At 41.1% G+C, this 72,089-nt stretch overlaps 5 protein-coding genes across 5 annotated transcripts; 1 reads left to right on the top strand and 4 right to left on the bottom strand.

Annotated features, from left to right (window-relative positions):
• Nucleotides 1-5,452: 5,452 nt before the first annotated feature.
• Nucleotides 5,453-11,650, bottom strand: cimap1b (ciliary microtubule associated protein 1B; the record flags this gene model as incomplete). Its single annotated transcript, XM_079502320.1, has 6 exons — nt 5,453-5,554; nt 5,790-5,930; nt 7,181-7,302; nt 7,790-7,891; nt 11,199-11,402; nt 11,539-11,650. 6 exons carry the CDS (start codon nt 11,648-11,650, stop codon nt 5,453-5,455), a joined length of 783 nt encoding a protein of 260 aa, XP_079358446.1.
• Nucleotides 11,651-14,861: 3,211 nt separating this feature from the next.
• On the bottom strand, nt 14,862-21,773 carry LOC306923974 (protein tyrosine phosphatase domain-containing protein 1; the record flags this gene model as incomplete). The annotated part of the gene is made up of 12 exons (XM_079502319.1): nt 14,862-14,942; nt 15,659-15,769; nt 16,638-16,718; nt 17,258-17,359; nt 17,454-17,570; nt 17,682-17,930; nt 18,710-19,000; nt 19,277-19,548; nt 20,462-20,599; nt 20,977-21,095; nt 21,209-21,289; nt 21,598-21,773. 12 exons carry the CDS (start codon nt 21,771-21,773, stop codon nt 14,862-14,864), a joined length of 1,818 nt encoding a protein of 605 aa, XP_079358445.1.
• A 3,137-nt stretch (nt 21,774-24,910) lies between these two features.
• LOC306923626 (ADP-ribosylation factor 4) lies at nt 24,911-32,208 on the bottom strand. Its single transcript, XM_079501825.1, has 6 exons — nt 31,896-32,208; nt 30,911-30,991; nt 30,136-30,245; nt 28,368-28,439; nt 26,710-26,835; nt 24,911-26,451 (listed from the first exon to the last, which is right to left on the bottom strand). Exons 1-6 carry the CDS (start codon nt 31,960-31,962, stop codon nt 26,365-26,367), a joined length of 543 nt encoding a protein of 180 aa, XP_079357951.1. The 5' UTR covers nt 31,963-32,208; the 3' UTR covers nt 24,911-26,364.
• Nucleotides 32,209-43,497: 11,289 nt separating this feature from the next.
• LOC306923972 (uncharacterized protein) lies at nt 43,498-49,385 on the top strand. The gene is made up of 12 exons (XM_079502317.1): nt 43,498-43,638; nt 43,736-43,779; nt 44,888-44,951; nt 45,414-45,566; nt 47,181-47,273; nt 47,527-47,576; nt 47,695-47,823; nt 47,947-47,998; nt 48,103-48,174; nt 48,371-48,527; nt 48,835-48,917; nt 49,137-49,385. The coding sequence occupies exons 1-12, from the start codon at nt 43,606-43,608 to the stop codon at nt 49,290-49,292; spliced, it is 1,086 nt and encodes a 361-aa protein (XP_079358443.1). The 5' UTR covers nt 43,498-43,605; the 3' UTR covers nt 49,293-49,385.
• A 3,252-nt stretch (nt 49,386-52,637) lies between these two features.
• Nucleotides 52,638-71,874, bottom strand: neto2b (neuropilin (NRP) and tolloid (TLL)-like 2b). The gene is made up of 12 exons (XM_079500616.1): nt 71,760-71,874; nt 70,051-70,107; nt 67,550-67,711; nt 63,748-63,996; nt 63,309-63,356; nt 62,242-62,369; nt 61,127-61,228; nt 60,529-60,655; nt 56,427-56,540; nt 55,069-55,199; nt 53,521-53,610; nt 52,638-53,274 (listed from the first exon to the last, which is right to left on the bottom strand). The coding sequence occupies exons 1-12, from the start codon at nt 71,767-71,769 to the stop codon at nt 52,813-52,815; spliced, it is 1,680 nt and encodes a 559-aa protein (XP_079356742.1). The 5' UTR covers nt 71,770-71,874; the 3' UTR covers nt 52,638-52,812.
• Between the last annotated feature and the right edge of the window lie 215 nt (nt 71,875-72,089).

The raw sequence follows: 72,089 nt of genomic DNA, 5'->3' as shown, positions 1-72,089 counted from the left end.
ATCTTTGAAATGTTTCATAGTTTTAGAAATATAGTGCTTTAAATTTGAGAAATTTATAATGGCAGATGGTGGCTCGTCAAAAAATGTTTCACCTAGAAACTCCATTCACACGTTTTATAATTCAGCTTACTGTGGAGACACATGCCGGAACTTTTTACTTTCAAATGTTTTGTAGTTTCTGAGTTATTTAACTTTAAACGCCCAATGCATTCTCAATGGCAATAGCACAAACTTTGGCATGCTACTAGTCCTACATACTTACACCTAGAAACCCCATTCAAACCTATTTAGGTTCATCTTACGGTGGACATGTTTGCCTGAAAAGGAATCTTTGAAATGTTTCATAGTTTTAGAAATAAAGTGCTTTTAAATTTGAGAAATTCAGAATGGGGGTCAATGGCAGATTTTGGCAAGTAAAGATTTGAGTGGGGTTTGAACCCACAATCTACAGATCATGCAGCCAGTGTGCTAAGTCACTGATCTACTTGCTACCTGCCACAATGCAGTCTGCTGTTCCCTTTGAGTACAACATTGATACAAAAATAAAATACAAAAAATAAAATAACAGGAGATTTGTCTACTGTTTCTTTTGCTGTTGTTTATCTCTAGACATTTGAATGTTTATGAACCACAATGGAAACAAGTCTCTGGCTCTTCTGTCATTATCTATTCGGCCTTTTAAGAACAGCATGCACAGTGCCTCACTGGGTACAGAGCCTGCCTGGGAATCAGGAAGCTGCAGGTTCAAGTCCAGGCTCTGAAATCAGCTGGATTTGAACTCACAACCTCTGGCTCACATGGACGTCATCTTAACAAGGGTGCCACTGAGCTCTCAGTGATTTTTAGGTTGTAAGTTGTTCTTCTTGGTGTCACTTTTTAAATGGGGCCTTGGGATCATGTACAGAGCATTTGAATGGTGCTGTGCATCAAAGGTGTCTTTAGTGCTTTTAAGTGTCTTGTGTTGGCTTTGATACTCTGGTACCTCTTCCCCGAGGGCAGCAGCCTGAACAAAACTGTTCTTCAGTCTGCTTGTGTTAGCTTTGATACTCTGGTACCTCTTCCCCGAGGGCAGCAGCCTGAAAAAAACTGTATAGGGGTGTGTGCGGAAAAGCGTGACGGAAAAGCGTGTTTTTCATCATTTTTGACCATGGGCTGTAGCCCATCTCAGACGGCATACTATAGCATGCCGTTTTTCATAATTTTTGAGGATTTGAAAAAAAGACGAAAATCACTCAAGACAATGGACTATAGCCCATGGTCTCGGAGTGATTTTCGTCTTTTTTCAAATCCTCGTTTTTCATCATGTTTGACCATGGGCTGTAGCCCATCTCAGGCGGCATACTTATATTATGCTGTTTTTCATCATTTTTGAGGATTTGAAAAAAAGACGAAAATCACTCGAGACAATGGACTATAGCCCATGGTCTCGGAGTGATTTTCGTCTTTTTTTCAAATCCTCAAAAATGATGAAAAACGGCATGCTATAGTATGCCGTCCGAGGCCATGGGCTATAGCCCATGGTCTCGGAGTGATTTTCGTCTTTTTTCAAATCCTCGTTTTTCATCATTTTTGACCATGGGCTGTAGCCCATCTCAGACGGCATACTATAGAATGCCGTTTTTCATAATTTTTGAGGATTTGAAAAAAAGACGAAAATCACTCAAGACAATGGACTATAGCCCATGGTCTCGGAGTGATTTTCGTCTTTTTTCAAATCCTCGTTTTTCATCATGTTTGACCATGGGCTGTAGCCCATCTCAGGCGGCATACTTATATTATGCTGTTTTTCATCATTTTTGAGGATTTGAAAAAAAGACGAAAATCACTCGAGACAATGGACTATAGCCCATGGTCTCGGAGTGATTTTCGTCTTTTTTTCAAATCCTCAAAAATGATGAAAAACGGCATGCTATAGTATTGATTGATTGATTGAAGAATGTATTAACAGTTTGCAGAATTACAGTACATTTCAAGCACAAACTCAATACAAAGGCTGTTAACTGTGAGTGGACGACCCAATTAAGCATTACACTTGTTTCCAACAGGGTCCACCATGTTCAAATCATCAAAACATATGCCGTCCGAGGCCATGGGCTATAGCCCATGGTCTCGGAGTGATTTTCGTCTTTTTTTCAAATCCTCAAAAATGGCATGCTATAGTATGCCGTCCGAAAAAAAATTATAACTTTGGCATGCTACTAGTCCTACATACTTACACCTAGAATCCCCATTCAAACCTATTTAGGTTCATCTTACGGTGGACATGTTTCATAGTTTTAGAGATATAGTGCTTTAAATTTGAGAAATGTATAATGGCAGATAGTGGCACGTCAAAAAATGTTTCACCTAGAAACTCCATTCACACGTTTTATAATTCAGCTTACTGTGGAGACACATGCTGGAACTTTTTACTTTGAAATGTTTTGTAGTTTCTGAGTTATTTAACTTTAAACGCCCAATGCATTCTCAATGGCAATAGCACAAACTTTGGCATGCTACTAGTCCTACATACTTACACCTAGAAACCCCATTCAAACCTATTTAGGTTCATCTTACGGTGGACATGTTTGCCTGCAAAGGAGTCTTTGAAATGTTTCATAGTTTTAGCATGCCGTTTTTCATCATTTTTGAGAATTTGAAAAAAAGACGAAAACAAGGATTTTTTTCTGGTCCTGTTGATTCAGCTGAGAAGGACCTATAAACCGTCAAGGTTTATAGGTCCAGCTCTGCTCAATCAACAGGACCAGAACACACACTCGTTACTTTTCTTCCAGTTTATTATACTCGTCGTCACGCTACTAGTCCTACATACTTACACCTAGAAACCCCATTCAAACCTACTTAGGTTCATCTTACGGTGGACATGTTTGCCTGAAAAGGAATCTTTGAAATGTTTCATAGTTTTAGAAATATAGTGCTTTCAAATTTGAGAAATCTACAATGGGGCTCAATGGCAGATATTGGCACGTCAAAAAAGCACTTTCACCTAGAAACTGCATTCACACTGTTTCAAATTCAGCTTACTGTGGAGACACATGCTGGAACTTTTTACTTTGAAATGTTTTGTAGTTTCTGAGTTATTTAACTTAAACGCCCAATGCATTCTCAATGGCAATAGCACAAACTTTGGCATGCTACTAGTCCTACATACTTACACCTAGAAACCCCATTCAAACCTATTTAGGTTAATCTTACGGTGGACATGTTTGCCTGAAAAGGAATCTTTGAAATGTTTCATAGTTTTAGCATGCCATTTTTCATCATTTTTGAGAATTTGAAAAAAAGACAAACGAGGATTTGAAAAAAAGACGAAAATCACTACGAGACGATGGTCTCGAACGGCATACTATAGCATGCCGTTTTCCATCATTTTTGAGGATTTGAAAAAAAGACGAAAATCACTCCGAGACCATGGGCCCATCGTCTCGGAGTCATTTTCGTCTTTTTTCTTTTTTCTTGCATTATTCTAAGACAAAACTGCACAGGATCTATCCTAACTCAACCTCTCCGATGTGTGATAGATGTAAAACAGCAGAGGGCAACCTAACACATCTATTTTGGCTCTGTCCACAGCTACACAGTTTTTGGTCACAGATATTTGAATGGTTTTCTAAAGTGTATAAAATAAGTATAATAATTGATCCTCAATTGGCTTTATTTGGATGCTCAGAGAATACTTTAAAATATACAGATGAAGAACAAAAAGCTTTGATGCTCGGAATGGTTGCAGCGAAGAAAATAATTCTGTTAGACTGGAAATCATCCTCTCCTCCTTGCTTTATGAAGTGGCTTAATGAGATGACTGTAATCATACAAATGGAGAGAATCAGATCCCACAAGACATTCATAAAAACATGGACTCCCTTCACAGATTATCTAAAAAGATAGGTGAAAACAAAGATCAAACACATGAAAGAAATGAAGGAAATGCACAATGTATGGCAGTGCTCTGTCTGTCTGTTTTTGTTTTTGTTACGTATGTTGTTGATTTTGTTTATTATTGTCATTATTACGTTGACATGTATGTACTAAGGGATTGTTTTAATTATATGTTGAAAAAAACAAATACAAAATATAATTTGAACAAAAGAAAGGCATCAGGAGGCGTCACGTGGCACTGGCGTTAACTTGTTTCCACACACACATAAATACAGATAGACAGATATTTACATTTCATAGCACAATTCTGGAGATATAAGGCAGCCGCTGATAATTAACTGATAATTGATCAGTTCTTGTTTGTGCGGTGTATTTCTACAGGGTTCTGTGGATTATTTTACCTATTTCCTTGATGAAGCAGCTGTGTTGAAATGAGTTTGAGATCCCAGGCAATGTCCATCATTTCCATTTATTGGTCAGCTTCAATCAGTTACATCAAGTCACAGGTTACATCGCTCCATAGTTACAGCATTTTGGAGGACAAGAGGCCCACCCGTCAAGGCAGTTTCTCTCAATTCTCTTCCAGTTCTTCTCATGCTTTATTTCACAAACATCAAACAGCCCATGGTGTGTGTGTGTGTGTGTGTGTGTGTGTGTGTGTGTGTGTGTGTGTGTGTGTGTGTGTGTGTGTGTGTGTGTGTGTGTGTGTGTGTGTGTGTGTGTGTGTGTGTGTGTGTGTGTGTGTGTGTGTGTGTGTGTGTGTGTGTGTTGGGGGAAACAGCTAAGTCAAAGATCCCGAACTGTGAGTTCACTGTATTGTTCATAGCTTAACTTGAATCCATTAATTATATTGACACATACTATACTGACTAATATTGTCTACATGAACAAAGTTAACCTTAAAAGAATACTAATGCATGGCTAAATTAAGGAGAAATATAGAGCTGCCGTAAACTGAGGCCTGTGGTCGCTGACCCTGTCCCAACTTTAGAGATAACTTGCAGATAGCCTTCACTTATAGCCATCTGTTTAAGACATTAGGTCCAGTCCATCAGGTCCTGTGACTCTGTTGAAACGTGCCCAAATAGACCTTCAGTTCTAGGTGGTCATCACTTTTGTGAGACACTTGAGTGAGATCAGGGAGAAATGACCTACAGAAGTTGACCTATGATCAGTATGATATATAACATTTGGGAGGCATAAACGGTCCAATACACAACATTTGTTAACAATCTATTTGGCTTTTTGATGCACAACAGAGTACAACAGATCACTGAGTTAAGATGCCCTCTACATGGTCCAAAGGTCCTAAGTTCAAATCCTACAAATAGTGGATCTGAATTGTGAACATCCATCAGTTCTTTTTTTTCTTTTTTCTTTTTGTGCAAATTCTGAATATGAAAAATATAGCTGATGTGTGTTCACAGGAGACTAATAGGCCCATCATAAGGAAATAACAGAGTATGAATTTAATTAATATGTTAAAAACGAGGGTGAAGCCTCGCTCACATGACGTTGTAGAGTAGGTAGGCTATTTTTGACGTGCAACACCATTGTGTGTATGAATCAGGCTTCAAAGTGCTCGTTCCACCACATCCTCAATTAAAGGTGCAACATACTGTGAATGGCGCACTCCAAAGGTGAAGCTCGGTGCTTTGACTTTTGTGAAAGTCACCTAAATACAAAAGGTTTCAGTTAGTGAATGAAGAAAAACACTGAAAATACTGTGAAATGGAGAAATAAAATATGTCCGCATTGTTTTTCTTTTTTCTTTTTCAAAGAACCAAAGACACACAGACAACAAATGTGTCCTTTCACCTGTGTGTATTGCAGAGACCATTCATCTTAATTATTTTATTTTTAAAAGTGAATGATGGTTATGATTCTGTATTTATGCTAAAATGTCTCACTTGCTCAGGGTGGTGTGAGCCAGGGCCAGGTGTTCTTGTGCTGTCGCCAGGCATAATGTTGCGTCCTGTCATGCTGTAGTGGGGAGGCTTGTATTTGTAGATGCAGGGGTCCACCACTTGGTACGTCCCAGGACCAGGGGTCTGGAGAGGACAACATGAAGTGCACAAAGGTACTAAGTAGAATAAATCATCAACACATTTATTATTATTATTATTATTATTTATTATTATAATAATGTATTATTATTATATAATTTAAGAATCTAAATGAAAATCAGACATTAAACATAATGAACCAAAAATTGTTGTCAGTTACAGTGTTTATCATTAAAGGACCACTTCACCACTTTTCAACCTATCTTCATATAATAGGTCCTCACTAATAATCATGAAAAAATGGCAAAAAAAAATCTACTCAGTCTGTGTCTCATAGGACAGCTGTGGGCAGTATAGAAACCGTCTTCCAGTTACATCATCATTAGACAGATTTCTTTTTAAACAACATTTTTTTACAAAAATGATTCGATTTTCATTATCGTGAGAACGATGGCTTCCATTTTCGCATTGCAACTTTTCAGGACTAGAAAGCCTGCCGTTTCGATTAGCTTGTATTCCCCATCGATGATGTCACTGGAAGACGGTTTCTGAACTGCCAACAGCCCTCCTATGAGACACAGACCGAGTAGAAAAAAATGGCACAATTTCTTCATGATTATTAGTGAGGACCTAGTGAGGACCTAAAATAGGTTGAAAAGTGGTGAAGTGGTCCTTTAAGGTTATTCTTAAATGGTAATAATCTCATAAAACCAATGAGTCGTGTCAGTATCAAGTCATCAGTCATCAGTGTGGGGGGCAGACGTTAGTCTGACGTACACAGTCCGACTTACATGGCCGCCTAGCACTCACACTCACCCGTGGCTCCAGTCAAGACAAGACACATGCGTGCCCGGCTAAGACTCACCCGTGGCTCTGACATGTGTGGCCGGTAAAGACACATGCGTGCCCGGCTAAGACTCACCCGTGGCTCTGACATGTGTGGCCGGTAAAGACACATGCGTGCCCGGCTAAGACTCACCCGTGGCTCTGACATGTGTGGCCGGTAAAGACACATGCGTGCCCGGCTAAGATTCACCCGTGGCTCTGACATGTTTGGCCGGTAAAGACACATGCGTATCAGTATGATATCACAGCCCTGTCACAGGGATGCCACATCCCTGTTACAAAGACAGGCAGCTCTAAAGGTCCGTTCTGGACAGTATTGCAAAGGTTAAATCATGCAAAGTCACTCATATCACACTTAATAGTAGTCAAATCCAGTTTAAGATATTGGTCCTGACTCCTGACCAAAGTAGACTATATGCAAAAGATACTCTTTTCCATGTTTTGTTGACCTTTTGCAGGTCCTCATGGAAGCTGCCAATCTTGTTGCGCCCACATAGACTATAGTTGGGAGCAGTGGTCTTGATCACAGTTCTGGGCCCGAGCACGGCAGGCAGAAGGTAGGCAGCAGGGCCTTGGAGAAATACAGTGCAGAGAGAAATGACAAGCATTACTGTCCCACACCACGCCACAGTATTTTGTGTAATTGTGTGTAATAATAATCCCATCGAAAACTAGAATAATGTAACATCCAATTCACACCAGCAGCAGTAGCAATCATAATTGTTTTTCTGTTAAAAGGGGTTCTAGCCTGGAAACCAGACGAAACGCCTCAAACTTCCATGTCACCTTCATATCGCTGCTGTTATGCAGAAACCTATCTCACTTAATTTTGAATCTGAATCCTGCAAAGTAACCGTTTTGTACAAATAAATGTGGTTTCCACCCAACAGCAACGGAATGTAGAATACTGCTGTTCGTTCAGTGGTTCAGTGTAAAGCCTAATTTACATTTTGTTGCACAACTGTGTCACTTGACAAAACAACATAATTATTTTTGGAAAATGTGATGCATTTCTGTTGTTGTGAATGAAGTATAAATTAGCTCAACTCTGTAATTACCTGGTGTTTGGTCATTGTGAAACTCCTTGGTTCTGCCCGATATAGAGTAAGCAGGAGCACAGCGGAAAACTGATTTTCTAGAATTGTCCGTGGAGTAGCAATCTGAAACACCAGACAAATTATCAGTCAACTTGCAGTCAACACTGCATGAACATAATGTGTAAATTGTAAAAGAAAGAAAATATTTTATATTGTATTAACTCTACCATACAGATTGGACAAAATTAGATTGTATTCACTAAAAGAAAGTTGTGAGGCTTTAGTGCAAGATATTTGACTGTACTCTCTTCTTCACATGAATACAAATGGCTGATTTGAGGCTGCATTTTGCTGTTCATTTTCCTGTAAGAAGTTGTAGTGTAAGAGTATTTCTAAATTAACCATCCTACTGTATTCCTAGTTTAATTATAAATTCACATGAAAGAATGTGTTGTGAAAACTCCAAGAAAAACATTATTTTTGTCCAATATAACACAACCTTTCATTTACTTTCATTCACTCCAATCAAAGTGTTTTCTTCATCAGCCTATTGAAATGTTGACCACACTGCTGAAATGGTACAATTCTATAGTATAGATAAAATGTGTATTTGCGACCGAAGGTCGCATTTACTATGAAATCCTGTATCTCGCGTCCGTCACACCACCATATGGTTGCCAATCCATCATGCCTTGTGACATCACGTGACATCATGGAGACCCTTAGATCTCCATATATGGATCTGACCTCGTGCCCTCAGTGACATCATGGAGACCCTTAACGCCTCGATATATGGCCACGCCTCATGACATCACGCCTCGTGACACGTCACGCCACCATGGCCATGTCCATATATGAAGATCACGACACTGACCTCATCTAACCCTGGATAACCATATATGGAGAAGACTGGATCATCACCTAGATCTGCATATGTGGAGCCGGCCAGCAACTCTTGTTGATCTGACCTCATCAAACCCTGTACACTCAAGACTCCATATCTGGCTAGTACAGAATTCATTCTATCTATATGTTGATCTGACCCCCCATGCCAAAGTGCCAGCGCTCACCCAGCAGTCTGCCATCACCCAGGCGGATGCGCTCAGGGCGTCTTGCTGGTTATATAGAGCACCGAAGTCTGATGTCACTTTCAGTAGAGGGCACCAACACACAGGTTCGTGTATTTTTTTATTTGTATTGAAATCTCCATAGGGCGATTTTATGTTGCTTCATATAAGAACTGTGTTTGAAAAATAAACCGACCACCCCGGCCTTTCTGTCAGGGGAGTGAGTGGCTGTGCGTCGTTAATGATGTCCATTCATATTTGATACAGCCAGTTTCTGGAGAAAATGGAATTAATGTGACCGCAAAAGCCTTGAAACTACATATGAATGCAATGTCGCTGAGCATATACGTCACGCCCAGCTGTCAACATATTGCGTTCCTGAGATTCCTCGAGATTCCTACCCGGAAATGTAGTCTCTGGGTTGTTTGGCTCGTTTCTAACGCTTATTTTGTTACTCTTTGGGTATATTTGTACATTTCCACCTTCAGTCGATGCTTCATATCCATATGAGTAAAAGGCCGGGGTGATCGGTTTATTTTTCAAACACAGTTATTATATGAGGCGATCTAAAATCCCCCTATGGAGATTACAATGCTTATAAAAAAAATACACAAACCTAGGGACTGGCGCCCTCTACTGATAGTAGAGGGCAGTGACGTCAGGACTTCGGTGCTCTATAGCATAGATATATATATAAACACTAGATGGCTCAAGGCGGAGTTTCTGACGTCGTTCACCCGGCAGCCATCTTACTTCGGGGCTACAGTACAGTATGTTCAATGGCAGCTCAAACAGAAACAGTCATAACTCGCTCAAATCTTGACGGATTTACAAACGGGTTGGTTTATTACAAACGTTGTCAACGTGGCTATGATTCAGGACGCTTATCTGCTTAATTTATGTTTTTTATATGAACGTCGTATAAAAGCATATACGTATGCGGACGTCTCTGACGTTTATAACAAAACAAACCGTTTGAAAATCGGTTGAAAATTGAGCAAGTTATGGTCATTTAAGAGTACATGCCCCATAGACCAAATGTTATGTGTCCCGAGGTAAGATGGCCGCCACGTAACGACGTCGCTCTCCATTGGCCAACAGCGCGGGTGAGCTATCTAGAGTTTATATATATCTATGCTCTATAGAGCGTCGCAGTCCCGCCTCCTACCCTGGACCAGGAAATGAAACCCAATGCATTATTCTCATAGACATTTCTTAAAGTATTTATTTAAAGACGGTTACGCCGCGGACAAAGCCAACTCGAGTCGTGACAACTCATGACAACACAAACAATATTTTGGACCAAACAAATAATTACAAAGAAGAAAAACAACAAAAAAAGCGTTTTTTTCTTCTTTCTAATTATTTGTTTGGTCCAAAATATTGTTTGTGTTGTCATGAGTTGTCACGACTCGAGTTGGCTTTGTCCGCGGCGTAACCGTCTTTAAATAAATACTTTAAGAAATGTCTATGAGAATAATGCATTGGGTTTCATTTCCTGGGTCAGGGTAGGAGGCGGGACTGCGACGCTCTATAGGACTAGTGCAGTGCCCATTTGGGGCGTGGCCACTGTTCAGAACGTGTGCTCATTCAAAGTGGACCAGTTCACAGTGTGTTCACAGGGGAACTAATGACCTATTGTTTTAGACTATGAGGATAACTATATGAGTTTTAAGAAGAAGTTGAAGTTGTTTTTGTTCACTCAAGAGATGTGAAGGAGATACATATGAGCTGCCGGTATATATCCCATTATAATATAATATTTATTTTGATGTCAATGTTGAAGATTGGATTGTACTAGTCTGTAGAGCTACTGTAGCTATCAAATGTAGTAGTTGGTGATTTGTATTGTATTGTATTGTATTGTATTGTATTGTATTGTATTGTATTGTATTGTATTGTATTGTATTGTATTGTATTGTATTGTATTGTATGAATGGTGTATAGTATATGAATGTAATAAAATGGAAATAAATGTTTTTTGATGATGTGTTTGAGACCCCAGGAAGAGTAGCTGCTTTGATTCACAGTAAAGCTAATGGGGATCTAATAAATAAATAGAATCACAGTTCAGTTCACACTCAACTCAACACTACACTTCCTTATACACAAGCCAGCCAAGTGTTGAGTCGATCAGATCAATGGCTCTCAAGATGTGTGAAGGACAGACACATACACACACACACACACACACACACACACACACACACACACACACACTCCAGGAATATAGGCCTACTGCGTCTAGAAACCACCAGTAGCCTATACCTTTGAAGTTTTCGTGTGAAACCACACTGAAAATCTGCCAATAGGCCTACAGCCTTTTCTAAACCAACTTATGAGCACATTTTCTTTCTTTTAACCTGGCCCAGGGGTCTGGAACAGCTGCGGGTCCCGGGTGCGTCCATAGAGTGAGTATGCAGGAGTACCAACTCGGCCGACTCTGGTGACGTTGGAAGGGACCAGATATCTCGGTCCAGGGGAGCTGTCAGATCTGAGTTGGCAATGGCGTGTCCCAAAACTGAATGCTGGCAATTTCCGTTTTGTGGGGTCGTGAAAGTTAACACCTATAGGGAGAGGACAGAGTACTGCAGGTAGGCCTATATTGCATTAGCAGAGCAGAATACCGCAGGGCTTTTTCTGTATTTTTTAAAGAAGAACATTTATTGCATTGTGTACATTGGTACATTATTTTGTGGCTACCTGTAGCCCCAGGTAGAGCATATTTAGGCCCTGGGCTTGCGTAGTGAGCTGCTATGGGACCTCTGGGCTTATGGGGCCTCCAGGAACCAACCCAAATATTAGTGACTGACATGATTAACTAGAAAGAGAGCGAGAGCGAGCGAGAGAGAGAGCACATGCATTGTACATTATAATTTTTTATTATACAATTTTCCAGGATTTCATTAAACAAGAAGATTTATAAAATATATAGGCTAAAACAAATTAGTAGACTTAGTTCAAACACTAGCCTATATATGCCACATGCATGTTGTAGGCTAGTAGGCTATAATCTCTCAAAACAGATTTTTTTTTTTTTTTTTTGACCAAATTACCTAGATGTTCCCAGATTGGTTACCATTTGTGCAGGCTAAAACATGACGCTGTGCTATAGTTATGCCCCCTTTCATGCCTTTAGATTAAAAAAGGCCTTGGCCTACATTTGTGTGCAGGCATAAGCTGAAAGTAGCAAACACTCACTCGCTCCCACCAACAGAAACCATATCCACCAAGTGCAAAAACGAGAAATCTGTGATTGCCTGTGCGTCATATAATCTGAACTGAAGTTGTTATAATATTATATAATCAAACACATTCCATAATGCTGGTCTTGATTGGATAGTTTAGTGACTTACCGGTGTTATGGCTGTGTCCTCCTATAGGTGCATGCTGTTCAGTGTGTGAATGAACTTAGATTGTTAGACTTGTCAAATTCACTATGACAACGTTTCCATAGTGATGGTAGGCTACCTGACCAGCTCAGCCAAGTCTTAAAAACAATACTGAAGAAAGCATATTATGGTTTGAATTTTTTTTTAAACAACTTTTTATTGAAATGTCCATAGTCAATTCACTCAAATAATACACAAAGCACAGAAAACATAAACAAAAGCACAGTGAGGTGTAGGCTATTAAGGCTAATAGCTACAGACACACTTCCTTTTTCCCCCACTGTCAGAACCAGTGTTTCCTATAGTAAACAATGAGACAGGACCTATGGTAAGGAACCATTTCACTGTCAGAACCAGTGTTTCAGTAAACAATGAGACAGGACCTATGGTAAGGAACCATTTCACTGTCAGAACCAGTGTTTCAGTAAACAATGAGACAGGACCTATGGTAAGGAACCATTTCACTGTCAGAACCAGTGTTTCCTATAGTAAACAATGAGACAGGACCTATGGTAAGGAACCATTTCACTGTCAGAACCAGTGTTTCAGTAAACAATGAGACAGGACCTATGGTAAGGAACCATTTCACTGTCAGAACCAGTGTTTCAGTAAACAATGAGACAGGACCTATGGTAAGGAACCATTTCACTGTCAGAACCAGTGTTTCCTATAGTAAACAATGAGACAGGACCTATGGTAAGGAACCATTTCACTGTCAGAACCAGTGTTTCAGTAAACAATGAGACAGGACCTATGGTAAGGAACCATTTCACTGTCAGAACCAGTGTTTCCTATAGTAAACAATGAGACAGGACCTATGGTAAGGAACCATTTCACTGTCAGAACCAGTGTTTCCTATAGTAAACAATGAGACAGGACCTATGGTAAGGAACCATTTCACTGTCAGAACCAGTGTTTCAGTAAACAATGAGACAGGACCTATGGTAAGGAACCATTCACTGTCAGAACCAGTGTTTCAGTAAACAATGAGACAGGACCTATGGTAAGGAACCATTTCACTGTCAGAACCAGTGTTTCCTATAGTAAACAATGAGACAGGACCTATGGTAAGGAACCATTTCCCCCACTGTCAGAACCAGTGTTTCCTATAGTAAACAATGAGACAGGACCTATGGTAAGGAACCATTTCACTGTCAGAACCAGTGTTTCCTATAGTAAACAATGAGACAGGACCTATGGTAAGGAACCATTTCACTGTCAGAACCAGTGTTTCAGTAAACAATGAGACAGGACCTATGGTAAGGAACCATTTCACTGTCAGAACCAGTGTTTCCTATAGTAAACAATGAGACAGGACCTATGGTAAGGAACCATTTCACTGTCAGAACCAGTGTTTCCTATAGTAAACAATGAGACAGGACCTATGGTAAGGAACCATTTCACTGTCAGAACCAGTGTTTCAGTAAACAATGAGACAGGACCTATGGTAAGGAACCATTCACTGTCAGAACCAGTGTTTCAGTAAACAATGAGACAGGACCTATGGTAAGGAACCATTTCACTGTCAGAACCAGTGTTTCCTATAGTAAACAATGAGACAGGACCTATGGTAAGGAACCATTTCCCCCACTGTCAGAACCAGTGTTTCCTATAGTAAACAATGAGACAGGACCTATGGTAAGGAACCGTTTCACTGTCAGAACCAGTGTTTCCTATAGTAAACAATGAGACAGGACCTATGGTAAGGAACCAGTGTTTCCTATAGTAAACAATGAGACAGGACCTAAGGTAAGGAACCAGTGTTTCCTATAGTAAACAATGAGACAGGACCTATGGTAAGGAACCAGTGTTTCCTATAGTAAACAATGAGACAGGACCTATGGTAAGGAACCATTTCACTGTCAGAACCAGTGTTTCCTATAGTAAACAATGAGACAGGACCTATGGTAAGGAACCATTTCACTGTCAGAACCAGTGTTTCAGTAAACAATGAGACAGGACCTATGGTAAGGAACCATTTCACTGTCAGAACCAGTGTTTCAGTAAACAATGAGACAGGACCTATGGTAAGGAACCATTTCACTGTCAGAACCAGTGTTTCCTATAGTAAACAATGAGACAGGACCTATGGTAAGGAACCATTTCACTGTCAGAACCAGTGTTTCAGTAAACAATGAGACAGGACCTATGGTAAGGAACCATTTCCCCCACTGTCAGAACCAGTGTTTCAGTAAACAATGAGACAGGACCTATGGTAAGGAACCATTTCGTGGACAACCATTTTTATGGGTTACATTTCCTATACATTTTACAAAATGTAATCAAATATATATATATATTTTTTTAAACGTATTAATTTTCTAAAAAATATTAAAGAAAAATCCATAAAAAAAATTAAAATAGCAGATTTACAAGGGCACAATGTGTCACAATGTGATGTGTTTAGCTAGTAGTTCAGCTATTTTCACTATTAAATAGGGATTAACAATTAATAATGTAACCGTAATGTTTGGCTTTCATTCACCAAATTTCTCTTTTGGATCTTGAGTGGAAAAAATGTGGGAACCCCTGACATACCTACGAAACAGAAAAAGAAAACATGATAATTTGATCTGTGGTCTTGGCAGTGACAGTGACAGCGTACATGTAGCTGCAGGCTCTGGTGAGAGAAGTCTAGTTGTGGAGTGTGTATCTGAAGCAGCTCTTGAAGATCTTCATCAAAGCTGTGAGGCTTTCTATTTCCTCTTGGTGGTGCTAATGGGTTAACAGAGAAACAGGCTAGTTATACATTAGTTAGTTTATACATTACCAGTAAGACCCCTGAGAATTAACTCTTCTTAGACTCTTCTTAATTTGGCAGTTTGTTTTTTTAGTTTTTGGGGCTTTTTTATGCCTTTATTGATAGGGAACAGTAGACAGACAGGAAAGGGTGAGAGAGATGGGGAGTGGCAAAGGCCGTCTGGCTCGGGAGTCGAACCCGTGAGATGCAGGTTTCCATAGTAAACTGCGACCTACGGTGTGTACAGTCAGTGACAAAATTCCCCCAATTGTGACCTCAGTAACGGTTCTCAAACTTTGCCATGTCAAGGACCCCCAAATTAATATGTTTTGGCTGCGGACCCCCATCTGAAAATATTTTGTGTCAGATTTGTGTTGTTAAAATGTTTCAAAAATATTACAATTTCTTTAAAACTAATTAAGTTGTGAGCTTGTCGATCGGAATTTTTGGTTAAACTCATCTGGATGCTGTATGAAAACATTTAGCTGGGGACGCCCTGGAACCCCCTCAAGGACCCCTGGGGGTCCCCACTCCACTTTGAGAACCACCGACCAAAGCACGCACACACACACACACACACACACACACACACACACACACACACACACACACACACACACACACACACACACACAAACACACACACACACACACACAAAGCATACGCACGCACGCACACACAAACACTTACCCTGGTAAGTGTCCGCATCATACGTTGCAGCACTGCATCCTCTTTATGTGGGCACAGACTGGTTACCATACCCACACAGCTCAACAGACATGAGATGGTGTGTCGCGGAGCCTGGAAAACACAAATAGAGTACTGCAGTCAATGTCGGAAATCAGCCATGTGTTTCAGCACAGGTGCTTAACCACATGGACCCTAGCGTCCATATTATGGGCATGCCATAATAGGCAAATATTCTGCGATAATAGGCAAACATTTGGCAACATAATAGCAGTTCAGTCAAATAACGCACGGATAGATTTAACCAATATTTATTATAGAATGAGAATACAAGTGTGCATATAATATTTTATCTTGGCGTTCGGCTCTGCTACATTTTTCTCCCTGCTCGGCACAATTAAACACCATCATTAAACATTAAGAGCATGGAGATATACATAACAACCCCCATATGGGGAACAGATAGGAGAGCCCACCGGTGGTGCTGGGGTGGCGGTGGGAGCAATCATTGCATAACAACAATAGGAACCATATGCAGAAGGAAGGCAGGAAGAATGCATGCAGTCTAGGTGAGCTTAAATACCCCGCCCAATTGGTCAGCTGACTGCCACATCAGCGTATGACATGTGGGTCTTGCAAACACTGTATACTACCACATAGTATTGCAGAGTATTACCCCCTTGAGTATATGCCTTTGAGCATAGCATGAAGCCGCTCGAGAATATCTGACTGAACTAACTCCGCAAGCTACATATGTGAAAGCTCACAATGCTTGTTGATTGGAACGATTGTGAGCTTGTAATTGGCTATTTTTGCTGTATAGATTGAGCATAGAGGGGGACATTAGTAGCCTATAGACCCCTGGGGGACCCCCGGTCAATAAAGTGTATGGTCATTATGCCACTTTGTCTGGCTTCAAATCTTTGTTGGTGTACACTAGTAATCTGAGTAGGAAGATGGAAAGAAGACTGTTCTCCTATACCTTCGTAAGCACATTGAGAGGGTACGGGTTGTTAGCTGCAGAAATCAACATTTCTATATCTTCGACTCTCAAAATAGGCTCCTGTAGAAGAAGAGAGGAAAGAGTGAGATGCTGGAGAAAAAAACAAAACAAAGGTAACCTTAAATAATATTATGCCATATCTCTGCTGTCGGGCAGAAACCACCTAACTCCAAAATGTAAGATTTTCAGGAAATTAAATACTGCCTCAAAGTTAAGAGGTTTTGTCCGAAGCGCTTTTTAACACTTTTCATTGGTTTCATTGGATTTTTTTAACCAACACACAGATGTAAAGGCTGTTGAATAGCATTGATTTATGAAAAAATAACCTACATTTTTTAGTTAGGTGGTTCCCTACTGACAGCGACGATATGGCATTTGGTAGATCTATTTAACCACTGATGCACAGGTTACCTGAATCTTTAAATAGTCAAAGCCATAAAGACAGTGAGGAGTGGGCAGGGAGAAAGACTGGAGAATGAGGTCAACATCAGGGGACCATATTAGCCCTGATCCAGGAGGACCCTCAGGATGCAGGACTGAAGAGTCCTATATGTATCAGGGCTAGGGTGTCTCCAGTTTGTTTTTTCATTCATTCACACCTTAAGTTTCTCTAGCCAGGTCCACAGCAGATGGCTTAGAACCTGAGGATCTGTCTCTGTGACCAGCAAAGCCCATCCACATTCACTGCTGTTCATCTCCTCCTGTTGAAACAATATAGTGCTTGAGTTCAGGCTTTTAAAATGGCGATGGAAAATAATTTACTGTGAATATATGTTATAAGACAAATAGTTGTACCTGCAGCAAAGCAGTCTTTTGTAGAATAGTTTCTCCTGGTGGGTCCTTGTCTGCCATTGCCCTAGCAATAGAAAGTGCCACTAATGTTGCTCCTAGATTTGACTTGTTTCCATACAGCTACGGATAACAGGAACCAGAATCCAAAATTAAAACCTTTTTTGGCACATTGTTGACAACACAGGCCTTCATTTAATGTATTTCTTTACAAAACTAGCCTTACAGTTATACCTCAGCTGTGGAGTTGAATTTGGAGATCCCTTGTTGCTTTTTAGCTGTGCTGTACTTTGTCCTCTTAACACGGTTGGTGTTTACACCACCATCTGCTGGCTTTTTGGGCGTGAGAGGTTCCTTTTTAATGGCTGAAGAGGAGATGACACAGGGACTGACGGGTCTCAAATCCGCTCTTATTAGGTCCTGTCCACACCAATCTCTTTTATTTCCCATGACTGGTATACAGTACGCCCCCGGATTCAGATGCTATAGGAGCCAAAGTAAAAAGAACGGGAAAGAAAGGTGAAAAAAACTCACACTTATCGTCGCCTTCTTAAACTAATGGCCTATGTCATTTTTCTAAGGTTTTCAGGAAAAAGAAAAAAACTGATCCAAAACAAAACTATATGATATTTGTGACGACCAGCCTCCCTCAATCTTGGTCGGCTTTCTCCATGGGGGGAGGAATGTGACGGCCAGAGTCACAATATGACTCTTAATTGACTAAGTGAATAATTAACAGACCATCACCACTTAACGATGATTGACACTTGGTGAATCACATCTTGATGATCTCATCAAGATGTGATTCACCATGTTAATGATATTTTTCAGACCTCCAGTTCTAGGAAACACAGAATGGGGGGACTTTTTTATTATTTCCACACAACAGCTCTATATTAATGACATAGTAAAATGTTGAAAATGAGTGGAATTATGCCCCTTTAATCATTTCACCAAAACATTTATAACAATTTGTCTATTAATACACTGTATTTATACAAACTGTCTGTCAGTTATGTACTGCTGACTATGTCACAAAACCATTGACTTAGGCCAAAAAAAAATCCTATTTTGGCCTAAGTCACATTCATTTTACTAAAAGGGGCGAGATCAGCGTGCTCTCTTTCAATTAGGACAATGGCCATTTAACTAGAGGTGGCCAGTGTCATGAGGAGCTGACTTAGGCAAAAAAAAAGGAAAAAAAAGAATCGATGCTATAAAAGAAAGGTTATTAGTGTCTGGGTGTGTAAACGAACACTTGCCTTATTTGCTGTGGTGCTGCTGAGGTCAGAGTCACTGTAGCTGCGCTTGAACTTCAAATCTCTCTTCCTCTCCAGAGAACACACTGGCTTGTCCCAGGAGGACACAGACCCCGAGCGCAACCTCTCGACCTCCTTTAACAGTGACATGTACTGTTTGGAAACCAATGTCTCCCTCACGGTCTGCCCCAACATCCGTGTCGTTGATCTCCTCTCCAACTCGGCATGTATCTCTGGTGGGGCGGTGAGGCCCAGGGCCAGGCAAGACAGACGCACACATAGAAGGTACACCACCTAGTAAAGTGCATTAAACATAAAATTAACCACTTATCATCATCATACCCGGAAGTTATGCAGGAACACTATACTGAGTGGCAAAAAACGACTTTCTGGCCTTGAAGCCCATACATCCATACAGAAAAGTCCTATCTGATTGCATTAAACAACATTAAACGGCGTTAAACTCACTTGGCCACTCGTTGTATGCATGCGCATACCCTCTATTCATAGCCATAGCAGCATATACTGTAGACTACATATTAAACCAGTTGAAAGCTTCTGATAGATGACCTTAGGTGTGTGTCTGAGGGTGCGCAGTTCCTGCCCATGCAGCAATAGTGTCTGGCGGTTCAGGTAGTGCTGCAGGGTAAAGGGATCCCCGTGTCGTAAGTTGATGTCTGGGTACTGGGTCAGTTGTGTGACCAGCAGGCGGGCGAAGTCAAACACCTGACTGATCTGACCCCGGGTCTGGATAGAACGAGGCCTCTTAATACGAACATAGTGGACGGCCTCGGAAGCACTGATGCGCAGGGTGTAGATTAGGTAACAAGCTATCAGAACACCTGCAGAGAAAGCCAGAAGGACGTGTATAAGATCTATAGCTGAAATAGGTTATGTATGCTGTTTATTGATTGATTGATTGATTGATTGAAGAATGTATTAACAGTTTGCAGAATTACAGTACATTTCAAGCACAAACTCAATACAAAGGCTGTTAACTGTGAGTGGACGACCCAATTAAGCATTACACTTGTTTCCAATAGGGTCCACCATGTTCAAATCATCAAAACATTTAGAGACGTACAAATAGACACTTCTATAGACAGAACAGGAATTCATCATAAAGGAGGTAAAAAGGGAAAAATTATATTATTGTGTTTCTTCTCTGTATTACTGTGTCTGTGCTGCAGGGCTGCATCTACATTTTAGACATAGCACAGTACTGTGCAGCACATACTGTTTTAATTTAGAATCTAAAACAAAGTTCCCCTTCAGGACAATGTATACAGTACATTTAAATTGAATTTTGTCTACATTTTGATTGTTTACGTTTCAGGATACATGTACATAAAGTCATACAGTTCATAATATGTTTCTACATGCATACTATTCATATTCTGTTTCTTCTATACATGTTATTACTGTATGCATTACATAATGTTCAAATTATATATGATCTATAGTCTATACAGTACTGTTCATATTATCTAGTATGCACGGCCATGTTCATGATATATTATCTAGTACAAATATGTTACTGAAACCAGTAAAAGAAAGGGGCTGAGAGTTTTTCTCACTTGTACTGGTTTCTCACTTGTACTGTAACCCATCTTATGTTATGAATGATATTCCTAGAGCGGACGTAGAACACGCACATCGACAGGCTGGGTGCTGGGCTAAAGAAACTTCAGCAGATGATGGATGGAGCCCGCACACCTGGTGTGCGGGCTCCATGAATGATATTCCTAGTCCTACCAGTTCTCCCCAGGCCTGCATGGCAGTGTATAGCCACTCTTCCCTCCTTGACTGCGAACTCCAGGACCTTCACTCCATCAAACAAGTTAACAAGAGAGGACACACCATAATCTGGCATCCCAAAGTTGTAAAAGTAAACTGCAAATAAACACAACACAACACAACACAACACAACACAACACAGCACGCACGCACGCACGCACGCACGCACGCACGCACGCACGCACGCACGCACGCACGCACACACACACACACACACACACACACACAAAAACACTGTTATTCAATTCAATTAATTCAGTATTTCAGTATTACAAATACTGAAATAAACAAAATAAACACAATCAGGAATACGCACGCACGCACGCACGCACGCACGCACGCACGCACGCACGCACGCACGCACACAGGTAAATGTAAAGCTAAACTATCATGTAATGGTAAAAAGTCATGTAACGTAACGTGTCTGTAGAACAGTCGCCTACTACACAGCACAGAGCATTGTATGATCTTACTGTCATTGTCCATGAAGACCTGTGGAGAGTAGGTGAAGCCACTTTCAGGGTCTTGCACAGGGCCACAGTGAAGGTGCTCTCCAGGGAGCTGCATGTTGATAATGCTTTTGATCTTCAACCTACAGGGAAAATAGGGGTGCACACACACACACACACACACACACACACATTATGACATATGACATATGACATAACGCAAGCATCCAAAGCTTAAACGGCTATAAAGTGATACCTGTGAAACTGCTGTATGATGTTGAATTTCTCAATCAGATGAGTGGCGGGCCGTGTCATGGCGACAATGTCGTCCGTCACCCTGGGATGGGAACACATTCGGGAGATTAATTTGTTGACATGTATTCAAATTACAAGCTTACAATTCAAATGACAAGTAAATATTCTAAATAAAAACGGAAATGTACAGTGCAAGGTCTGTTTTGGAGATAAGCGGTAGGTAGGCTATATACACATAGTGGCAAGAAGAAAAAGGGTAGAACTGAAGAGGTATGTGGAAATGCACGTTGACTAAGTTAAAGACATTATATAGTCTCTCTCTCTAATATATATATATATATATATATATATATATATATATATATGCTGTGTCATTGAACAAACTCTCACCAGGAGGAGAAGAGGCCTAGGATTGCCTGCTGGTTGGATCTCCAGCAGGCAGGGCCTTCATAGCGACAGCGCGGTCCTTTACAAGCCAGTGCACAGAGGAGCCTGTGTGGGATTGATTTGACCAGATTCTCCCTGACCAGGGTGTAGTAGGGCCGAGGCACCGGTAACAGGGTCATTGTATCGGATGGTCAACGCTGTCCCCAGATCAGTCTGATACTGCACTGTGGCGTGCTGTAAGTGTGGATGTGGACGTGAACAGACCGAATGTTGCTAACAGTAGGTCCTATGTGTGGTTCAAGCTGTGAGCCTGTTGAAGCATCCGAAAGAACTGCTGGGAGATTGTGTTCCGAATGGGCCACATCACATGGCACATTCATTCCATCACGTACTATGTATGATTGAAGAGCCTTTAAAATGGTACCGCTGAAATCATCAAATTGACAACTGTTAGTCATAAGGTAGAGCAGTAAAGTGTCAGTTCTCTGCCATCAATGTGATCTCCAAACAGAAATGATAGTTGTTTATAATTTATTCCTCGCCGTACTGCAATAAAAAGCAGTAAGGCAAAAATACATATACAAAATATAAATGTGTATAGATAGATAGATAGACAGACAGACAGACAGACATACAGGTAGGTAGGTAGGTAGGTAGGTAGGTAGACTGTAGATTATATACAATGTCATAGTTAATTTCTCACTCACCTTTGTAATGTGACACGGTCAAGCCATAATCTTTTTTTAATATATCTACATAAATCCAAAATTATCCAAAAAAGGAAAGAGAACACTTTGAAGCAACGGCAGAATACACACAGGCACAATACAGTATGTCCACAATGCTGACTGAGCAGGATAGTTTGCACGCACGCGCACACACACACATAATGACCCAGCCTCACTAAGCCTGATTAGCTGTCATAAAATAATTGGAACGGACAAATCATTATAAGCCCCATATAAACACCCTGTCACCACATCCACATACCCTGTATGTACCTACAAGTCTTTTTTACTCCGATTTCAATATCATCTTTAAGTAATAATCACAAAAAAGCATTGCAATACTACACATAGGGCTAAACCAGCACCTACTGTATGTGTGTGTACGTGTGTATATATATGTATGTGTGTAACTGTACAAACATACACACAGAGCGAGTGAGCATTAGTAATTATAAGAAGATCAGGTTGACAATGGGTGAAGTGTTCCAACAGCATTAAAAGTAGGATATTTTTTTATGTGTATGTTAACATGTGTATATGTTTTTTAGTTACACAGGTTTTTGCTGTTTTTATTTTTATTTTGTTTTGTTTTACAGGAAAATGTTATAAATGGCATCACAGGCTCCTCCTCAAGCCTACGATCCAAGCAATGCGCATACATGTATGTCCCAAACTGGGCAATTCATTTTACAACAGATGATTAAAAAACTCAAAAAACACAGTAAACACATTAAAACATACATAAACAAAAACAGACATAAGTACATTATCACAACATATAGATAGTATTACATTTAAATATAAAGTGCAACTACAACCAAAGTGCAACCAAGTGTGACTACAAGCATCCTCACACCCATCCCTGAAACTAGACAGCTGCTACCTCCTCCTACTTCCTGTGTTGATTGCACAAATGGAGGTAGGTGAGAATCAATGAGAATTTCTCATCCCGACTGATCTCTTAATTCACCTTAATATCAAATTAAGTTTTACTCGCAGGACTTACATAGTTTACTCACTCTTTCTGTGTCACTAAAGTAAAATAGGCTATTGCTCCGCTCCCCCCCCCCCCCCCATATTCTGGCAATGTTTATGAGGAACAATGTTTTGATACATGATCTTGCAATTTAATAACAACATAGACTAGGTTTCTCACCAGTTAGGGTAGATAAAGGACACAGTTTAGTAGAGCAAGCAGTAGATTAGGGCTCCATAGAGAATTTCTCCATTATGTCAAGTCCTGGTCATGGACTCCACCCTGGTACAACAATAGCAAGTCAGATGTTACTGGAACCGTTGATATAAATCATTATAATGAATAGGTCTTTCAATATGAGATACGATATAAAATAAGTGCAAAGTTTAGGAAATTAACCCAGGTGTAGTGATGAGATAACTCACCTCTTTATCTCTCATCTCCTTTTACATGCCAATGAAACACTGAGCTGAATGAGCCCCCCATGAGATAATATCAGATACACTGTACTTTAATGTCCCAGTATAGGGAAACGTGATGTGGACTCTGTCCTGCGGTTCCACAAAAGATAACAGCACATACATAAACACATCAACACATAGCTTTCAACAGTTTCCACATATTGCACAACTCCAGTGTCTTACATCATGTATTACATCAACCTGGCTGTTAATGTGGGGAATCAATCTCATGGACATATAGGCAGGAATTCATATTTATGGTTCAGCAGCATGCTCTGGGAAATGTAATGGTAGTTTTTTTATGTTAAAATAAGTTAAAACAGATCAGGAAGATGCAGGATTCCACTGTCCGAATTCAAACTTAATTCTTTATTGTAGATGTCATGATTCACACCAGAGAGACTCGTGTATCTCTCCAGCATGAGTCGGCTGAGTTAGTCAGGGAGAGACGTTTGTCATCATGGAAGAACATTTGATGATCAGCCCCCTTGCAGAGGGTGACAAGATTCATTAAATTAATGCCATGACAATACCATGATTGTTACATGATTTGTGTCCACCACAGGAACAGGAAGACCAGTAGGCAAGAGCTGGAACTCTGAGTGGAGAATGAGACTATTTACAGTTCAGTTGGGTCAGAGACGATTTTGCCTGCAGAGGAATGCCCAAAATGTACCAAAAAGCTGCTATCTCAGGATGGGTGCGGAAACACAATTTCTGCTTCCTAGCAGAAATAAACATGATTACATTACACATTATTCATTTTCGTGTTCCATTTGCTACTACAGTAATATACTGTAATTATACTTGTCTATTATACTATATATATACATTTGTGTGTGCGTGCTGTGGCCTAACTTTTCTCCATCAATGCCAATGGCTCCACCCACCCGTTTCATTTTCCAGAAAACATCTCTCCCCACAACTCCTCTAAATGTGTACTGTAATCAGACAACTCAGTGGCGTGCTATGAGCTTGTAGATCTGCTATTTTTCAATAGCTAAATTATAACATAATGTTTAAAACACAAAGGGGTTCCCACCCAAAATGGGTTAAGGTCATAGTAATTAAGGGTACAAAATAAAGTAAATACTTTGCCTCAGGAGGCATTGCTCGTCTTCAACAATAAGTAGAGTACAGGAGTCGCATCATTATTTTTTAAAACAGTGATTTATTTAGACTTTATTTTGTAAAACATTAGTTAGCACATTGTTTTAAAGAGTGGCAACTGCATGCAGCATCAGAAAGCATAGGTTGGAATGTATGCCCAGCCATGTTAGTGGGCAGGTTTGTCTGTGTATGCGTGTTGTGGGAGATGAAGGGGTAGAAGATTAATCAAGCACATAGCATCAGCCATCAGAGAACTGCAATAAGCACTGCCAAATCTAAGGAAGAAAAAAAAAGCATGCCACTTATCTAGAATCACACTGACCCAGTGCCAATACTGAAAACAGCACCTATCTTCCCTCTTTTCTTCTAAGGTTTATCTTTTATGACACTTTGAGAATAGAAGAAAGAGTTTTCAATCCAATTATTCCGTCCATGGTGGTTATAAAAAAAGATATGGAAGAAAGGAAGAGAGGGTGGAGTGTTTCAGATAGGTATTCAACAAAGCCAACATCCTGGTTGGCATTCATACTCTGTTAGAACGAAGCATTTTACACGCACACTCCCACCGTGGTTTGGCTTCACCACAGCTTTCAATTGGGGCACAGAAGGAAATGTCTTCTTTTCTTATATCGCATGAATCTTTTACAAAAAAAAAAAAAAAAACACAAAACATGAATACCAAAGCTTCTTAGGGAGGAAAGGGGCTACCTAAGAATGAGATTAAGAGAGGATTACATAGATTTGTTTATGAGAGACCAGAAGGCACAGCTTTCCTCATCCTTTTTGGTTCCATTACCTAAAAAAAAAGAAAAAGAAAAAAAGGTCCATGTAGTTCTGTACTACCAGAAAGGGGGGGAAGCAACAACTCTCTTTGCAAAATCACTGCAATCTTTCTCCATCTCATTCTACAAAGCTCAGGTCTGCAAGGGTTAAATGTCTGTGGGGTGGGCAACAGGAAGCAAACAGCTTGAGGTAGCCAACAAGTTGTCTGTTACCTAAAGCTCAGGATTATGAAATCCCTGTTGGCCTTTACCTCTGCTGTGAAAATGTCCAATGTTGTTGGAAGTGGTTATGAGCCATTTATACCAACTGTGGCAGTGGCTGAGCAGGAGCCAAGGCCTCGCAAAAAATATAACTCGTGATTCTCTTTGCCGTCTCCAGGACACTTCCTTGAATGGCCCCCGTTTGCTCATCAACTGAAAAGTGGAACTTAACTTGTTGTAGACCATAATATCGAGGTTGGGAACAAAGGGGAGAAAAATAGAGACTATGTAAAGGGATAATAATAATAATAATGTAAAATAAAAGGTGTAAAATAAGGATAATAGGATGTTCCAATTAAGTTGATTGCATTGTCCACCAGCCTTGTCCTTTGAATACAGGTGTTTGAAGACCAAACGGTTTCTAAAGTGAACGGTTCAGTCTTCTCTCCTGTTCGGTTCTCCGGTGTTCTCTCACTCCGTCTGCATCGCTCATCTGTCCAGTCAATCCCACATCACTGCTTGGACAGCTCATTGGACAGCCAGTCCAGTCCTTCATACAGCCCCGTGCCCTGTGTGGCGCAGGTTGACTGAACAAACCACTGTACAGGGGATGAATGAAATGTTTTCACTAATTAGAGCTGTAATATTCATTTCAGCAATGGGCATAACATCTACAACCTTTCAGTTATTAGACCATCTGCCATCATTATAATGAAACCCTCCCAATTATAACAAAATTCATAGTTTATCAGTTGAATAATTGTACCATGTAGTGAAGTTACGTAAAAGGCCGACAGAGTGACTTGTATTAACCGTGTGGTCGCAGCTGAAAATATGGAATTGGGACTGGGACTTACAGTTCTGTTACGGAGGCTCTGTAGGCTGAGTTTGTCGGTGAGCTCGCTGACAGATAAGGCATTGGGAAGGTCCTGTTTGTTGGCAAACACCAGCAAGACGGCGTCTCTCAGCTCGTCCTCCTGCAGCTGGAGGGACAGAGAATGAGGGTTCAAATATCAACAGAAGCCATGGGACTTGTTCCTCGTTAGGATACTCCAGATTTGATGATTGATCAATCCGATCTCACCTGAACACAGTGAAATAACACGGATTGGCAATTCCGTACATATACACTACTAGAAAAACCCCAAATGCGTATACATTACACTGAAATCCATCTTGCAGGCTGCGACTGAGGGGCGCAATGAGAGCCACCACCGAGTAAGCTAAAGCCAAAGCCAATCTGTGTTTGGGTGAGATCGGGCTCGATTCATTTAGCACCACAACATGGTGCTAAAAATGGTTACAGCAGGTCAGCATTTTGACATGACAGAGACATTCAATAAAACAGACAATTCGATAAGAAATAAAAGTAGTCACTGAAAAGGTGTATTGGGGTATATCAGTAAATTTGCCCCAAATCAGAAAATAAATGTTGTCTACATAAAAGAATACAGATTGAATTATGTCCAACAATTATAACCTGATAAGCCATCAAATTAAAGGGACACTTATATGTTAATGACGTTTAGAAGATTTAGAACACTTTCCTGGGGGTTTTTACATTTGTAATGTGTGGTTTTAGATATTTTAGCATTGAGCCCAGTGTCTCTGATGTCAACACTGGGCTCACTTACTTCCTGGACTACAATTCCCATAATGCTTTGGTGCACTACTCCTTGTAGATAGGGGGAGGGCTGTCTTACTGAGACAACATGTAGTCCAGGAAGTAAGTGAGCCCAGTGTCCATGACATCAGAGACACTGGGCTCACTGCTAAAATCTAAAACCACAGATTACACACATAAAGACCCACAGGAAAGTGTTCTAAATCTTCTAAACGTCATTAACATATTTTCTTTTGCCTTTTCCCTTTAAGGCATGACTGGCATTCAAAACTATTCTACTGATAGGACCCTACTCAGTGGACATGTCAGAGAATCTAGCAGAGCAGGCTGCACAAATATTCAGCCATTCCACAACCAGTGTGGGAACTAACGCGTTATGGCACGAACAGTTAGCTCAACCGTCTGGGCACCTAGGCTGCTAAGCCAGCCGGACGGTGTGGTGCGGGTTCGATTCCCGGTCCCGACAGCCTTTGCCGCGTGTCACTCCCTGTCTCTCTCCCATTCTTCCTGTCTTTCTACCGTCTACTATCAATAAAAAGGCATAAAAGACCCTAAAACTAATATTTAAAAAGAAAATGTTACAGTAATGCAACAACTACTCTTTCGCAGTTAATACGTATTCACCGTAAACGCCTGTATTGACACATTACTCATTACTTTTTGAAAATAGCTGGCAACTTCAGAGGTTCGTTATGTTTGTTTCAAAGCCTGAATAACACGTCCTAGTTCTTCTACCTGCCCTGACCAACTGTGTAGGAGACGGCAAGGTGCAGTGACAACTATCTCTGCCCGGCCAGGCCGGATGCACCAGAGGCACCTAGTTTCCATGGTGGTGGCCTGGAGCTTTACCCCCGAGTATTAAGCATCATGTTAAATAGAATGAATACATACCATCTTGGAGAGCTCCTCGGCCGATTCAGTCACTCTTTCTCTGTCGTTACTGTCCACTACAAAGATGAGACCCTACATGGCGAGAATCAAAGTCAAACCAGTTATATGTTTACCAATACAGTACCATGATTATAGGTAGGGATGGAGCTAGTTCATTTTTATTGATAACGATCGCCTTATCGAGCAGGCTTATCAAGCCGGATTCTTATCGAGCCCACTATCGAGCATTTGCTATTACTTTGTGGAAAGACGGAGAACCTTATTTTTATTGGCCAGTTGTGAGAGGTGGTATGCCAATAAACTGTTCAATAAAGTGTATACACAGTCTCACACAGTCACACACAGAAACAGAATATGCATATTTTTTACACTATATTTTAATAATCTTCTCTTTATTTTAACCAACCAAGATCGCTTTGCACTACATTTTACTAGGGCCTTATACAGTACCTTTCTAACAGACAGAGGGAACTGTTAATTGTGTATTATGTGAGACTATTCAATCGATCCACGGGAGATACAGTATTAGAACTATGGCAGGGAGATTTGAGTTTTCTGCGGCTATACCCGATAAGAGGCTCGACAAGCCAAACGCTTATTGATACTCCAGGTCTCGATAAATGCCGAACCGGGTTTGTAATGGATCCAATTTTCGGGCTCCATCCCTAATTATAGGTATAGCACTTAAGTGTGACCGACGAACAAGATGAAACTACATCCGTAGTTTTCTTTCTCAGTGGCATGAAGAGAAACAGACGTGTAAACACAGGATGTGCGTGCCTCATTCTATATTTAAGTATTCTATTGTAAGTCTGGTAGTAGTTTTGTCTCATCTTTAAAAATAATTATAAAAAATAAAACTCTTCTGAAGAACCTAGTTCAAACATAAATAAAAGCTAAAATTGTATTATAATAAAAGTGCTATATTGAGGGAACAAGTGAAACTTGGGTTACATAATAATCAGTTAATGCGTTTCCTCATTCCTGCCTACCAAGTCAGGTTTCACATTTACTAGTAGGATATAATGTAACTACAGTATTCCCTGAACTATAAACCGCTCTTTACTCAACTAGAACTCAAGTAGAAGCTGTCTGAAATGCTGAAATGTGGAAGGAGTCATCTGTAATTTGGATTAGAGTTGTGTCTGTCTCAGAGATGGTCAGCAATAAATTTTAATCTGATTTGAATCAAACTTACTAGGCAGATGAGTTGGGTATACGGTAAGGTCCTGTTTAAACCATTAACAACGTCTGTCATTTTAGATAAAAAGCATTATTTTATACTTTGGCTATTAAAAAATAGCAAATGTGTTACAGTACCAGTGTTAAAACCAGTATAAGTGAGAAAAAACGGAACAGGGGCCATTTTTCCAGTGCGGGAGGCCGTGGACGGGTCGGGTCAACCCATTCAGGACGAGAACCCAAGCATTATGTTATATTTAGCACCGACATAGAAACGTAGGTTTTTCTGAAAACTGTCATAAGACATTTAGTAGAATCTGGTCTCAGGTCTTAATGGGTTAAAGTGCATATTTTGACTCAAATAATTGGGTCTGGGGGTCCCTGGTACAAAATATTTTGAGACGGGAGTCGGCGGCCGAATACATATAATTTTGGGGGTCCTTGACATGAAAAAGTTGAAATTTGTAGAACTTAATGGGTTCAAATTGATTTCCAATAAGGTCATCGTTGCGGCCGTATGCTCATAACACAGCATGTGGCGCGGGTATAGCACCTCCATGAGTGCATTTCAGTGATCATATCGTACCTGTGTGTTCTGGAAGTAATGTCTCCAGAGGGGTCTAATCTTGTCCTGGCCACCCACATCCCACACAGTAAAACAGATGTTCTTGTATTCGACCGTCTCCACATTGAAACCTACGCAAGAGAAAAAGGGAGGAGAATGTTACCATCAAGAATAGTTTATGCTTTGACAAAAAAGCGATGTGCCTTGTGCGACAACCCGATCTCACCCAAACGCGATGAAATAACAAGGATTGGCAATTCCGCACATACACTAATAGAAAATCGTAAAATCCGTACATATCACACTGAAATCGTCCCTATTGACCGCGACGGAGGGGCGTCGTCTCAAGGGAGCTTGAGCAACGAGAGCCACCACCGTCCGAGTTGCCGTGGCGAACGTTGCGAAGTTCGATTGAGCCGACTCAGCCCCGTCCGAGTTGCAACCCGATAAGCACAGAATCGTAAATAATGTTGTGGGGAGCGCATTTGCCCCAACTGAGATAATGGGGTGAATGCCACGCCTCCGCCACGGTCAAAACAGTAGTAGTGTAATAAAATATGTACAGATTCTGGATGAGATCGGGCTCGACATGAAGAAAGCATTCATACACTTCACATTGACACTTTTTTTGCCAAGTGACAAGTCACACTGATACTTTTTCACCAAAGCTTATATATTTTAATTATGCTAATAGCACTACACTTCATACTCCATTCTGTGCCTAAAAGTTAACATAAAAGATACATGTATGGAAATTAATTTGACCATAGATAACATCAGACCAAAGTCCTCTTACCAATGGTTGGGATAGTGGTTACGATTTCGCCAAGCTTCAGTTTGTACAAGATGGTCGTTTTTCCAGCAGCATCCAGTCCAACTGCAAGTCAATAAAATGGGGTTTAAATTCATATTTAAATGTAGCTGCGGTTGAACAAAATGTCCTGTAGGATTCTTGGATTTTGTTTTACTAAAGTTGTGTAAATCACATAACGTCACATTTCCTGCCTATCTCAGATGTTTAATGCTTAACCAGACCAAGACAGCAGAGAGAGACAAATTCAAAGAAAACTACCCTACTGATGTATTAATGTCACAACAATTTATAATATTAAGCATACATAATACACAGGTTGAGTAAAGGTATTGACGACAAGTTAGAGAAGTCAGAATGCATTTGTAAACCCAATAAAGTTGTTAAGTTTTAAATTAGAAATGTTTACCGGATATGTTGCGTGTTCTTGGGGAAAGCAATGCCCCCATATATAAAATACCACGTGAAACTGAAGCTTGATTTTAAACATTAATCAAACCTTTAGTTTATTTTAATTCTAGCGCAACATCCTGTAAGTGATAACTTGTGGCTCAACTTTAAGTCTAGATACCATGCTAAACTAGCACTATAAAATATACACGGAACGGAATTAACGCTCAATATAACGAATTATATACAAAATACAATCAATTTCTCCGAGTATGCCAAAATAACTTAAGTTATTACACTGACAGTTTGTTGCTAGTAAAGAAACCGAAGCATCAAAGTGAGCTAGCGTTAGCATTAGCTTAAGTGCTTGGAAAAACTTCCCTGGAAAGCAACGCACATTGTCATAAACAAATAAATGTTTTGTTTTTGTTTTTCACGCGCGACAAATTGCGGATAGTTCAACATGTATTAACAAGGCTCCTGTGCAAAAGGTTCATAATAATAAAACTATTTACTTTGATTAGACGGCAAAGAAAATGAAGTAAAGCTAATGCTAATGGTAGCCTTTAGCCAAACTCACCCATAAGGATTCTCATTTGTTTCTTTCCAAAGAGCCGGCCGAACAGCGACGAGATAGTGAGCCCCATGACTGCCTATAGTCTCTTATAACACTGTAGTGGAACTGTTGCCTTGCCGCTCGCACCTACAAACAACAAGCTGTGTGGATGTTTAATGTCCGTCGGGGTGTATTCTTTATTCTAGGTATTTTTGAATCTCTAAAGAAGTGTCGTCTCCTCTCGCACTGCCACGTCCGGGCCAACGTGGAACTCGTGACGTCATCCAATTTGAATTATCTTTATTAACAGCGGTGCAGAGATGACAGCTTCAGGCAGGGGACTGAGGGAGTGGGGCGAAGGGGCGAAGGTTGGAATTCCCCACAGTACTGACTCCTGGTGGAAATATGTTGACACTGCGCTTTTAAAAGCCTGGAATATTGATATAGATACCTGGAATATTGATAGATACATCAAAATTCAATTCAATTCAATTCAATTCAATTCAATTCAATTCAATTCAATTCAATTCAATTCAATTCAAGGGAGCTTTATTGGCATGAGAAAACATACGTTTACATTGCCAAAGCAAGTGTCAAAATATAAAAACAGCTGAAAGTACAGTTGGAGTTGATATCAAACCAGTTGCACTTGCATCTGTAGCCTGGCTTTTGCCATAATTAAATATAACCTAAAAAAAGAAGAAGAAAAAAAGAAGAAGAAGAAAGCCTCCATTTCAATAACAAAGATTAGTAGACTACATCTACATGTTAATTAATGTCAATTTAATTTTCATATTCTATTAAAACGTAATAAGTTCAAAGTGTTTTAGCGGCCGTTGCTAAGCAATTCAATTCAATTCAATTAAATTTTATTAAAGTGTCAAATCACAACAAGTTGTCTCAAGACACTTTACAACCAACAAAGATCCACCCAGAGCAAGCAATATTGCGACAATGGTAACGAAAAACTCCCCTTTAGGAAGAAACGTCAGGCAGAACCCGACTCTAGGGTGGGCGGCCATCTGCCTCGACCGTGTCGGGGGAGAGGGGGGGGGGGGTGGGGGGTAGAGGGGGAATAGGAAGAAAGAATAGAAGAGAGATAGACAGGGTGGGCTCCATGAGGGGCCTGGTCCACATCTGGTCCAGGTCGTGTACTGTGAGGCCGGGTCCACGGTCACACTTCTGGTGGGCTCCATGAAGTGGCCTGGTCCACGGTCACACTCGGCAGTCAGTTGGGGGTTAATATTAGAGGTCCACGGAACTGCGAAGTGGAGGACGAAAAGAGACACCGGGGAGGGATTCCCCGGATGTTGGGTTAGTGGCAGGCCTTACTGGAGCCTATACAGTGTATATTACAAGCACTGCTGGGAGACAAACCCACACAAACAATGTACAATTATGGTATTTAGCAGACACACAACACAAGTGCGGGGTTTGGCGGGAGGTTCCCCTTACTCAGTTCTCACCCTTATGACTTTATCGGGTGAGCGAGTACTGGAGACAAGTCTAGCTATAGGCTTTGTCGTAGAGAAAGGTTTTTAACCTAGTCTTGAATGTGCAGAGCGTGTCAGCCCCACGGACCGAAGCCGGGAGAAGGTTCCACAGCTGAGGTGCCTGGGACCTAAACGCCCTGCCTCCTAAGCGACAGTGCGTGCTAGTTCAACAGAGCGGAGAAATAGCCACGCCCACCCAGAGCACCTGTGTGTGACGTCTTTGAACTTGACAGTTTGGACTGTAGTCTATTGCGTGTCGATAATAGGTGGGTATATACCAGGCAGGTGATAAAAAAGAGAGGGTCCAGGCGTGTCCTTTCTTTCTAATGCAGAGTTTATTCAAGGACATCAATGAATACCAAATCATGACTTCAGTATGCTACATTCTGAAAGTATCTCTGACAAGAAGCATCTCTAACCAGAAACCTCTCAAACCTGAAGTCGGCTACCTCCTAACAAGAAGAAGCAGCCCAGTCCGGAGGAAACATGACAATTTATATACATGGGCAAGTGCATGCACATGCACTAAATGCATGTGGTGTGTGTGTGTGTGTGTGTGTGTGTGTGTGTGTGTGTGTGTGTGCGCGTGTGTGTGTGTGTGTGTGTGTGTGTGTGTGTGTGTGTGTGTGTGTGTGTGTGTGTGTGTGTGTGTGTGTGTGTGTGTGTGTGTGTGTGTGTGTGTGTGTGTGTGTGTGTGTGTGTGTGTGTGTGTGTGTGTGTGTGTGTGTGTGTGTGTGTGTGTGACCATTAACAATACATAACCAAGGACGTAACTAAGGACGGTCTCAAGATAATATAATATATTACGATGGTAGTCACATCCATTGATAAACTTTCCCTGGGAACCACATGACCTGTATGACCTCAGGCCGGCAGAACTGTGGGTGCACATCAGTATTAGAAGTCTAGACTATATGTTTTCTTCCATAGCATGTACCATAAGCATTACCTTGGGTGCAGCCATACTTAACCTTATACTTATACTTGTACTTAACATTATGCTGTGGGTGTAATACATCTGTGTGCAGTAAGAATGTATATTTGTGCCATGGTATAAAGACATGGTGCCTATACATCACATCAGAGCAGGCCTATTTGTCTCAACAAAGGGAAGGAGAAAAGGGGTAACACATAGCCTTGCTCAGGCTGAGTTCTACAGGATATAGACTACATAATATTAAGTGTATTATGTGTATATGGGGTATCAATATACTACAGGACCAAGGAGTGCGACGCCCGTGGCAGCCACACGCACGCTGATTCGCTCTGCACACCACAAAGCGCTTGTTAACCAATCGGGTGCGGGGGATTTGAAAGTCGGTTCCGAACGCGCAGTGGAGCAGACAAGGACCAGCAGCAGGAGGAGAGTCCAGACTCCAGGGAGGTTTAGACTAGTCCAGACAGACCAACGAGTCAACAACACATGCACCGTCAACTTGAACTGGAGGACTGGAGGACTGGAGGAGCAAGCATCCAGTCTATAGTCATCAGGCAGGAACAATCAAACGGAACTTCCTTTTCCCTCAAACCGGAAGAATAACGTAGCCTGTAGCTTTTATTGAGAAAAATCGGTTTGAGGGAAAAGGAAGTTCCGGAAGATTGATGACTACAAAATAATACTAGGCTACAACATAAAGTAGCGATATCATCCGCTCCCGACTGGTTCATTACGAAATGGAATGGTGCCCAGGCTAGGCCGGGCCAGGAAGTTGGAAGTTTGAACTTCACTATTTTGGTTACCGACCGTTACGTTACATGATGCATGCAGGTAGATGATTTATTTAAAGCAGTGGTTTTCAACCTTTTTCATATCAAGGTCCATTTATTTATTCGGCATTTGAGCCACAGACCACCATTTGATGAGGAGCACGAGCACACACAAATACATTTTAAATCTAACTGTAATCTGTTGTTGGTGAATACATGTATTCCAAGTACACAGCCATTGATCGGTCCTATCCGTGCCAGGTTAGCAGACTGACCTCGTTGGCACTTAAACTTGTACTGTAGCACTTCGTATGCACTCGCCCAATTATTAATTCCTAAGACTTGGACACGTTTTGGGGACTATATAGTTTTATATTAATTTGAACGTGTATTTAGTCAAATATCTCCACTATTCCACAAGCTGCACATGGATGATATTCTCTCCGGCGAGGGGCCCGGAATGAGTGCAGAAGCACAAATGTATGGGGTGCACAAAATAGGTGGTGTAATCAATTACCCCACACCAATCACAACACACCTGTCAATTGTGTTTTCATATTTTCATTCCAGCTTTTCCTCATGGAGAAGTGGCGATATTTTACTTAAAGGGGTAGTTCAGATTTTTTTAACTTAAGTTGTATGAAATACTTGCCATTGATATAGTGGTTGCAACTGTATTAATTGATTGCCCGAGTCCTGTGGTGGGAGTTCTGCTCTGGTTTTGGTGAAATATCAAGTAGTTCCGGTCATTTTGTGGGGGGCACTGGGGGCCACGCAGTAAAAGTAAATTAATCCACAAAACTAACGTCATTTGTATTGTTGACCTATTTCTAAAATATTAGTGCAACTTCCGTTCTTTTTTTACCCCTCTATCACACAGAACTATGTTTTTTGTGTCCATATCACTACGCCCAAAAAATAGTTCCATGTGATAGAGGGGTCAAAGTTGAACGAAAGTCGCGCTAATATTTTAGAAATAGGTCAACAATACAAATTACGTTCGTTTTGTGGATTCATTTACTTTTACTGCGTGGCCCCAGTGCCCCCCACAAAATGACCGGAACTACTTAATATTGACCAAAACCAGAGCAGAACTCCCACCATGGGACTCGGGCAATCAATTAATACAGTTGCAACCACTGTATTAATGGCAAGTATTTCATACAACTTAAGTTAAAAAAAATCTGAACTATCCCTTTAACACAAGTTTTCTGCCAGAACTTTCAAATGGATATGAAACTACAGGACAATATCTGACTCCAAGTCTTAGGAATTCATTATTGGGTGAGTAGTAAGTACACACGCAGCGCTACAAGTTTAAATGCCGACGTGGTCAGTCTGCTAACCGTGCGCGATAGGACTGATCTATGGCTATGTATTTGGAATGCATGAAATGTCACAGATCACAGACATTCTAGGGCAATTAATAATATTGGAAAGGTGATTATTACTGAAGCCAAACAATAATGCCAGACAATATTGTTGGCTGCTTGGAGTGTCACAGAAAAAGTGAAACCAAGAAGTCACAAGTAAAAATAATGCACAATTTATTACTTGTCCCGGACAACCGGACAAGCCTTAATGTCAAGCCCTGCTGTATATTAGATCAGGTCTTCATCGTTTTTCCAGGCTAAGGAAGGACCCCTTAGCTTCCCAATAATGAATGAAATTGCAAAGTTGCAGATTAAACCTTTACATACGGTAGATTTCATAGACTTGTTTGACAACAATATTATTGTGTACTCACGTACTGTTCGTGTTGTGTTGGATCATTGTTTTCAGAAGCATATTTGATTGTGTTTTGTGCTTGCTGTTTGTAATGTGTGGTCTTATAATCCTCTCATTTTGTGTGTCATTTTACAGGTATGAGAAAGGGAAGATGAATGATTCGATCTGAAGGCATTGAGAACATGTCATTCCATCAGAGGAGGTAAGATGAAAGCTGAAGAAATGACATGTTCCCAAGGCCAACGATGAATTCAGACGGACATCTGTTAATCATGCCTCCTTATTGGTTCGATCTGAAGTCATTGAGAACATCTCATTCCATCAGAGGAGGTAAGATGAAAGCTGCTGGAATGACATTTTCAAGGACAACGATAATTTCAGATGAACATTTTTATACGTCCTCCTAGCTTGTTAACTGATAAATATGAGAATGTTTCCTTTCATTACAGTATTACACATGCTTTATTTTCTATGTATGGTAGGTATGAAATGGGTAAGCTATATACAATGTCCACCTAAATGTATTGTTTTCCGTAGCATATTTTGTGTGATTTGTGCATGCTGTTTGTAATGTGTGATCTTATAATTATCTCATTTTGTGTGTCATTTTACAGAAAAAAGGAAGATGAATGATAGAAGAAACTAGGAAGTGAAATGTTGATGTGAACATGAAGATGGAGAGAAGATGAGGTATTTGTTCGATCTGAAGGCATTGAGAACATTTCATTCTATCAGAGGAGGTAAGATGAAAGCTGATGGAATGACATTTTCAAGGCCAACGGACGGTGGAAAGCCTGATGACGTGAGGTTAGGGGGCAAGCAATCTAGTGGGAACCCATCGTCAAAAAAAAGAAGGAAAAACCACCCTCTTGCCGAGTCGGCCGACGCATTTGTCTGGAGAGTAGGTGGCATGATGCAGGCCTCAGTGGTTCTCAAACAGTTTAATTTCAATGACTCACTTCTGAGAGCGTACAAAATGGAACCGTGGTTCCATTTGGAACCACGGTTCCATTTTGTATGTATGCCTTCCGGTTCTGAGTTACCAATAGAGAGTATGCGCATGCTTAAAGTGAGTGGCACATCGAGTGGCAAATCGAGTGGCAAAGCAACAGGAAAAGTGAGTTTAACATTGTTTAATGTTGTTTAATGCAATCAGATAGGACTTTTCTGTTTGATGTATGGGCTGTCAAGGCCAGAAAGTAGTTTTTTGCCACTCATTAGGCATTCCTGCATAACTTCCGGGTTTGATGATGATGTCACACGCATACCCTCTATACTTAGAGAGAGCAGCAGTTGGTTGTCAGGGTTCTTTCTTTCTTTAACCTTTATTTATTCAGGGAAGTCAGTTGAGAGCAAGCTCTCTTTTTCAATAACGCCCTGATTACAGTACACATAACATACAATATAAATAATAAATACATTACAGGATAAGAAACCGTTTAGAGTGAGCAAGTACAGCTGGATCTCAAATGGATCCTTACAAGTCTTTTAAAACGTTCAAGTGAAATTTGAAGTTTTCCGTTTTAAGATTGATTGTAGACAGTTCCACATGTGAGGTGCATAGTAGTGAAAGGCTGTTTTACCCAATTCAGAATTCACAAAGGGGATTTCTAACATAAGGTAGTTTTGGGAGCGAGTGTGATGTTGGCCAGTTTTGGGATGTAGTAGGCTGCTAAGATATGTAGGCATTTTTTTAAGTAAGGCTTTGTAGATAAAAACAGTGCAGTGTTGTTCTCGTCTCTTAGCCAATGAAGGTCAACCAACCTTTTCATACAACCTACAGTGATGGGTGAGGAACCCATCTCCAGTTATAAACCGGAGGGCAGAGTGGTAGATTGTGTCTAGTGGTGTTAGTGATGACGGAGCTGCATGCATATAAATAATATCACCATAGTCGATAACTGATAAAATTGTGCTTTGAATCAGCTGCTTCCTATTTTTTGAATTGAAGCAAGCTTTGTTTCGATAGAGGAATGCTAGTTTTGGTTTCAGTTTAGTGATGAGTTGTGAAATGTGGGTTTTAAATGATAGTTTGTCGTCTAACCAGATTGATTGAGACTTTTTCAATAGGAGTTCCTTCACTAGTTGTTATGTTAAGGTTTGATTGAGTGGCATTTGGTTTTCTAAAGAAGATATTGAATTTTGTTTTACCAGGGTTTAAAAGCAGTTTGAGATTGGTGAGAGCCTGTTGAATTTTGTGAAAATCTGTTTGTAGGTTTTGAAAAGCTAGATCAACTGAGGGGGGCGACTGAATAGATGACGGTGTCGTCCGCGTAAAGATGTACTGCACTATTTGTAACTCCACTGCTAAAATCATTTATATAAAGTGTGAAAAGGATCGGGGCTAGGATCGAACCTTGAGGGACCCCCTTGCTGATATTTAAAAACTCTGAAGTGTAGCCGTCAGCTATAACTGCTTGTGATCTTTCAGAAAGATAGCTTTTAAACCAGTTGCAAGACTTCTGATCAAAGCCAATAGCCTTCAACCTTTTTAAAAGTAGATCATGGTCTACACTATCAAATGCCTTAGAAAGGTCAATAAATAATGCAACACAGTCCTGTTTTTTGTCCAGGGCATGAACAAGGTACTGTGTTCTTGTCTAAAACCTGATTGGTGGCAGTTTAAGATGTTATTTCGGGATAAAAAGGATTTGAGTTGGGTATTGATCAGTTGCTCTAAAATCTTAGCAAGGCAGGGGAGTTTAGAAATTGGTCGGTAGTTATTGAGGTCACTTGTAGGACCACCTTTGTGTAGCGGAGAGACATACGCAGTTTTCCATAAAGTAGGAATGCTGTCAGTTACTAAGGTTTGATTAAAGATATATGTTATAATGTCAGAAATGGTATGAGCAGCTAATAATAGAAGCTGTGGGTTTAGCCCATCAGCTCCTGTAGATTTTTTAGGGTCAATGGCAAGTTGATTTTAGCCAGTGCCTAGAATAAAATTCTTAGATATATATTCTTATTATATTTTAGGCCAGCCTTCTGCCAGTGTGTGAACAATATGTTGTCTGTGGTGTACTGTACAGCTATAGCCAATTTGCTGCTTATAGCTACTTTGACCTTGATCCCAGAAGGTCATTCACTGCCTGGCTGGCAGGTACACTCACTGTCACAGTGCATATTGACAAACGTATGCAGTTCCAATTCCTGGCACTTGATGGAAATGTAAGACAGGGTTTTGTGTCTACATGGATAGACTTTGAAAGAGAGTAACTTCTGCAGCAAAGTCAAGCAAAGCAAAGCAAAAGCAAAAGCAAAGCAAGTCAGTATGCATTTGTCTCTCTTTCTCCTCCCATGAAAAGCATTTGCTGAGTCATGTATGTCAGCTGTCTTTGACACAGAATAGGCGTGTCATCAACAACCACATATCACATGCTCAGTAGGGAGGGATATTAATCATATTATAGCATTATAGTAGGGTTACGGTTCATAAACCACACATTGCAAAGGAAAAAAACATTTTTGAGTGCAACTAGCATAGGAAGCAGTGGTCATGTGTGGACATGTGGGGAAAACGTGATGGTCAGATGAGTTCATTCACTGTATTCTCCAGAAAAACCCCAAAAGAGACATTTGAGGTCTCCATGGGATCCAAACTAGTGAAAATAGGCGCGTTGTAGATCTCCAATTTTCACTTCTTCTGAAAATATTTGAATTTGTTTTTAATTTATGAAACATATAAAATGTTGGTAGTGCTGTCGCCTCACAGCTAGAAGGTCCTGGGTTCAATTCCCGCTCGGGGCGCTGTGGGTGCTGGCGGCGTGTTTCCTCCTCCGCGTCATCAGTGCCCATACCCGAGGCGGGGTTGGCGAAAGGGCCTTTCTGTGTGGAGTTTGCATGTTCTCCCCGTGTCCCCTAGGGTAGATACCCTCACAAAAAACATGCAGTAATCCTGGTCTCTAAACTGCCTCCCCCTGGCCAGCCGGGGCGCCTGATGGAGGGGAAAGGAACTGGTTGGAATAACGTGTTCCTTCCATGCGCTACGTCTAACCAGGGAAACTCCCCCTGTCAGGTGTAAAGGAGCAACTTGGACACTCAGGCATGAAGGAAGCATGAGTTCAAGTCCGTTGCTCTCTTCATGTCCCCCATATATGGGGACTAGGTTGGTGGAGGGTGTGTAGAGCCCAGGATCACATTAGATAATTGACACAGGGGTTACAAAATCGTGGGATAAAAATTAAACATATTAAAAAACATATAAAATGACTGGACTGAAAATGTGTGGATATTCATGGCAAACAGAACATTTCTTTTGAAAGCCCATATATTTACTCAGTGATAGATAGCTTTATGGAGGTACAATGGTATGGAGTACAATGTTATCATTATAGCTGGAAACAAATATGACCATAGACCACATTGTTCATGATGAAAGATACACACAAAGACAACCAGTGTTTGGGAACAACTGTACTGGCTGTAGAGCATACATACAACACGAGACAACCAAGAACAGGCGCAAAGGTTTCACCCTCACAACGAACAGGTCTGGTGGCTCTGTTATGCTGGGTGGACGATTTTTGACTGACGTGTTAACCCATTAAAAGCATCTGTTTCAAAAGTTGCTAATATAGCATCACAATAATTTTAACCACCATTATTTTATACTTTGGTTATTCAAAAATAGCAGATCTACCACAAGCTCATAGCTATGAGCTTGCTGTAGATCTGCTATTTGTTTTAAAACCGTGAAGGATCCGCGGCCAAATACATAATTTTGGGGGTCTTTGACATGAAAAAGTTTGAGCACATTATAACAACATATGATTTTCAGAAAACCATAAGACAAAAACTGAAGACAGAATCGGCCTCACAGGTGGCTCTCCACCATCATTATCAAAACAACAAATGAGGGAATATTATTTTAGAATGGTGTTCCATCGCTCCAGTAGAGGTCCACAGACTATTAATTATGCCATGGCGCACTAAAGCCCGTCTGGCGGCTTGTGGTAGCCCAAAACCTTGTTAAGTTTATGTTGTTGTCTCCACCAGGCCGAAGGCTTGGGGAGAGAGTATGTTTTGCACTCCGTCCGTGTGTCCGTCCTTTCGTCCGTCTGTGAACAGCTAATCTCCGGCACCGTTAACCCGGTCGATGCCAAACTTTGCACACACACTCCCTGGAGGCCAACGATGAACCTCTGCCCCACATTTTCCACAACGGCCTGTTATAGCGCCACCATGAGGCAGCTTTTCACATTTTTTACCTAAAACTGCACCGATCTGCGTGAAACGTTGCATGCACACTCCCTAGAGGCCAAGGACAAACCGTTGACCTGCATTTTCCGCATCTGCCTTTTAGAGCGCCACCAGGAGGCCGACTTTTGTAAAACACATTTTTGGATATTACTCCTCCAGATTCTGTGCAAAAATCTCACAAATCGTTACACACTATCTCTATGGTCATGTGCTCAAGTCGGATCTGTCCGATATTTCATATTCATATTCCTAATTGGCTATAATTAGCTTTCACAGTTTGCAAGATTGCCCCGTTTTGAACAAAAGCCTCAAATCATGAACGCAGCATGCAATTTACGTGAAATCTTTCACACATTTTCTTACTAGGCTGAGGAATATATCCCACCCTTTTCACATTGGCCTGTTATAGCACCACCAACAGGTTGATTTGTTGGTCTGTTGTATGGCTTTCAGCTGTGTTTCGACTGCCCCCCTCCCCCTCACACACAATGTTGTGTCAAACCATGTGACCTCCATTGGAAATGCATTGGGGCGGCCATGACACTACACAACATTCATCCAACAAGCGCAGTAAAGGTCTGAGCTCAGCCTAAGGCTGTTTGCAAAAAACAAACAAACATGTTTATATTACTCCTAAACATTTTGCCAAACATCTCACACAGTCCTATCCTCCTGGTGGAGACCTGTGCCCAGAAGGGCACTTTTTCTAGTTTTTTCCTTAATTTGTCACCACACCACTTTGTTGGGTACATACATTACATTACAGTACATACATTACATTCAGGTAAGTCAGGGGAAATCCTACCCCACACAGATTTTAAAAAGTCCAGCAGACGCGCACACTCACACACACACACACACACACACACACACACACACACACACACACACACACACACACACACACACACACACACACACACGATACTGGAAGAAAGAACCGAAATCTCAGTCATATGACTGAAGATTTCAGTTGTTTCATGTCTTTCTTGCCACTTCACTGCCAGTCATTTGTGGTGTGTCTTTGTCCAATTTGTCACACACACACACACACACACACACACACACACACACACACACACACACACACACACACACACACACACACACACACACACACACACACACACACACACACACACACACAGTGTCACACACACAGTGTTACACACACAGTGTCACACACACACACACACACACACACACACACACACCCACACACACACACACACACACACACACACACACACACACACACACACACACACACACACACACACACACACACACACACGCAAACACACCCACACACACACACACACACACACACACACACACACACACACACACACACACACACACACACACACACACACACACACACACACACACACACACACACCAAACAGGTGGAGCAAAGGCTTTACACCTATAGGCTATTTGGCATGTGACGTCGTTTCAGGTCCAAGGTGCAGATTTTAGAGGAGGGTGTGCTCTGGTAATAAGACAGTTTTATGAAGGTGGGCAGGTGGACACTGGCCACTCTGCCCACGGTAACACCCAGCATAAGATTATAGCACGCTGTTGACCATTGCTGGATATTCACCATGGATATAAACGGCACACTGAGTAACGATCAGGTAGGCACCACACTAATCAATAGGACATAATTAATAACACGATAATGCTAGAAGATAGACAATGCATTTCTTAAACTTGCTACATCTTCTATTGCAGATCCGTGCTCTCTCTACTGTATACTTAGTGTCTCTTAGTCCAAGGTAATATATGCTTCCACATTTTATAAACGTGTTCAATCTGTACATGTATGCTGCTATGCCGGTTATGTTCTCTGTAACACAAAAGTCAGTTATTTGTCAATGTGAACCCTGCGGAACAGTATGTGACATATGTCACATGCCTGCAGCATGTAATTGTAGAACAGGTGTTCTCGCGCGCACGTTTTGGAATGATGTCTACTGTCTGTCACCCATGAGATTCTTTGATTGATTGATTGAACATTTTATTAATAGTTTGTAGAATGGGTGCAGTTCAACGAAAGTAGGCTACAGGTCAATACAAAATCTGCTAAGAAAACGCAACTTAGCACTAAGACTTAATTGTTTATATAAGGGTCCTCCATTTTCAATTCATCTAAATTCATTCATTTAAAGACATACAAATATACACTTCTATGCAAATAAAAAATAAATCATATACACTGGTAGAAGAACAGGGAAACCATGTACACTATAGAAAAACGGGGGGGGGGACTTTTACTTTTTTACAGGGGTCGGTTTCGAATTGCAGACGCCTGTAGGTGCTCTTTGAGAGCGGTTTTGAAGGAGACTAGTCCATTTCTTAACGACTGTTGGTAGGGCGTTCAACATTGTAGTGGCATAGGAGCGAAATTAATTTAAACCCTTGTTTGAGCCGAATCTGGGTTGAACGTGGTTTGTGGAACTCCCTCTGATGTTGTGATCGTGGACTAGTATTTTGACAGGTACATATAGTGTTTCTATTTATTGTTCATAGATCAGAACCAGTCCAGGGTCACCAGAAACCAGAACCTTTATTGGCGGATGAGTTTTGTTTATACAAGAAAGGGACTTTCCTGGGCTACTTATGTTGAGTCTAGTGAATAGGGAAATATAATGTATGTATCGGGAGCTTTCAGTGCTCCTTAGGAACTTTGGAACAACTAAGATTCGGTTTTATTTGGTTAGATGTGTTGATCAGAGGCACCTCAGCTCAGTGAAGATGGCTACTACCAGTTTCTTATACTGGAGTCACGTGTTTATCAGGACAAAGGAAAGAATTCTTATCATTTCTTATCTGAAAAATCTGCTAGTATTTCATATTAATGACACTACTTATATTGAATTGCAGTTTGATTGGGAGCTCCTCTGTCCTGGTGGTTTCAATAGCAAGATGGAAGCATCTGCAACAACAGGTGATTGAGGGTGCATATGCAGTATGTGTTTGAGTCAGAGAGAGAGAGTGTGTGTGTGTGTGTGTGTGTGTGTGTGTGTGTGTGTGTGTGTGTGTGTGTGTGTGTGTGTGTGTGTGTGTGTGTGTGTGTGTGTGTGTGTGTGTGTGTGTGTGTGTGCGTGCGTGCGTGCGTGCGTGCGTGCGTGCGTGCGTGCGTGCGTGCGTGCGTGCGTGTACTTGTGTGTGCATATTCATAGAAAACACTAATCAGAACATTCCTTTTGAAAGCCTGTATAGTAGGCCTATTTGATAACTCAGTTTACTCAGTGCTTGCTCAATGGAGGTATGCGCGTGTGTGCGCACAATACACAATGTTAGCGTTCATTCTTTCTACAGATGTAAATTTTTTGATGTACCATATGTTCGTGTGTGTGTGTGTGTGTGTGTGTGTGTGTGCATGCTGCGTGCGTGTGTGCGTGTGTAGGTACTGCCCCTAGTCCAGTTGGCCCTGGCAGACCTTCTGGCTGGCCTCATCCTGATGTTCACCAGTGCTATGAATATGAACATAGCAGCTGACCAGTCATGGCTATCCATCAACAGTAAAGGCATCTGTCAACATGCCCTGCCTCTGTCATTGGTGAGCCACAGATTCTCATCATTTTATAATCTATTTTCAAAGGTCAGTGTTTCTGTTTCCGAACTACTGGACCGGGACAGCAAACACAGGTCACAACCAGGAGGGTCGCAAATAAACAAAAAAAGGAAAATAAATGAATTAAAGAAGAAACACGGCCCCTCGTGCATTAGAATGTCCTTCTAATGCGTGAGGTGGCCGTGTTTTTTCTTTAACTTTTTTCTTTAAAAAATCGATCCTCGGATCTATACACTCCCTCTGCCAACCTGGGGAGAGCAACGGACTGACCTCATGCTTCCTTCAATGCATGAGGAGTCCAAGCTGATTCTTTTCACCTGACAGGGGGAGAGCAGGAAGACCAGGAGATACATGCAAGACATGACGTGAGTTGGACTCAAACTTGGGTTTACCTCACACGGTCACACCTCAACTTTATGCTCTGCTGTACAACAAATTATAAAGCAGGCCTAATTTAGACAGTGAACTGTGTGAAATGTTTGGGTCCCAGTAACAAACCAGTGGAGTATCACTGTCTTATAAAATGCAATTGTGTGATTGCATAGTGAAAAAGAAAAGAATCTCATCTCAAATTTATTTTCAATTTGTTACTTATTTCTTTCCTTTAACGAGACACGGAAAATCCCTGTAGAGCAGAGAATGGCTGTGTTCGTTTATCAATAAAAACGAAAGAACCCAGTGTTCTTTCGTTTTAACTCTATAAAACCCAGTGTTCTTTCGTTTTACCTCTATAAAACATCTATTACCTGACCTCTATAAAACAAAGCAGTGAAACACGTGTCAGTTATCACAAAGGCCATGTGTGGAGATAAAGTTATCAGATAACTGATACATTCAACATTCCCATGTTGAGTGTTTATGTTTGGAAGATAAAAGTCTCAGAATCAGAAGCACTTCATTCAGTATACAGTGTATATATTTTATTTATATTTTTAAATAATTACGGTATATAAATTATACTGTATTATAAAGCTTGTAACATTTATTTGATGTATATATAAACAAATGTGGCTGTGCCGTATTAAATACTGAACTAAAATCTACAAATAAAATATGTACATATGAGGCAGGATCCTCTCTAATGTACCATGGATGGCTATGGCTACCATCGTCTCTATCTCACCTCTGTTGAAGCTAAAGGCGAACTGAAAAATATATAATGAGCAGCTGTTTTCAATAGGCTGATACTGATTTTCATAACTACTGACGTCAAAGCAACTGGATGGTGGACATTATTTTCTTTACAGCTTATTTTGGCATATACTGTATGGAAATAATAATTATGGGTTCTTTGCTCCCTAGCAGGCAAACGAGTTGGGCAACATACTACTGTACAACGACTGATGTGCCTGTATCATTTATTTGAATCATAATGCTCTCTCAGTACCAGACATTTCACTTGGTTTATTGCATGGGTTGTTATGCAACTGATGTGGTGTGTGTGTGTGTGTGTGTGTGTGTGTGTGTGTGTGTGTGTGTGTGTGTGTGTGTGTGTGTGTGTGTGTGTGTGTGTGTGTGTGTGTGTGTGTGTGTGTGTGTGTGTGCGTGCGTGCGTGCGTGTGTGTGTGTGTGCGCGCGCATGCTCTTTTTCTGTTCCAGACATTTTACTTTGTTTCATTTCTGCTGGTGGTAGTTTATGCATGGAAATCCATGGGTCCAATGGGTGGATGGAGAACACAGGGAGAAAATGAGGTCAGAATGCACACATGTGTTGCCAACTCTTTTATTGCTACCATTAGATTAGGTTAAAGATTTTTAACCTCTCCAGCGATAAACTGAGAATCAATTTAGCAGAAATTAACAGATACAGATACATTGGACTTATTAAAACATATTAGTCATTTAATTATATTATAAATCATACTTAATACATGCACAAAATATGAACAAACCCCTTCCTCCCTCTTTAACATTCTCTCCACTTGCTTTCTGTCTTGGCTTGTAGGGCCAGTGTCGGAGGAGAACATTAGCCGTACCAGTGTATGCCTTTGTGTGGTAAGTAATTCCATAGTTGGTACAGTTACACCCCCATGAAAATGTCATCTAAAAGAATTAACTCTATATTTCTGCTTCTGTCACACTCACACTCTCTCTGCCCTTTTATCAAACGCAGGCTTATACCCATTACATTGTACATCACATATGTGCTTACAAATGTCGTGCACGCGGAGCGGCTGGTTCCACCACTGCAAATTGTGGCAGAAAACAGAAGTGACGAAATAAGCGAATACTGCAGCAGCCGGTGAATATGCATTTTGTTTTGACATATAGTCATTCTTTTAAGAAGTTATTGTGATGTGAAGTGAATTATAAAAATGTGATGATTTGGTTTGTGACCCTTTTGATTGTCTGCTTGCCTCCCCAGCTGTATTCTGTTCTTGCACACCTGGCATCATCTGGATCCCTGCCAACTTGATGTGAGTACCATGTTACAACAGGCTGCTGCACCTTTCAACAAGCAAATGCAATATTGCAATTACAAAACTTCCATATGACTTAAATGTCACGTTTTGGTTTTTAGGAGACATGGCATGACATATTTGTCAATGTTTTTCTCTTCCTGGCTGTGATACCAGTGTTGATATACTGCTCAGTAAGTAATAAATTCACATTAGCAATTCACACATATTTGCGATTAAGGATATCAGTTATACAACTGTGTGTGTGTGTGTGTGTGTGTGTGTGCGTGCGTGCGTGCGTGCGTGCGTGCGTGCGTGCGTGCGTGCGTGCGTGCGTGCGTGCGTAAAAGGTGTACATTTACATTTCTTTCCCATGTGCCCTTGTTACAGGTCATTTACTATAAGGTTAGCAGTTGGTATCACAGACACACACAGGAAGGATCATATTTTCCTGTGGAGGGGGACGGACTCTCTAGAAGGAGACTAAGAACCCTGTTCTCCACAGCCCGTAAAATGGTGGCAGTAATCATCATATGTTGGGCACCAGGTAAAAACAAAGTACAGCAAACACACGCCAATAGACTTTGAATATAGTTAGTATATTTCAAAATGTACACAAAATTACCAAAACATAACATGTTTTGGACATTGGAAGTGCAGTTAGTACATTTACAGTACATACTATACTTTAGGCTATTGTGTATTTTTAAACATTTAATAGGCCTACTTAACATTATATTTCTCTTTGGCTGGTAGTGATCTCAAGTTGGAAGTACTTTTTTATATGAAATGAACATGGGATATACAGTATACTGTAGGTGATCCTTGTGTCTTATGTTCCTCTCTCCTTACAGTACTTGTCCTTATTGTTATGTCTAACCTTACGGCATGGGTCAAAGTTCAACAATGGATCCTCTTTGTCCTTTACTTCATACAGGTAGTTGTGAACAACATTTCAATTCTATAACACACACATGCACTGTGAGAACTTTGCCATCTATAAATACACATTTGCTAGATGTGAGCGCAGTAGCGCACCAAAGGCGCGTGAACCTCTAGTTAAGAACATATAGGCCTACTGTAAACAAAGAAAAGGGAAAAAGCAAAACAAAAGATGATTTCTTTCGATTAAGTTTCTGTTTTTGGTGTGTTTCAGGCGGTGTTCATGTCTTTGCATGGCTTTCTGAACAGCATCGTTTACGCATGGAGTCGAGCCAACTTCACGGAGGCTGTTCTGGGAGAGAGCACACCCCTGGCCCACGACCGCCAGCCCTTCTATGATGAATCCCTGCCCCTGACCCTGAGTACATGATGATTTGTGACCCCTCTAAACACCTAAAGACATTGGGACATACAGTATTGCACTCGTCCCTGTAGCTCCAAGGACACGATGGGGCTCAAGGAGAAAAAAACACGCATGCCACGCCAATATCGTACTATAAATGTGCCACGTCTGCGTGCGTGCGTGCGTGCGTGCGGCAACAGCAGCCAGCACCTTTGTGCACTTTTAGTGTCTTCCTGACTGCATTTGTGAAGTTGATTGTATTGAACTTTTTTGTACCAGTATGTTATATTGTTATATTATGTTTTTGTTATATATTATTTATGTTAATAAATAAAACTGCTTTTCACAAACATATTGATCCGTCATCGTCGTTTGAAGAACAAGCAACCACATGTTACACCATCCATGACGCATATGGATTTATATGGATTTGGCATAATTGTCACATTTAATATAATAATAATATAATTGTAATATAATTGTTAATAATTGTTAATAATCCTTGACTTGGCCAGGATGACTCACTTCCCATGCCATGCTGGTCAATTGAATTCAATCTGAAACTTTCATTATGTAAGGAGAGAGTGCCGAGTCATGACAGAAAGGAGACAGAACAGCCTGTACGCCGAGTCATGAGTGCAAAACGACTCTCATTAACATGTCGTAAAAAATACTCACAGTTATAAAACTGAGGTCATGCAGGCGTCTCTCGTCACATACATACTGTATGCATCGTCACACACATTATATCATTGGCATTTTAATAGTGTGACGAGTGTCAGTTGTTTATACGAATACTGTATGTTGTTTTATGTAGTGATGATGTTTTATGTGGACCTCAGGAAGATTAGTGACCGCAGCAGTGGAAGCTAATGGGGATCCGATTATAGAATAAAGAATATACACACAGGCACTAGAAGCTCTATTATTTTGCCTACACATGCATGACTTTGGGACTTTTCATTCAGGACGTGCCACGTGGTCTGTGCAATTTTGAAATAGGGCTAAACTGTCAGTTGAAAACAATGGGAACCAGTGTGCAGAAGTCGTCAAAAGTCAGGGTTTTTGTTGACAATTCCTAGTTTTCGTCGTTAGTTTCATTAAACTGTTGTTTTATCTTGTTGTATCTTGTTGTTTATCTTGTTGTTTTATCTAGTTGTTTTAAACTGTTGTGTCGATTGAAGTCGGTGGGGCGAATGGTTCTCGAGTTATGTGGATTACACACAGACAGACAGAGACTTGGTGCATTTATAGATAGATGTTGCAGCTGTTTTTGCAGTTCCCCGACACTACAATACTTATACTTATACCATAGTGTTGCTGTAGGACAAAGAAAAAACATAAAATGTAGCTTCCGTAATGCAATTCCAATGGTGCAGAGTCCCTAACAATGGCGGATTTGGCCACGGCCCGAAATACACAGGCCGTGTGTGTCTCAAAGAATGATAGGACCCATTTATGTTTTTGTGGAAGGAGGTCATTTCTAAATCTGGGCCTTTTTTCACTTTTCTTTGTGACCACCGCGCTCTGACTCATGGTGCGTTACCCGTTCAAATCATAAATCTGGGCCTTGAAATAAAGGGAGGAATAATCTTTTAATATATTTTTCAAGATGCATTTAAGTGATTCTGTGTCCCAGCATTGACATAGTAAGTTGCTTTAGTGATTGTTTTTGTCTTGTCTATCATTAGCTAAATTATAATTTAGATTAGGTGAAGATGGACCCAGCCTTCACACACTGTTCACTGCAACACCTGGGAAGCTAGAGTCATGAGACAAGCTATCCCTCTTTCCAGTCCCTGCCCTATCACATGACAATTTAGTTTCATACTAGTTTTATCAGTGTTGGAACAAATTCAATCATATCTTACCAGTTCATCACGTAGGTCCGAGATGTAAAAAAATAAAAATAAACATTACATCATAAGCAATGTATCTGTTATGAGATGCAAATGACAACTCAGCATAGTATACAATATACATGTATATTCTATTAGATTAAAGTAAAATGTGATAAAAGTATGAACTTTAAAGTCCAACTTAGCATTTGAATTCCAATACTTATTTTGTGATATACCCATATTAGTATTTACAGAGGCTACTTAAGCAGCATTTCTTTGGCTAGAGGAAAGAACCTTGGGCAGTATGCCATATATTACCTAACCTCACTGTTTGAGAAACCTAGATTTTGCATGTTGGGAATATAAAACCTGGTCAAATACCAGAGAATACGGCAGGTGTGTGAGATACGTCACTGACCTAGTTCTTAACAATGCACTCAGTGAAGCGATATGTGTATGTTCACGTTTGTGTCCGATAAATCACGGTGAACATAAATTATCAGTTCATCGTCAGAACCTGTCTGAATGTGATGAATGGTCTCAGAAAGTTAATGGCTGGGTTTCCCAAATTACATTCCTGTTCCTATCTTACTGCGACTGGAATTAAATTTCCTCTGGGGTTTCGGAAACTACAGTAGGCCTAGTTATGCAATCATTCTAACCTGTAGGGCAAGTTGAACACAAAACTGTGCCAATGTGAACACAGCAGATAACACACTGATAGCACACTAGAGAATGGCAGATATGGTGCTTTATAATCTAACTAATGTAAAACCTAGGAACTTTATAATCTAACTCATGTAAACCTAGGAACTTAATGTCACTTCTACTTTGTAGGTCAAATTATCAGAGCGCGACCGATGCCAGAATTTTGAGTATACAATATATACCAGTCCCAAGTCCTAGACCACCGCTTAATGATTTTGACCAATATTTGATCAATTTGTCAAATGAATTAGAAAAACGTTAATTTGATAAGGGGATTTACAGTAATTCTGACTCCAAACAGAAGCAATAATGCAGAGAAATCTTTACATTTTTAAGAACGTGTTTTACTGTTGATCCCCTCACACTCTCTTAATGCAAACATTTAAACCCTTTTGGAGCAACAAGGAGGAACATTCTGAAAGCAAATTGTCCTGCTTTGCAATAAATGATATTTCACAAAATATAAAAACAAAAGAGCAAATATTACTCTTTAGGTTCCCACAGTAGTATGCACTATGCAGCGAGAACACAACAGATGGATTGGATTTAACAAAACATTTCTTAGCATCATGATGGTAAATCTATTGGCAGCAGTTTGCGTTGTGCAGCCGTGCCATCATTTATCCACAGCGTCTCTCTCCATCAATGAATCCTTAAAAGAGGTCTAATTATATATTAGTATACTATATACACTAACAGTATATATATATAGTATATATAGTAGTATACTATATACTATATATATGTATATAGTATACTATATACATTTATATACTATATTCTCTGAGAAGTTAAGACGTTGTACATAATGTCTTCTTTGTGCTTCCTATCCTTTCCTTTCACTCAACAAATGGCATCCCGATCTGGGTAATAATTCATTATTCTTCACCAAAACTCTGGGACAAATCTAGAGTAAGCGTTAGTTTGATCATAAGCAAGGTTTCCACGTGGCTTTATATACTGCATGCTCCCTCTGTTCCTCCTGGGATCCTCTCGTTTCAGAAATCCATGGACAAGGATCTTTGTTGAGCCATCTCACAGTGCCCTCTCCTACTCCCGGGCCTACGAATATAGACGTCATACCTCCTCTTCTCCTCCTCCTCTTCTTCCTCCATCACCCTATCCTGCAAGCACAGTCCCCTATCCTCCATTCCTGGATCTCCCTCCTTGCGCCCCAGTTTCAGATTGGGCCAGCTCTTCTTTTGCACGCTCCTGTTCAGACCTCGGATGGGAGGACTAGAGGCACCTTGCACGTAATCACCCCTGAGTGGGGTCAGCTCCATGGATCCCATGCCCGGTGCAGCCGCAGCAGCAGGTAGGCCTACACCTCGACTGGACTTGGTGGAGTTAATGGAGGCCTGGGAGCCACAGTGGTGCTCACGGATGCAGCAGGAGGTCACAGAGGACTTCCTGAGGGCCTGTTGCTCCTCCGATAGCTCCCCGAGGTCCCCGGACAGCTCCTTTCAAGGGGGGGGGGAGAGAAGAAGAAGTAGGTCAGGAGTGGCTTATTGTCGGTATCAGCCGATAACATGCGGGGGCCATGCTAAACCTTCGCTGAGTTGGCGGTGCCCGGGATCAAACCCATGAACTTGTGGTCCAAAGGCGAGAGCTCTACCGACTGATTTTAAGCATTTTAAGTAACTAAATTAATGCTGCTGTACCATCATCATTACATGCATGCACTCTTTAGGTCGAATCACACCCACCTTGTCTCTGAGAGTGAAGAGTTCATAGTGAGGAGGGTCAAACACTTCCTGGAAGTCAGCCGGGTTGTACAGGTTCTTACGCACCAACACCTTGGAAACAGGATTTTAAGACACTTTACTGACACAACTGTATCTTTAAAAAAAGAGGTTTCGTGGTATGATTGTTTAATTTGAAATAATAATGAAAAAACGAAATCCTACTATAAATGTGCCATGTCTCTGCGTGTCTGCGTGCGTACGTGTGTGTGTACGGTTGTAATGCACGTAACTCGAGAACCGTTTGCCCCACCGACTTCACATTGGACACACGCTTTCCACACCCCTGCCGGGAGTGCAGTGCCCGGTATCGAGTTGGTCGGACCCTCGGTTCACCAGAACCACCACAAAAGGCTCTGCTCAGGTTCTGCCAGTGGGCCTAATCAGACTAAGTCCCCTCACCTGTGCAATTCCCAGCCTCTGCCTCAGCCAATTGATTGCCATGGCAACCCCACACCTGCAAATTGATTACTTAACCAGTACACTTTCCACAGTTTGCACTCTTCAGGCACAGGCAGACAGACAGAGGCAGACAGACAGATACAGAGATCTCCATATACAGTATGGGCACAAAAGGGACACAGACAGATAGTTAAAATGGGTGCTATGACAAGTTGACAACGGGTATTATTAGATTCCTAAGTTGCATCGTTCTCAAGTACGGTGGCCGACAGGAACGTACAGGTCTAGTATAATAAAAAAAACAAGATTGGGAGTGAATCCTGTTTTAACAACAGAAGGCCAGTATTAAGGTACAATTTAAGACTTTTAACCATTCTACAAATGGCAGTAAAAGTGATTCACATTTACAACAACAACAACAACATTTGTAAACATTTCACTGGAGCAGAGCCTCTTCATTGTTCCTGTTTGGCACTGACCTCAAATTTTGATTTGAAATACCTGAGCAGATTTTCTTTTATTTCAAATTACAATTTAATTCATACACACAAACCATAATAGTAGAAAATAATAACAAAACACACACAAAACAGGAGACTGCCATTGCCAGTGTGAACCACATCAGTGATGTGAGAAAGTGAGAAAATGAAAGTAACGCCGGGGCTCCACTGGACGCGTCAGCGTTGCGTCTCCGTCACCGTCACCGTCACCGTCACGGTCAGGGAATGTTCCCTTTTTAATCAATGAAGGGTGGCTCCACTGCCTACGATGCGTTGCGTTGCGCTGCGTTCGGTGACTGCTTTAAAATTGCCCCGGTTCGTTTTTTGACGCACGCACGCGTCCAGTGGAGCCCCGCCGTAAGACAGAGGAAATTGAAATCAATGACAAGATGGCACTGCACTTTGTAAGCACTCAAAACAACAGTGGGCCTACCTAGTGTCATAGAAAAAGAGGCAGGAGGTGCCATTTAAATTCTGTAATAGTCTAGTCCATGAATTAAAAACAATTAACAATAATTAAAATTGTAAATACGGTAAATTAATTTGAAATGCGATATGATATTCTTTTCATCTCTTTGAACTGCAATCATTTCATTTGAGTTGAGCTGACCTTCTTGCGTGGCTGCTTGACCTGCACCACAATGGAGATGAGAAGCAGCAGCACAACGATCCCAGTAGACGCACAGATGATGGTCTGTTGAGTCTGAGAGATCTGGGAGAAAATGCCGTTGCCTTTCCTTTCTATACGTTATTGTGAGCAGGAAAACAAATAGAAAGATAGAGAGAGATAAGCCCAATTTATACTTCATTGCACGATCACAAGGTATGAGTTTATGCAAACTTGTTATTGTAGATCGGCCATTTTCGGTGAAAATTTTTAAGTGAAACTTTAAAAAAATTGTTATGGTGTGAATACAGTGTAAATACGGCCTGGGCCGGTAGCCCAAGTCTGGCAGTGTGCCGCGGGCTCGACTCCCGATCCCGACGGCCCTCACTGCATGTCACCCCCCCATCTCTCTCCCCATTTCCTGTCAGCCTACTGTCTGTCCCTCTATAAAAAAATACAATACAAATAAATTAAAAATAAAATAAATACAGTGTAAATACCTTTACTTATAACTATTTCTCAAGACGTAATAGTGACAACTTTGATGTCTCTGTGAGGTTATCATGTATGTGACTATAGAGAGTATGCGCGTGACATCATCATCAAACCCGGAAGTTATGCAGGAATGCCTACTGAGTGGCAAAAAACTACTTTCTGGCCTTGACAGCCCATACATCCAAAAAGAAAAGTCATATCTGATTGCATTAAACAACATTAAACAATGTTAAACTCACTTTGCCTGTTGCTTTGCCACTCGATGTGCCATTCACTTTAAGCATGCGCATACCCTCTATTATGATATGCTGGGATACTGGTTAATCCTGTTCCTTTGTTGAAATTCTCTTCACTCAATGCAGAGTCATAAGCTACTGTGTGGTATGGTATCGGTGTCTGTCCTGGCCTTCTATTCATCATTGAGGGCTTGAGCAGCCAAAACATGACAGGGTCTTGCGAGTTCCACCAATAAATGATAGCGCAAAGGAAGCTACCTAAATTACTTTGAAAGTAGCAGTGTCCTTGTGTCTCCATCATAAAAAGTAGAGGAAATACATGACTGATTTACAGCCATGATGATCAGTCTAGACAGGCAGCAAAGAGCTAAGACCTTGCTTTTATGATTTAGTACAGTAGTACCACACAAAAGACAATACGAAGAGATGTATTTATTGCATACCATTTGCCAGGATGTTGGAGGCAAAACGGTGTGCAGATAATTAACATAATTTAGATCTGCTGTGCAGTGTGCACTTGTGAAAATAAAGTTAAAGTTGAATAGTACTACAGTTAACTACAGCTGCATTTTATTGAATTAGGTTGAGATTAAAGAAGGTTTAATAGCAGAGACAGCAAATTACATTTACCTTTACAATTGCTTTCATCCCAGGGAAACACACAGTTTTGAAGTCCATTACATACCAGAGAAGTGTTGATGCACATGTTGCTATGGCAAAAGAATGCATTTCCTGCACAGGGTGCTAAAAATAAACATAGACAGACACAGACATTCAAAATGTTGTATGAATATGCAGTATAAGTTCAGACACTTCCACCAAAGCCTGTAGAAGTAAGTACGTAAGTAAGTAAGTAACTTAAGTAAGTACATTTTATTTAAAGAGCACATTTCACAGACATCATAGTCACAAAGTGCTCCACAACAATAAAAGCAAAACATGTCAATAGTAACAATAGAATATTAATAAGCAGCCTTGTTCACAAATGCAATTTAACAATATTCCACTGTAAAGGACAGGCTAGAGTTGTTGTATGGGGGTAGCAAATATAGATAGTCATAGAGTTGTACTACATTAATGCTCCACCACAAAAAAAATAATATATATTTTGTACAAACCTTCCTGTACAGAGGATATATTTTCTACGGGATGTGCAGCTGCAGTCTGTCGTCTGAATAAGCTGTAGTACAATATAACAACCATAGGAGGGTGCTGCTATGATTGGAATGGAAACCAATTGGTTTCAAATCAATATCCAAGCACATGGAGACCGTGAATGGGGAAAATAGCATATTAAGGATAAAATAAGGAGAGTCCTTGCTAAACCAGTTAATAACCGCATGGGGCGGTGATCATAACTTGGTTCTCAATACATCAAAGACCAAGGAAATGATCATCGACTTTCGCAGGACTGGATGTCTCAGCCACTCACCACTTTCAGACAAGTTCCTAGGTGTGACTGTGGCAGACAACTTGTCCTGGACAACCAACGGCTGTGAAGAAAGCACAGCAACGCCTACGGAAACTTAAATGGGCAAAACTCCCCCGGCAACTGATGGTCAACTTCTACCACTGCGCAGTAGAGAGTGTGCTCACCTACGGTCTACTGGTGTGGTTTTCTAGCTGCACCAGGGCAGAGAAGGAAGCCCTCCACAGAGTGGTTAAGGCTGCAGGGAGGATCATCGGGATTAGTCTCCCGGAGATCTCCACTGTCTTTACCTCCCGCTGCCTGCGACGCACGAGTAATATCCTCCAGGACCAGTTCCACCCTGCACACCATCTATTCATACTACTGCCCTCTGGTAGGAGGTACCGGTCCATTAGGTCCAGGACCAGCAGACTGACCAACAGCCTCTATCCACAGGCTGTCAGGCTGCTAAACGATGCCCCAGCCACTTATTACCCGTCCTCCACCCTTCCTAAATGGCTACAAGAACTGGACTTTGCACATTTCACACAGCACAGTGGGCCTCATGCGCCAACCGTTCTTAAGAAGTTCTTAAGAGGAAATTTGTTCTTAGACCCACTTAGGAAGTTTTTAAGAAGGTTTTGGGATCCCTCAATCTTTTCTTAGCTGTGATTTGTTTGTAGGTAAGAACAGAATCTACGCACACTGTGGAGCACTCTTAGGGTGCCTTTTTCGTTGCAAGTGCAATCTGAAAACATAAAGGAAAAACAGCGCCATCTGCATGATGCTCAAAGTTTGGTCTGAGGACCTCAAGGGGTCCTTGAGGAAGTTCCAGGCAGTCCACAGCAAACTATGGAACATTTTACCACTTTAATCCCATTTTATACTTTGAAAATAGCCAATCTACAAGCTCACAAACGCGTCCCATTACTGCCCATTTTGAGCTTGTAGATCGGCTATTTTCGAAACATTTTGATAAATCTTCAAAACATTTCCCTAGCAGAAAATCTACAGAATGCATGTCAATTTGGGGGTCCTTGACATGAAAATGTTTGAGAACCACTGGTTTAGAGTTCACAACCCAACCCAAACAAACGCACCATACCCACCACATAACCCCCACCCCACCCGCCATCACCCCCCCCCCCCCCAAGTTGACTATTGTGAGATAAATAATAAAATACATTCATGAATATTGAAAATATTGAAAATATTAATATTAAAAAATATATTATATTAAATATTATTACTTCAGTGAACCACCACCACCACAGTATTATTGATTTTTAATGTCTGGTGTTCCACCATATTTAGACTTTAGTTTAGGTATTCTTGACTTCACTCAACTTTATTTCTATGTGTGAGGTCCTGTGATTTCTGTGTGCTGCAATCACACACAGGTGTGACTGCAGGCAAGGCCATGGAGTCATGCAAAACCACACCCACCTGGGTGAACACAGGTAGGAAAGTGAATTCCCAATGCCTTATATGGGATTGGTGGGGCGGTTCCCTATGGTAATTAGGATGCTAATTAGGATATGTGGGGCGTCTAGCTATGATAATTTGAATGAACTGGCACACCCCTTCAAGTTACGAGGATTTGGATTCATCATCATAAGAACATGCTTACGAACAATTCTGCCTACTTTTCATGAATCTGACTGGACTCTTAGGAATTCACTTAGGAAGAAATGTAAGAGGAAAAGTTAGGAACTTATTGGCGCATGAGGCCCATTGCACTTTGGGTATATTATTATTTATCTGTGGGGTTTCTTTCTTTTGGGGTTTTATTTATTGTTGGTTATGCCTGTGGAGCTCTAAACGTAATTGTGTTGCTTTTGTGTAAAAACAATAAAGTACTTATTTTATCTATGCCAACCATATAACCACAATTGGGCCTCATGCGCCAATAAGTTCCTAACTTTTCCTCTTACATTTCTTCCTAAGTGAATTCCTAAGAGAAGTCCAGTCAGATTCATGAAACGTTCTTAAGTAGGCAGAATTGTTCGTAAGCATGTTCTTATGATGATGAATCCAAATCCTTGTAACTTGAAGGGGTGTGCCAGTTCATTTAAATTATCATAGGTAGACGCCCCACATATCCTAATTACCATAGGGAACCGCCCCACCAATCCCATATAAGGCATTGGGAATTCACTTTCCTACCTGTGTTCACCCAGATGGGTGTAGTTTTGCATGACTCCATGGCCTTGCCTGCAGTCACACCTGTGTGTGATTGCAGCTCACAGGACCTCACACATAGAAATAAAGTTGAGTGAAGTCAAGAATACCTAAACTAAAGTCTAAATACTCCAACACCAGACTCCAAACATTAAAAATCAATAATACTGTGGAGGTACTGAAGTGAACAGAAATTCACTTCAGTACCTCCACAGTTTTCAATATTCATGAACGTATTTTATTATTTATCTCACAATAGTCAACTTGGGGGGGGGGGGGGGGGGGGGTTATGTGGTGGGTATGGTGCGTTTGTTTGGGTTGGGTTGTGAACTCTAAACCAGTGGTTCTCAAACATTTTCATGTCAAGGACCCCCAAATTGACATGCATTCTGCAGACCCCCATATGAAAATATTTTCTGCTAGGGTAATGTTTTGAAGATTTATCTAAATGTTTTGAAAATAGCCGATCTACAAGCTCAAAATGGGCAGTATAAAAGTATAAAATGGGATTAAAGTGGTAAAATATTCCATATTTTGCTGTGGACTGCCTGGAACTTCCTCAAGGACCCCTTGAGGTCCTCAGACCAAACTTTGAGCATCATGCAGATGGCGCTGTTTTCCCTTTATGTTTTCAGATTGCACTTAAGAACGAAAAAGGCACCCTAAGAGTGCTCCACAGTGTGCGTAGATTCTGTTCTTACCTACGAACAAATCACAGCTAAGAAAAGATTGAGGGATCCCAAAACCTTCTTAAAAACTTCCTAAGTGGGTCTAAGAACAAATTTCCTCTTAAGAACTTCTTAAGAACGGTTGGCGCATGAGGCCCAATTGTCCTGGGTTGAATTCCCACTTTGGAATATGTGTTGCATGTTATTTTCTGTCACCTTCTTTCCTGTCTTTCCAGTCCTACCCCAGTCAAAAAAACTGGGACTGAGACATATTTTTACTGAGAAATCCAAGCCACTCCGAAAATGCATCCAAAAGCCATTATTCTATATGGCTTAATAAATGAAAAGATGCCAAACACGACCTTCATTATCTTCATAAAATATTTTAATAAATAAAAACATGGCCTTCATCATCTTCATAAAATATTTTTGAAAGGGTTCAAATTAAGAGAACCTTCAAGGGGATCAAACTCACGATCTTGGAAAGAAGTGAAGAGCAAGCGGAAGCGGCTGAGACGGCTAGTTTCATCGGCCCACATCCTCACTACCCCCACACCGGTGTCTAGCATGACATCATTAGCAACCGTACTGCAAAACTTGGCCTGCATGAAAACAAGATACCAATTAAAAATGACAAAACAAAACAAATGACTCTTCAGTTCTTGCCCTCTATACTGGGACCACTGGAACATTTTCTTGAACTTGACCATGTATCAGTGATAAAAAAAACAAAATGCCGCTTGTTGGGCAATTATTTTCCCACACTCTTCACTTTGTTTATTTATACCCATTAAGACCTGATTCTAGATATGCCTTCGAAATCAGTTTTTGTGTCATGGACCCCAAAATGGCTGCGGACCCCCCATCTGAAAGTGTTTTGTGCCAGCCAGGGACCCCCAAGAAAACAAACATTTTCAAAAATGGCAGATGTACAAGCATGAAATGTATATGTGCTATTTTTTAGAACCAATATGGAAAGGATATATTAGTTTGTATAGCAGAGAAGGTAAAGCTGTGGTTTCAAAGAGTATCAAAGAGTCTGTTTTCACACCACGGCCTGATGCGAGTCTTACCTTCAGGTCTTCGATGGCATTACTGCCATCATAAACAGCCACAAAGTTTTTCTTGCATTCGTTGGAGTTCTCCATCTGGTACTCCAAGAACCGCAGGTAGATCTTTGGTTGAACAATGAGGAAAAATGAAGTGTAATTTACAGCTGTGTAACTACATTTGCATCAAGAAGGAGGTTCCATTTAAAAAGAAAAAAAACACCAAAGACCTGTAGTACCCTTACCTGGGGAACCCCAGAACAGAGCCATCCCACTAAAACACTTAAGACCTGTAGTACCCTGGGGAATCCAAGAACAGACCTGTAGTACCCTGGGGAACCCCAGAACAGACCTGTAGTACCCTGGGGAACCCCAGAACAGAGCCATCCCACCAAAGTAGAAACTGCTTAAATATTGCAATGAAATTACTGTTTTACGATTCAATTTAAAAAAAGTTTTTATTTTGAGAAAGTGATCCTGACAGAAGTGAGACAGTGGGGCTCTAAGGAAGGAAAGGTCAGGTGATTCAAATCTTGTAGAACAGGATTTGTCTGCCATAAGTGCCATTGGTATACAGTATTTATGTATTGTATTGCAGGCATCTAATAATGTCTGCACCAACTCCCCTCAAACGTAGAGTATATCACAGCTCATTACATCATGATTAGGGGTGCACCAGATAATCAAAGTGATTTAACCGATTTTCAAAACTCGCTTCTTGATTATTCGATTAATTGAAAAAGCAACCAATATAATAATGACTAAGAAGATAATCAATAGTTGCAGTCCTAGTCATGTCACAAAAAAGAAGCGCGTGACAAAGCGAAAGTGAAAACTCATGATGAGAGTCAAAGTCGGGAGTGTGGCACACTCTTACACTTAATAGAGGGTATGGGCATGACATCATATCATACCCAGAAGTTATGCAGGAACGCCTACTGAGTGGCAAAAACTACTTTCTGGCTTTGACAGCTCATACATACAAACAGAAAAGTCCTATCTGATTGCATTAAACAACGTTAAACTCACTTTGCCACTCGATTTGCCACTCACTTTATGCATGCGCATACCCTCTATTGGTAGGCTACTATATGGAAGGAGAGGCTTGTGTGGCTGTGCAGTGTATAACCAAGCTCTACCCTGTTGTTAGTCGGGGCACGGATGGTCCAAATGCAGTCTACAGCCTGGTCTGGACTGATTTTGGTCTCCTCCTCAACCTGACTGGAGTGGATCAGTCCATCAGTCCCTGACAACTGAAACTGACAGTCTGCCATGCCCATGCCATGCCATGCACGCACACACACACATGCATTTATCCAGATAAACGTACACATACACACCCACACACAATACACATACAACAGAAGGGAGGGGGGAGGGAGAGAGAGAGAGAGAGAGAGAGAGAGAGAGAGAGAGAGAGAGAGAGAGAGAGAGAGAGAGCTGGCTGATTTATCTTTCTCTATTAGGATATCCCACAATTCTGTGCAGACAGTAACTTCACTAAAAGAAAGAAAAGCAGGTGCGTTTCCTCTGGCTACTGCCATTGGTTAAAGCAGTGGGTGCTCAGCTATAAATACAACTTAACTCATTAGCCACCGAAGTGGAAAAAGCGGCACTCCAAAATAAAAAAATGCAAGACTGGCTCAGATGCAATTTCTCATATTGTATTGAGAACCCTGACGCGTTTCGACAACAGCCTTCTTCAGAGCAGATTAAAAAGAAGTCTTCTTTTAAATCTGATCTACCTCCTGAGCCACAGCTGTCTGCCCCAATTGACTCATACATTATTTGGAGTGTGTATTTGACTATTGGAAAAGTAACATTTTAGTGGGTTTCGTTATTGTAATTATGAAGTATTATGAAGGTAAATACCCCAAAAACATTGGAGTTCATGACGAACTTCATGACTTGGCCTGTCTTTATTACCTCCATTTTCAGGTAACTGCACAGTAAAATCCCCAATTTTCATTTATCTTTTTTTTTTACTCTAAGAGTGTACAATTGTAACCAAATGGACCCCCAGGGTTAAATGAACACTAAGGATTTTACGGTGTGCAGCACACAAAAATGCTGCAGGCCTTTTGAAGGGATGTGGCTAATACGCAGCTGCGCCCTGTTTGAGACACACTGCACTCTGTTTGAGACACAAGCTAATTTATAAAGACACAGGAGTGTGAAAGTGTGCTGAGCTCTGTAGTTACAACACCTGGGATTGGGTTCAGCAGTCCTCCTGCATGCAGATGAAACTCAGGATCTGGAGGGGTAACGTACAGAAAAAAAGACAACAAGCTGCATCACTATCAGCAATAAGAAACTATTCATCATAGCACTCTTCCAATCAAATTAATTATATTAATATTAACTTCCTTTTCAAATGGGAACTGTGCTGCATGCACAAGAAATAACAAACACAATTGAAAACATCCTGAATTAGCCACGTGAGGTGAACCCTAGCGTATTCTGGGGGCGAACTTTCTGCAAAAATATCAGATCATTTAGATCTGCTATTTTTGCCGAATATATTTGGTTTAGAGAGAAAAAAGGTATGCTAAAGTGGTGCAGTCTGACTTTGGTGGTCAAACAATTTACTGTCTATATATAAAAAAGGGTCAAAAACTGTGTGTCAACATTCGGCAAAGTAGTACCTGGGGTGAAGCTGTACTGGACTTGGAAGCCGGTCCCTTCCAGCTCTTCATCACTGTAGAAATGGATCCACATATAACGCCCGCTGGAGAGTACCAGGCCCGGGCTGGACGAGCCACAGAAGCGGTTGATGAGTGGCGAGAAGCTGAAGGGGCCATCGCGCACCTCGATGTGGTCGAATCGACACTCAAAGGACGCCTCGATATAGAAGGTCTCGTCAAACAGCAGCTCTATCCTCTGACGGGGCAGAGCTGGCCGATGGGCGTAGGATGAGAAATACAAAGATGGCTGACTAACTCAAATTCTGTACAAATCAGTATTCTTCAGTGAGTGACAGTAAAACATGGTATTAGTTAATTTCTGCATCACTGTTAAGTGTAAAACTGGACCTAAATTTGGGTCCATTTGGATCCACAAAGTTGACCATTCATGTCCGGGTCCATTTGGGTAGATCTTTATACTTTCAGAGTTGAAGAAACACTGCAGATTTTACTAAACACATACACACATGTTTCTGAACCATTAAGAACTTCAAAGACCCCTTGTTTTACCTTCTAAGTCAAATTACAAATTAGGCTTAAAGTACCATAACCGCCTACATGATGTCACGGCTTCGGCCATAAATCATGCATAAGCACAGATTATTTCTCCAATCATTGCTTCAAGTTTTAGAGGCTGCAGTTGTCGTACATAGTTCACAGTGAAATCATAAGGGTTACGTTAAATTACCCCTCTGGTTTTCTTCTGTGTAGACTTTCATGTAGGCTACAGGATTCAGTGCAACAACAACAAACATTAGTTCAGTGCTGTGTGCCTGCATGAGTGTTTGTGCTACTGTGCTACTATTAGGCCGTGAGCCAGGACCCCAAATCTGGGGTCATCGGTACCATTGGGCCGACTAAGCCTCATAGTGATTTTTGGGAAGGTATACATGTCTAGAATTAGAAAATATGTGATAGCATTGCAGTGGTGGTAGCTTTCTGTGTGTTATCACTCCGTTTATAACCACATGCCAAAACACAATTTTCAAAATCCGAATGAAGTATTCTACTTCAAACTGATGGTTCTCTCTCATTATTGATCATTTATCTTTGAAGAATGGTTGGGATACAGCTCAGACAATATATTTCTCTGAAAAGTTGTTAAAATTAGCATATCTAGAAATATTGTAATTATCTATTACAGGAGAGACAACATGAGACGTACTTCTGTTTTCATGAAAGATGTAGCACAAAGGTTCCTAACATAAATTCTAAGGAAATGTTTTATGAAATTCAATAAACTAAATTCTAAGGAAATGTTTTATGAAATTCAATAACCTAAATATAGTGCAAGTGTACAGTGTAAGTAATGCATACGATAACTTTCCGTTCACCAATACATACAGTACCTTAATATTACCTTTTAGTCTTCTATCTGTTCAATACTAAACCTAATAATGTTGTTTTTTGTTTGTTTTGATTTGTATTTGGGGACATAGAACAATTTTAGCTTGGTTGCCCAAACTGGCAATTTGCATAATCCAAAAAGGCCACTGAGCAGCGAGCAGATCATTGCATTTTCATACTGTATGTATAGAACTAGAATTTCGCGGGCCTTCGGCCAGCTCATCCTAGCTTGCACGCGTCGCCAAGGGGGGCATACTCATGCTGTACTCTTCTGTACTGTACTCTACTGTACTGCTCTACTGTACTCTACTGTACTGTACTCTACTGATCTGCTCTACTGTACTCTACTGTACTGTACTGTACTGCTCTACTGTACTCTACTGTACTGTACTCTACTGATCTGCTCTACTGTACTCTACTGTACTGTACTGTACTGCTCTACTGTACTCTACTGCACTCTACTGTATGGTACTCTACTCTACTGTATGGTACTCTACTCTACTGTACGGTTCTGTACTGTACTGTACTGTACTGTACTGTACTGTACTGTACTGTACTGTACTGTACTGTACTGTACTGTACTGTACTGTACTGTACTGTACTGTAAGCGAGTTGCAGTGGTTTTTTTGTAAGGATTTCACTGCGCAAAGAGTGTAGAGTGTCGGTGTGTATAACACCGAGGATGTTAACGGAGGAACGCTCCCGAAAGGGTTAATGCCACTTTTCTGTTGTATAAGTAAGATGCATTCCTGAAGCTATTTTTTTAAATATCAGGACAATTTCACATGTTGAGGTCAGGTCAAGGCTAAATTTGACCTATGGGAGAACAACAAATGGAAACAACTTGATGAGCGTTCATGATTCACTTAAAAAAAACTGTCAAAAACATCACAAGAACTGGTATTTGTAATAATAGTATAAAGGCTCATTCATAGTCTGGATTTTCGGTGGTGAGGTGACCACCGAACTACAACATAATGTCACAAGCCGCGGTGGAGAGCAAACCACCGCCACCGCCCCAGCCCTTCTCTCTGTTTTTACTCACCACCGCTCAACATTATTTCAGCTCCGGTGGTCACCTCACCACCGGAGCGGTGGTCACCCCACCACTGAAAATCCAGACTATGAATGAGCCTTAACACACTATGATAATATTTATCTTTTGCAACTACATTCAATATCTGTAAGCTTCAACTCATAATCAGGATCATAAAATCAACCCACCACATGGCCCTAGCCCTCCTGACTGGCAGCATTATCTTTCCCAAATCCTGGTCTACCTCATCGTTAAAATCCTCTTTATCAACATTTCTCATTTGTAGCTTGAACATTTCATCAGGTGTCAGATCACCCTTAGCAAAATGTGGATGTCCCATCCAAATTGTGTGACATCAGCCAAATGAACTTTCAAGTTGAGCTTGGTGGTCTGCCACATTCCACTTGGATATGAGGTTGCACAGGACTGTCCCATTATAATGCTCTGTACTTTATACTATAGGTCCACCCGATACACCCCAATACACCAACAAGACAAGCACATCAGTTTATTCACTGAGCATGAGTATCACCCTGCATCAGGGACATAATGATGCCTGCCTCATCATGACCAAATGCAGTATCCATCATCATCATTACAAGGACCACGGCAGTGCTTCTTTCCTCTATTCAACAATAGAACATCACTTTGGGTTTGGTATGGACACCATCTTGGATTTGGCAATACATAATTACCTGATGATAATTTCACTTTCACTGATTCAGCCACATTCCTTTAGCCCTAAAACCCCAAATAATGAATAATTAGTACTAGTTTTATATAGCCATTTTAAGCTCCTGGCAGCCATATTGGATTCCATCTCGAAAATGGCGCCTTTCCGGAACATAATGTATGTATTCCTAGATTTTCAGTATATTCTTAAGCATGCCTAGAGGTACCAGAACCAATTGGAAAAACCTTTTCTATAATTTATTTTGGCGGTGTATTACTATATGTTTTTCATATTGACCATGTAATTTTCGCCTAGTGTTATAAAATGCATGATAGCACTGATAAAGCTACCACTGGTGCAATGCTATCACATATTTTCTAACTCTAGACATGTATACCTTCACAAAAATCACTATGAGCCTTAGTCGGCCCGATGGTACCGACCAACCCCCCTGGCTCACGGTCTATATCTTGGTGTTAACCAAATGCTAAATCTATCCTATCCAAAAAGTCATCAAAGGATAGGGAGGCAAGGAAAACTCTTTTACATTTAGTTGGTACTCATTTTTCAATTAGGGATTTTAGATGCAAGTTACGTGAGTGTGTGCTACAGTACATGCATGCATGCATGTGCTGTGTGTGTGTGTGTGTGTGTGTGTGTGTGTGTGTGTGTGTGTGTGTGTGTGTGTGTGTGTGTGTGTGTGCTACCTTCCAGTATGTACAAACAGTCCTCGTTGCGAGGATATATATTTGGGTAGTTTGGGGAGCTGAAGACCCCTCCCCCTCCATCTGTATTCCGTACCCAACTCCCACAGTATCGAGGAGTAGGCTGAACAGCTTTCAGTGATGCCCCCGCATTCTGCTTGGCCTCTACAAGCATTATGGACAGTCAACACAGTTACAAACTAGAAAAAGTGCCCTTCTGGGCACAGGTCTCCACCAGGAGGATAGGAGTGTGTTTGGCAAAATGTTTAGGAGTAATATAATCATGTTTTGTTTGTTTGTGTGTGTGTGTGTGTGTGTGTGTGTGTGTGTGTGTGTGTGTGTGTGTGTGTGTGTGTGTGTGTGTGTGTGTGTGTGTGTGTGTGTGTGTGTATGTGTGACGCGGCTTGGCCTGTTGTAGCGCCACCATGAGGCTGATTTGAAAACTGTCAAGTGGTGTTTCTTCCTCAGCCTAGTGGGAATATGCATGCACAGTTTCACCGCAATCGGACGCTGCGTTGAGTAGTTGTGGCGATTTGTACAAAGCGGGCTACTCCTGAAAAGTTTAGAAGCCAATCTTAGGCAATGAAGGTGGATTATGAGAAATCAAACAAACCCGTCTTGATCACATGACTATGGAGAGCATGTGTACCGATTTGCGTGAAATTTGGATAAAATCAGAAGGAGTAATATTAGAAAATGTGTTTTACATATGTCGGCCTCCTGGTGGCGCTATAAAGAGCAGATGTGAAAAATTCCAGGCAAAGGTTTTTCCTTGGCCTCTAGGGAGTGTGCATACAAAGTTTTAGACATATCTGTGCAGTTGGAGGTAAAAACACTTTTCAGCCAGTTATAGCGCCACCATGAGGCTGAGTTGAAAATGTTCATGTGGTATTTCTTCCTCGGCCTAGTGGGAATGTGCGTGCACAATTTCACGGAAATCACACGATGTGTTCATGATGTGCAGTAACTTGTTTGAAACTGAGCACTCCTGCGAACTTTGGAAGCCAATCTTAGCCAATCAGGATGGAGTCTGAGAAATCTGAAAGACCCGTTTCGTTGAATGGCTCTAGAGAGACTGTGTACCAATTTGCGTGATGTTTGGACAAAATCTGTAGGTGTACTGTCCAAAAACTTGTTTTGCACAAAGCGGCCTCCTGGTGGCGCTATAACCGGCCGTTCTGGAATTTTTGGGGCAGAGGTTCATCGTTGGCATCCAGGGAGTGTGTGTGCAAAATGTGGCATCGACCTGGTTAACGGTGGTGGAGATTAGCTGTTCACAGACGGAAGGACGGACACACGGACACACGGACACACGGACGGACGGACGGAGTGCAAAACATACTCTCTCCCCATGCCTTCGGCCTGGTGGAGACAATAATTACTAATATCTCCCCCAATCCAGAGGGATATCCCTTTGGTCTACTGGTTAAGATGTTGGACTTTCACGCGGGAGGCCCGAGTTCGAATCCCAGGCATTACATTTGTGCCAGGTTTCCCTGTGGGAGGTCAAAAGGGAGGTGAGTGTAGCAGAGTGACTCAGAGTCTCTGCCTGATGGCCTCAAAAGTCTAATATCTCCCCCGGTCCAGAGGGATATCCCTTTGGTCTATAGTGGTTAAGATGTTGGACTTTCACACGGGAGGCCCGAGTTCGAATCCTGGGCGTTACACATGTAGATCTGTTTGAGTACTTATGCGTTGGTACTCAAAGTATTTTTGCTTATTGCCTTCTTGAATGCTTTTGATGTTAACAATACAACAACTGATTGTGTCCGGATAGCTCTAGCTCAGTAGGTAGGGCTCTCGCCTTTGGGACACAAGGTCATGGGTTACAGACAACTCAGCATATGAGTCTTCAAGAATGCTGCCCCCCCCCCCCCCCCCCCCCCCCCCCCACACACACACACACACAAACAAACACTCACACAATTAAAACTGACACTGTCACAATTACATGGTCTTTTTTTTCAGAAGTTCAGTCTTCCATGTTTCTATGGCTTATTGTGTATATTATTCTTATCGCTTATTGCCTTCCTGCCTTAGCACACAACGCATTTTCACTAGTTTGGGTCCCGGGGAGATCAAATGTCTCTTTTGGGTCAAGGGCTAAAAGGTTTGGGAACCACTGTACTAGCCTACTATAGGAGTCACTACAGTACAGTGACAAGGACACAACCCCCAGCTCTGGGTTCCCATCCATGAACTGCAGCCATAATGGTGTTCATCAGAGCACCCTGCCAAGCCAGAGGCACTGCTGCTGAGAATAAAACCATGCAGGGATTCTGTGTGGGCGGAACAGTGTTTTATACCTTCATGACAAGTGGCTGCAAAGTTAATCAATCATTTATTTGTTCTCTGTATTCCGGGCCATAAAACAGTCAACAGATTGTTGATTATCAACATTGCATAAATGTAAACCTAAACTGTGCCCAGAACATTGGCGTCTGCAAAGCTAGCACTATTCATATCGAACTGTGTTAAACAAACTGTAGTAAGGCCAAACTCACCTTTAGTCCACTGAGCAAATGCAAAGCCCTCCCTGAAGAATAAGAAAAAGATCCAAGCTAAAGGGAAAAAAGGGAGTTCAGTGAGAAACCCATGAGTGCATGAAGGTATAACAACAGGAATGAAAGACATAGGAAGGAGTTCAGTATTTGTGACTGGTGGTCTCTCTCTTTCTCTCTCCCTAGGCTTGTCACAATTATTACATAATCGTCTAATCACAATAATTTGAGATACATTTTGCATAATCGTCATAATTATCACAATAAATTAAATGTAATTTCTTTGTATATTTAAGTTATTTGTCATATAGCTGCACTGTACTTTCTTTATTATGAAGCCTTAATATAAAGGCTATCTGAATTTTTTTTTCTTTTGATCAAAGTTGTGTTACAAGTTAAAAAAAAAGTGGGTGAAATTCGTTTTTGTGCATAGTTCCCTGCATACAGGTAGTGTTTTTGTGCATAGTTCCCATACAGGTAGTGTCCTTTTACAAGAAAAAAAGAAAGGGAAGAAGAGGGGGCAAGGAGATCAAGGCAGAAAAAAAGAAAGAAGTTTCTATGCCAAAAGGATTTGTTTGACAATTCAAATGCGGTTAATGTGTAATTGTGACAGCCCTCTCTCTCTCTCTCTCTCTTGTTCGTATTGTCTGAGGACATCATCAGGCCAGACGTGTGGTGTTCATAAGCCATAGAGTGAGACATTAACATTTGGAATTCATGTGAGTCCAGTTCCGGGGTACCACTCACTCATGCGATCAAATTCAGACTCAACAATGCACGTCCTTGGGTCCTCAGCAACAGGCTAGCAGTTATCTTGAGTCTGTATTCCTATATGGTCTGTGGTCAGTATGTTAATATAACTCATTTAGTATGTCTGCAGTGATTGGAGGAGCATGCGGTCTCCCTCTTTCATTGAAAAGTTTAGACCCTAGTGTAATTGACACTGAAAATAATATGTGAGCCTTTTTTAGGCATACTGAATGGAAAAGCATTGATAGTCAATACAGTATTGACAAGCCTGTTTTAAAAGGTGGTGATGTTAAGCCACCATGTCAATAAACTCATGAGGTACTATTAGTGTCTATTAGTGTTCCATTCATATTTAACTTCTGTGTTCCAAAGCCCTTTACGCCTCAAGACAACTAAACCTGCTATTTATAGCCACCTGCACATTTTGTCGACTGGGTGGAGTGGAGGGTGGGTGAAACGGGAGCTGTCACTTCAGCACCGAGTTTCCAGCTTCACCAGGCAGCGGCTGCCAACATTTGGGAACAACCCAGCCTTAAAAAGAGCTGTCAGATTTGTCCTTCCTTTGCCTTCTATAGGATGCACCGTGCGTGGAGTTCAGATTTCCAGTGCTTCTCACACAAAAGCCGAATAAAATATTTTGGTTTTGTTCACTCTGCAGTCTTTGTTAATATCCAGATTAACAAATTGGTATTGACCCATTGGCATTCATGCAGTGCCTTAACTGCCTTTGCAAATGGGTTGCATTAGGCCTATACTACAGATTCTCTCTCTCTCTCTCGCTCTCTTGCGTTACGGTCGAAATAGGTAAAATATAGTTAACATTAACACGTTTGTGGAGTAGCCTATACAAACTTGAAGTTGTCTCTCATCCTCTGAAACATTGGCTAAAGCCTATACATATACAGTACTACAGTCATTTAACAAATAACACAATATGCGAAAGCACAACCATTTAAACCCACCTATATGCATCCTCTTTCGAGTCTTTCCTCTCCGCAGGAAACCGATTCAGACGTCAAAAGTTTCGAAGCTATACACTCTTGTCTCGTGGTATAAAAAAGACGATGCATTTATAAAACACGGTGCCAAATAGCCTACATCCATAGTCCATAACCATGGCGCACGGGCACGGCGGAGTGACAATGCCCACTTTTCCCTCTGGTGATGTCCATATTAGACCGAGTCATGATGGGTCGACAGAGCGAGTCCAAATAAACTTCAGATGCATTAGCACATGCGCATGGTATAGGCATATTTATTCCTATGGCTGGTTGGTGTAGTTGCATTGCTTC

Source organism: Electrona antarctica, assembly GCF_951216825.1.
Source record: "Electrona antarctica genome assembly, chromosome: 5".
Taxonomy (NCBI): domain Eukaryota; kingdom Metazoa; phylum Chordata; class Actinopteri; order Myctophiformes; family Myctophidae; genus Electrona; species Electrona antarctica.
This window is presented reverse-complemented; position numbering and strand designations above follow the sequence as displayed.

Coding starts and splice junctions, on each gene's coding strand:
- LOC306923626 (XM_079501825.1), bottom strand. CDS start 31,962: ATGGGGCTCACTATCTCGTCGCTGTTCGGCCGGCTCTTTGGAAAGAAA. Junction 26,836..28,367: donor CCGAGGAGCTCTCCAAGATG/GTATGTATTCAT, acceptor CTGTCCCTCCAG/CTGCAGGAGGACGAGCTGAG. Junction 26,452..26,709: donor AGAGCCTCCGTAACAGAACT/GTAAGTCCCAGT, acceptor TCCCCTGTACAG/TGGTTTGTTCAGTCAACCTG.
- LOC306923972 (XM_079502317.1), top strand. CDS start 43,606: ATGGATATAAACGGCACACTGAGTAACGATCAG. Junction 43,780..44,887: donor TTAGTGTCTCTTAGTCCAAG/GTAATATATGCT, acceptor ATTGAATTGCAG/TTTGATTGGGAGCTCCTCTG. Junction 47,577..47,694: donor CCAGTGTATGCCTTTGTGTG/GTAAGTAATTCC, acceptor TATCAAACGCAG/GCTTATACCCATTACATTGT.
- neto2b (XM_079500616.1), bottom strand. Junction 63,357..63,747: donor CCAGTACAGCTTCACCCCAG/GTACTACTTTGC, acceptor TTACCCCTCCAG/ATCCTGAGTTTCATCTGCAT. Junction 53,275..53,520: donor TCTTCACTCTCAGAGACAAG/GTGGGTGTGATT, acceptor CCCCCTTGAAAG/GAGCTGTCCGGGGACCTCGG.